The 72,089-nt window shown below is 36.0% G+C and overlaps 1 protein-coding gene across 1 annotated transcript; it reads right to left on the bottom strand.

The window, feature by feature from the left end:
- Window positions 1–14,325: 14,325 nt before the first annotated feature.
- On the bottom strand, window positions 14,326–55,906 carry LOC131027326 (uncharacterized). The gene is made up of 2 exons (XM_057957340.2): window positions 55,357–55,906; window positions 14,326–14,691 (listed from the first exon to the last, which is right to left on the bottom strand). Exons 1-2 carry the CDS (start codon window positions 55,682–55,684, stop codon window positions 14,612–14,614), a joined length of 408 nt encoding a protein of 135 aa, XP_057813323.2. The 5' UTR covers window positions 55,685–55,906; the 3' UTR covers window positions 14,326–14,611.
- Between the last annotated feature and the right edge of the window lie 16,183 nt (window positions 55,907–72,089).

The raw sequence follows: 72,089 nt of genomic DNA, 5'->3' as shown, positions 1-72,089 counted from the left end.
TTCTTCAATCCCATATGGTGTGCTTCATAACGAGGATATTAGGGCTTATATCCACTGCAACCTCGAAGAATTGGGCAACGCTAATATGTTATCACTCTACAACAAGCATCTGTCGAATAATTTGGTCAATCTGAAGCCGAAATTCAAGGAACTTCGGGATAAGGGTTTTGTGCAATTTATTCATTTTTCGGTACTCGATGAAGCAGAATGGGTCTAGTATGTTATGAGCAAAGTTCACAATGATTTTATGTGATTGGATCATCCTTACAAGATAACCAAACAAGCTATTGAAGTAGTTACCTATTTGAAAACAACTGGTGAAGTCCTCGGATTAAGGAAAATACAGAATACAACGCTAGCAAAGATTATTGGATCTCAGTTTGACAGTCGATCAATGACTATCAATGGCATTATTGAGCATGATGTTAAATTTGCCTTGATGGTTATTGGATAAAACATATATCAATCAAGCAAGCTGCATTTTGTCTATGGTACGACCATCTTTGCAGCCTATGAGATGTTGAAGGAAGAAAAAAGGTATGATCTTTGTACAGTACTCCTCAATGAGTTAATGAGCAACCTGAAGAAGATAAAACAATATAAGAAACATGTCTTCAAGTTTGGATCCCTAATTGTCTGTTTAGCACTTTACTTCATGAATGAGATTCCCATAATTGGTAAAGTCCAGTGGGCTTATGATAAGCCGATAGCCATGCAAATCAAGGAAAGATTGTTGGGTTTGGGTGACAATGTTATGCAAAAATCAACTTTATGGGGCTATTTCAAAACCTTTCAAGCCACTAAGAAAAGCAGAGAAAGAATTCCTAAAGATATAGTGGAGAAGTATGAGAAAACTATTTATTTTATGGTTGAAAAAGATCAATGTCATATGGAGGCAGTTGAGCCAAGGATTGTCTAGATCATTCCCATGGGGTATGAGGTGGATGCATTCACGCTTGATGCATATGCTCAACACTTGTTAAGTCAACCAGTGGACCAGAAAGAAGAGAGATTTGGCACCTTCCAGGAGAAGGACCTGGACCTCCATAAGAAATTCACTAGGCCCAGAAGGAAAAGAATAGTAAGAAAGGAAGTTGAAGAACTAGATGAGTAAATGGGCATAACCTAGGAAGTAGTGCAGAGGGCAAGAGAGAAAAAAATTCTAAAGGAGGAAGATGTGGTGAATCCACAAGCTAAACCAATTCCTACTCCTCCCAAGCAATCCAAGGCTAAGCCAAGCAAGTCTGCACCTACCTCTAGTGTGCAGAAGCCAGTCCCTCCACCTAAGCCTCAATCTACATCAACTCGTGGAGTAGAAAAGAGGAAGAAAGAGAAATTTGCAAGGAAGTATGTTGCTGTAGAGGAGGAAAATAAATTAGATGAAGAGGTCAGAGAAGTGAAGAAAATAACTACATTTGCCAGAGTTGTCAGAAAACCTGTATCTAGTGCTGCTCCTTTTGCAAAGAAAGCTAAAACACAAGGTGAGCCATCCGGCAAGACAAGAGTAGGCAAGAAGAAATCTGAGATAGATGAAACTCTTAAATCCAGTAAGATTGAAAGTTCCTTCACAATTGTACCTCCATTACAGAAGATTGTAGGTACAATAGTTAATGAAGGTAATTTGACAAACCTTTCGGTATATTATGATCATTCTTCTGAGAAAGTTCGGAGAGTTATTGAAGAGGCAGTTGTACACTACATGATTTCTTTTAGTAAAGCATTGATTCAATTATCATCCATGATCCCAAAAGAATTATATGATATCTTGGATGCCCAAAGACACAAAGCTAGTATAGAAGATGAAAGGCTAAAAGAACTTGTCTTAGAGAAGTTGTGTCCAGAAATAACAAGAGAAGATATACCAAGAATTTTGGTACTTGCAAAGGAAAGCTTCCAGAGCAAGCACAGAGTAAATAAAATAATGTTCTGAAGAGTAGAGAAAGTAGTAAAGGATACAGAGGGTATTTTGAGGAGAATTTTGAAAGAAAATAACTATCAGGTTATTCTGAAGAAGGATGACTCTCAACCGGGAGGAAAATCAAGAAAAGATACTTCTCCTACGGTGGTCCATGTTCAATCTGAATTTCCTCAGGATTAGCCATCTATACAGATTGATCCAGTTGAACCGGAAGTTGCAGATGATACCACTAACAATCAAGCAATTAACAACTCCAATGAAGCTACACAGGATCCTCCAGAGATAGAAATCATTACTGAAATGATAGTTGAGGAGTTAAGTGAAGCAAGAAAGGGTGAAGGAGATGGTGACAAAGGAGAAGAGGATGTAAAAATTGAAAAAGTTGTGAAGGAGAAGGGTGAAGAGCATACTAATGAAGCTCTGGTGACCATGACAAAAGCCACTATGCCTGATAAAGGAAAGCAGATTGCAGTTGATGAGGAGGATTTCTCTCATGGTCCGGTAAAATTGAGTACCCTCATGTACCCTCTTCAAGAACTAAAATTGGCCACTCTCACGCAGATCAAAGCAAGTGAGGACTTACTTAAGTCTACATTAGAAGAAAAAGAAGTTATATCTTTGGCAACTGTAGTTTTGGAGAAGATTTTGCCTAACCTTAAGCAAATTTCTAGTGACACACCCTTTGGTAGGCTCAAGGGTATGTTGAGTAAAGTTGAATTAGATTTTGTATCATTAGAGAAAGCAACAGACATAAAGGTTTTGAATAAGTTCAGTGAGATAAGGTTCCAAATATTTTTTTAAACAATTGAGGCTATAGGGCAGTTTTGAAATCCGTAGTGAGAAGTGTTGAAGATGCTTTGGATAAAGGCGGTAAAATATTCAAGTCATATCTCTTTTTACCTAAGTTTTCTGCAGACATTGATAAGAAGATAAGAGATCTTGAAGGGAAATTAGCTGGTATAGCACAATCATTTGCCCCCCATTCAGTCTTTCTGAGTAGCCTTGAAGCCCAAATAATGGATCTCATTAATAAAATAAAGGGCCCAAATAAAAAAAAAGGAACAAATGATAAGCAGTGTGGGAAAATTGAAAAGTTTAATAACTCCCCGGATGGATACCTTACTTGGTGCTCAACAGGATGCAATAACTGCTTTGGGTAAATATGTTCTGGCAGACCTTAAGGATGTAGAAGTTCATGCATACATGTTCAGTGCCTTAATAAATATTTTGGATTGTTTCCTAAGAGGATGGAATGAGTACTTGAAATCCTTGAAGGTAACTTATGCGGATATTTTCAAATTCTTGTAAATTATTGCATACATTATTTTGTACATAAGTTTTGGCGGATTCCTACCTTTTCCATTAATGTCAAAGAGGGAGAGAGAGAGAAATGAAAAATGGTGCACATTCTTAGGGGGAGTCAATTGAGTATACAAATTTTTGGATTGATTGCAGTTTTGGATTCTTGGATCACTTGTCATTTTTCACAGTGTTGCCATCAATGCCAAAGGGGGAGATTATTGGCAAAAGACACTATTTTGGTGATGCTCCGGTGAAGATTCATGATGTTATATGCATGAAGATTACTTCGGGGTTTTCATTGATGGAAACTCATCCTAGTAATCTTATCCAGTGTATGTGTTGGTAGTGGGCCAGCGTCCCTCGCAAGGATTTGTGACATGGTTTAATAGCCTCCTATGGATTATATAAATCTAGTGATTGTATTGGGCATTGACAAGTCGATCTTTTGGTGCAACGACAACCCTATCTTGTAACAAGTGGTATCAAAGCTTGGTTACATGTTCGAATCATGTAGGTTGCGACGAGTGATGCTGGGAGGGGGATTGTTGGCAGTGGGACAATGTCCCTCGTGGGTATTCGTGACATGGTTTAACAGCCTCTTGTGGATTCTATAAGTCTAGTGGTTGTATCGGGCATTAACAGGTTGCTCTTTTGGTGCAATGGCAACCCTAGATTGTAACAATATGGAGTTTGGGTTTACTGGAAGTCATTTTGTTCATAAGGCATAAGTCTGGCAAATGCAACACAGTAACCGATAGAGCATGAGTCCATGGTGCACATCTTGATTTCGGTGAATAATTTTTGGTTGCGGTGATCAAGGCAGGTAGTTCAAGGTTCGAGACAGATTACTTCGCGATCCTATCAATCTGGTGTTGATTCTAGTACAAGTTTCTTGGTTTGGTATCCAGTATTACCAGAAGAACAGGGTTATCTTCTTGTTTGATGGTGTAGTGTGATCTGGATTCTTTGAGGTGATTATGGTGGTCGTTGATGAGTTTGAGGTGATTAGGCCAACTTATTGGAAGTTTGTGATCATATGTTTTAGGTTCGGAATAAGGATTTGTAGAAGGATTGAGCTGACATGAGTCTACATGTTTCAAATTTTGGTATTTTAAGTAGCCGACTAGTTAGAGATCTATTTTGGTGGTACGGATATATAAGATGGACTTGGGTGATCTTTTTGGTGTGTATGGATGTGTGCGAAATTGCTTTTGGTGTGATAAGTGCAGTTTCACGTGCGCATATTGAGTGTCAATGATCTGGTATTTGGTAGCAGAGAAGAACAAAGCAGTTTTCAAGAGCAATGACAGCGGATCATTCTTGAGCCTAATCAAAACTAATTTATGGCATTTGTAGATGTTATACTCTAGTTCACACATTATATTAGTTTCTATATCTCATTTGTAGGATAGTGAGTCCTTCGGGGTTGCGATCCTATTTTGTAATTGAGCAGTGAGCTCTAGGCACTGTGCCTAAATGCAAGTGCATTCCACTTTTGTAATATTGTTTTACAATTGGCCATAGTATAATAATATTATGGGTTCAAATCCCACCATAGTTTTTCCCTTTTGGGTTTCCACGTAAAAATCTTGGTGTTACGGTTGCATGTTTGTTTGGTTTATGTTTTTACATTTTGCTTTCAATTATTTGCATCTTTTGGTTGAAGAATCAGCTTAGTAAATTTGTGAACTGTAAAACACTGATTCCACCCCCCACCCCTCTCAGTGTTTATTGATTCCAACACTCCCTAAATGACTTACCTTGCAGTAAGAAGAATCACCTCAATACCCTATGGATTAGATATTATTTTACTATATGAGAGGTCTACCCAACTAAGAAACAATGATTGTATAGACACTAACTAATTTTAATCACCTATACGAGCCTCACATTTCCTTTCTAGCCTCCACTCCACTTGGTCAATCTCATCAATCGCTCGCCTCTAGGAGGCCAAACTCTCATGCATATTTTTTTCAAAAATCCTTCATATCTAGATATATGTATGCCCATCCTCAAACCCTGTCTCATTGCCACTATTCATAAAATGAAAATATGCTCCTTGGACCATACATGAAATAGTATCAACCCATGTCCCAAGCTTATATCATATTTATATACTACCATATTCATGTCCTTATATAGCTTGGCTAGTACATGTGGATTACATACAAACACTTGACCCTCTAATATCATCTCCTCCACAAGATTCAACTATCTAATTGACAATCCTGGTGACTTAATACCAAGAAGAAATATGGTGCAGGAGCACCTATGAAGACCTATGGAGGCAAGGTGCACTAGGGTCACTGATAGGCCCTCATGGAGAATCAAGTGGCAATGAAGTCTAAAATGACTTTAAGGTCTTAAAACAATGTAATCATGGCCATTAGAGCCAATAAATTCAATGAAATATAATGAAAAGGTCAAAAAGTGTAAAATTGTCAAAATTGGCAATTAGGCCTAGAAAGGGCTAAAATTGGGTTTTGAAGGGTAGAATAGGTTTGTGAGGAATAAAACATGTTTTAAATGTTTGTAAGGTAATCTTAAGACCATTTTTGTGTGTTGGTAGAGCTAGGGGTCAAGTTTGTTCATGTTGACAACTTTGTTTGTCAAATGACAACTTTTGAGAGCAACTTTTATTGTCAAAATTGCAAAAAATGATAAAAATAAGTGGTTAGAGGTAGTTGGGTGGTTATGGTTCGTTCTTGAAGGACAAAAGTGCTATAAAAGGTTTTAAAACAATGATATTGAGGGATATTGAGATTGTATGGTCGAAGACAATCATTTGGAGCAATAAAATCCATATTTTTATGTGCATTTTTTGAGTTTCAACGTGAACAGTCTGATCCTTATTGATTTTAATGCATTTGATGTTCATATCTTGAAGGTTTATTGTTTAGGGATGACAAAAGAGTTATTTAACCTTGATTTGGAAGTGGTGGCATTCATTTTCATTGTGTTTAAGCAAAGTTCTTTGCATTTTTGTGAAAACTGCCAGAACCCTAGCTTAGGGTAACCAGTGGCTTTATAAATGTGATATTTTGTTTTAATGATTGACCAATCCTCATTTTGGGCAGGGATGAGGTCAAGGATGTATTCTACCTATCCATGGTGTGTGCAGGGTTCCATGAAGGATTTGGCACGTGCATGCAAGAGGTTTTTATGACTGTTGCAGTCCCAGTGGGGCAGATTGACTGTTACAGTCAATCGTGAGGCTTTGTTTGATATGACAAAGTGTATGATGTTGGGGGTCCCACAGATACTGAGAGGGGGGGTGAATCAATATCTAACCGGTAATAAGAATTTCTTAAGTTAAAACATGCAGAACATAATATAACAGTGTACCGATATGCAAGAAATACTGCAATAAACAAAATCAAGAACATCCACATGAAAAGTACACCATAACACAAGATGTTTAACGAGGAAACCCAATGTGGGAAAAACCTCGGTGGGATTTGTGACCCACAATATTCACTCACTAGCCAATAAGAGAATATTACTTACAATAGGGGCCTACACATGCAGGAAGGCCAACTGCTTAGAGCTCACTGCTCAATGGGAAGTCACACTGACTTACAATAAGGATTTTACTAATCCAATAACTTGTACTGCTTTACAATAGCATATTCAATGCCAGATTCAATACCGGTTCCTACTTTGTTCTTTACATATACCCTTGACCTATATTTCACACATTAGGTCTACCTAATATTTTCTTTTATGCTCCTACATCACTTCTACAAATGTCTACAATGATCTCCTTTATATATAAGAGTCATTTTACAATTTGTCAAGTCGGCTTACAATAATAAACAAAATATTACATAACAAAAATCCTATCGGCCTCTGTGTCGGTATACATCTTTTCTTCTGTGCCGGTGTCGGTGTCCTAAGTGATCTATTGATGCCGATGCACTATCTTGTCGGTGTAATGCGTTGCCAGTATAATGTCTTGCCAGTGCCATAGGATTGCAAGGTTGCATGTATAATGCTTTGCCGGTATAATGTCTTGCTAGTGCCATAGGATTGCAAGGTTGCCATCAATGACAAAACCTTCAATCACATACAATGTCTCATTGGAGTGTGCATATGCCAACATATGATGGCCAGGAGGACTTAGGGGAGTGTTGTTTGGTGTATTTAAAACCTTCCTAAGGTGTTGGAGCAAGTGGAGTTCCAAAGGGAGGGCTTAAAACCAGTGGGTTTCCAAAGATAGCATCAGACTGTCATAATGTGACAAAATGACAATCACAGAAAAATGTAGCCTGATGCAGGGGCCATATCTTGGAGTTAAACCATTGGATTTGTCTACATTTTTTTTATGTTTTTCCAAATCCATTTCCTTAGAATCTCACTAGAGAGATTGAGGAGTTTTTATCGGGTTCAAAAGTTATATACCTCTGTGTATAGCTATATCTAAGAGGACAGCGAGAAGGTAACTTTGGTTTTATTTAATCAAAAAGTTATTTTTGATTAGCCTAATGGTATGATGGTGTTAAGTTAGTATGTGGAGTTTGGTTGGGTTTTTAATACCTTCAAATGTATGTGGAGTTTGGTTGGGTTTTTAATACCTTCAAATGAATGTGGGAAGAGTCTACCTTGTGTTAGGGTATGGAGAGGCTTAAGAGTCAAGTGTTGATCCTAGAGTAGGGTCCAAGGGAGTGAGTAGGTTATCAAACCTTAGGAGTGCAGTCTTAGTCATATCAATGAGATGATCAATCATGATCAATAGAAGTTGGGATGGGGAGTTGGTTTCACCTAGCATGTAGAAGGATCCTCTGGAGTGTCACCTTGAGTGATTGAACCCTTGAGAGGTCTAGAGCAAAAGATCCCACTAAAAATAGGGGTGAATCCTCTAATAATCTCACACCATCCATCAAATACATCTTTGCACTTGTCAAGGGCAATTTTGTTGTCGTTAATAGTTGCTCCAAATATATCTCTGACCTCTCCAACCAATACTGCACTATCAATTCATGAATAGGAATAAAAAATATGCTTTATACATCCTCTAATGTCAGTGTCATCTCCCTCATGAATAGGAGAAAGAACCGGTATCACTCTTCCATCTCTCCACTAGGGTTGTCATTGTAGACCTATATTTTGGGATCTCTAATATATATGCTACCTCATGCAACCCCACAGCCTCCAAAATATCTTGATCCATCTTAGTCAACAACTACATCAACCTCATAACCATCAGTCATCTCTCTCATGATAAGAGATTCAGAAATCACGCTTACACTCCCCAAACCTTTTTTTAAGAAAAATTCTAGCCTATCTACCCATGTTGGCAACAACAAGGAAGGAAAACTGAGGGGGGGTGAATCAGTTTTCACCGGATTAAAAAAATTAAGTACAATCTTAGATCTGATCAACTGCAGAAAAAATAAAGATAACAACAATGATAGCAACACACATAATACCAATATTTTGATGTGGAAAATCCGATTAAGGGAATAACTACGGTGGGAACCTACCCACAATAAGATGATACTCTGCTATAATATGTGTAAATATTACAGTGGGGAATGCACATGCATTCATGCACACTTCCTAGAGCTCACTGCTCAAATTACAATGACGTAGAAGGCTCCAACCCTTAGGGAAGGTTCACTACCTTACAAATAAATTCGGACTACAATCTGAAAATGATGAACTATAAAAATAGCATCTGCTAATGCCTGATGACAATTCCGGTTAAGCTCATATGTTTGTCCTTCACCAATCTCTGCTCAACACACCACACCGAAAGATGAATTCACTTGATCGCACATACACTACTCTCTAATAATGCATACTCAACAACTATACATCACTGAACCACAAATATAACACCTATTTATACAAATCATCAACCTTGACTACAAGGTCAACCAAACCCTTCACACCTAATTACAAAATTGCATCACACGATACATAAATCAACCACCTGACCAATACAATGTCATAAAAAACATAGCATGGACCTAAATCAACTCCTCGAACGCGCACCACTGCTGGAAATCTCGCCAAGATCAACCGCAACACGTTACATCACCAAAAATACAGCATAAAACGAAGAATGTCACCGAACCCAGAAGATCATCAAGAACACGCACAATGATCAATGCAGACCATCAAAACAAATAGGACATGATTAGGAAACACCAACAAGCATGTTAGAACCATCCACAACAGCTGCACCAAAACCACTTATTCAAATCTTCATCGATCAACACGCTAACACTACTTAATAGCAGCAACTCGGACAAGAAAGATAGCTTGTGAAGAATCAAATCACAAACCATCTGAAATGAAGGTACATGCAAACATCCCAAACACTCTCGCAAATCCGCAACACAAGATATGATCATATCGGAGCACAACAGATCAAACACCAAAACATTGCAACACTAAACACTAAACATTGAAAAATCAATCTCCATACTGAAATCCTCAACTCGATCAAATCACCACATAGAATCATGTAATTAATTAAGAATGATTTATCTCTAGTTGATTCAGCATAGCAAACAGGTATACCAACCAAATCAACTCACTACAATCACCGGATCACCAAGACAATTCTCTGCAACACCAAAACAGAGGAATATGTTGACATCAATGACAACAACATATCCTAGCAGCAGCAATATCCAACACACCCAATCCTTGCAAGCACCACTTTATCAATGACATTGCTCAATCAACACAACTGCCAATCCATGTAAGTGTCACTTTGTCAATGCAAACTGTGTCAATTGATGTAATCATCAAATTGTTTATGCAAGTACCACTATACTAGCACAAGCATAAAAAGTGCAAGTGATTCTTCTTCATCATATATGACCCTTTTTTAACGCAAGTGCTTATGCATATACAAGCATTATTCCACTCGTCCAAGCACTAATCTACTAATACAAGCAATAATTATGAATCAATGCTTCCATTTGACCACCTTTTAACTTATCTTTATTTTATCCTAAACTATCTCAAGGGTTCAAATTTTTATACATACCAATGCTCCTACCTCTAGTGGTCACTCATACTACCTCACTCTTCCTACCTAGTGGGTGTGGTATGGGATGTTGGTCATCTTCTCCTAGCTCTTTTATGTGTTTTAAACTCTAATCTCCTAATGTCTTAGGGTTCAAATAAATTATTCACACCCCCCTAAGCATAATTATAAGCCTCCCAAGTCCTCATTCTTCACCTCTTTCACTCTTTCTTCTACAATTTATTTGTCATTTATCTATTTTTCTCAATTTTTATTTCTTTATTTTGAAAGCTCACCTCAATGAATTTTTTTGGACGAACTCTCAAAAGGGCATCAATTCCATCACCTTTTTTGGCGGGTCATTCCTTCCAACTGACTAGAGCGTATCATTATCTTCTTTGACATGATGTTTCTTCTTTTAGTCATAACGCCATATCAAAGAAGGGCAAAACATAGAGACCCCCAAATTCATCTCTAAATCTCAACTCATCATTTTTTGCACTAATTAGTAAAATGAATTAAAACATATTTATCCTTGCAATCCACTACATTTCTACATTCATGTAATTAATTAAATAATTATTTAATTAAATTTCATTCTTTATTTAATTAAATAATTTATTATTTAATTAATCCTCATTCCCATAATTAATTGAATAACTCATTATTTAATTAATTAATCTTTTGCTTCTTCTCTAAGGTTAATTACTTAAAATCAAATTAAGTAAATAGCCTTATTCCCTCCAATTTCTCCCACCTTGATTAATTAATCCATGGTTAATTAATTTAATGTCTCATTAGCCCCCACTAATATTTCATCTATTTTTAAATCTCCAGAATATCAAACTTGTCATAATACGATAAGTGTTTAAATTCCCTTTAATATTCTCATGTGGGAGCATGCCACCTCCACCCCCACTCTTTCTCACATGAGTAAGTATGAAAGCATTTAAGCTTGAAACCCTCCCAAGCCACTGTTGGCAATTGACACTCAATTGGTTGGTTTCACTATGTTGTCATTGATGGCAACATGGTATCTTGTTCTGGCTTTATGTTTTGGTCCAGTTGTGTACCGGTAGGCACTTCACAGACACTTCATCGACATCGACACCAGTAGGATGGAAGGATTTCTTTGATTACCGGAAATGCAAGCCGACATGGTTTAGAATAAGGTTATCAGTATTGAAGGTCGACATCTTTTGGATCCGACATCAGAAATTGTTTTTGATATTCATGTATTTATGTTATCTAGTCGACAGGTATATTGATATTGTAAGTATCCTTGTAAGCCGACATAAGGCATGATAAATTGTATAGGGTATATAGGTCAATTGGATTAGATCATTTTGATATATGAAGATGATGATAAGGATGCGAATATGGATGGATAGCAGATGTGAAATATATGAGAGAGATTGTGTATGAGAGGATATTTTTGTAAAGGGTTATTCCAGTAAAGGGTTTAAGGTTTCAAACCAGAACAAACACAGCTTAACCGGAATTGTATTCAGGCATAAAAAATGCTATCTTAGTAGTTCATTCATTTCTCTAGATTGTAAGCCTTCCTGCAAGTGTAGGCCCCTATATTTTGTAATATCTCTTCATATGGTCAGTGGATTGATATTGTGGGCCACAAATCCCACCATGGTTTTTCCTCTTTGAGGTTTTCCACGTATAATTTCGTGTGTTATGGTATTCATTTATGTGATTGGCTTATTGGTTGCTTTACTTCTTTCAATTCTATATGTACTGGTATACCGATAAGTGTATGCATGCTTTAACGATTTTAATTTTTATGTTTTGTTTTTTTTAATTATTTGTCCTTCAACACATGATTGTACAAAGTGATATTTTGAATATCTCTATATAGTAATGTTGTATTTGAAACAAATTAATGGTTAATTTATTACGTTTTGCATAAAATTTTATTGTTCAAGCTCTTTATGTTTGGATATGAAATTGTTTTGAATTATGTAATTTTGTTACATGTTTATTTGATATCTTGTAATAGATTTTACTTATCAAATACACATTATTAATAATTATAAGTTTTGCATTGTGAATATTGTTAAATCAATATTTACAACTTTGTATGTTAATACCATGTTATTTGGTTTGTGAGATTTTATCTTCTGTGCGCTAATAAATATTCAATTTTGTTTCTACAATTTATCACCCACACCTAAAAACTGCCAAACATCTTTCTCCCTATTAGAATAGTAGGGCTTCATCAAGCTTTGATCAGGGGGCAACAAATAATATGAAAAAGGGGCAGCATCAATTCATTCGTCCCTCATATCGATTGGGAATTCAAGCCTAAAATGGGTGAGTGTGTATTGTGACAAGTTAGCTTCTTCATATTCATTTAAAATGTAACTTTTTATGTTTATGTATGTATGAACTATAAAATAATGTGTTCGTATCCAAAAAGAATTAAAAAATGTGATGAAGTAACTCATTTTCTATTACACCTTAGAAACATCCAAAAGAAAATTTTGTGCATGTAAAATTATAATTTTTAATCCACAGCCTCAGTCTTATAGAATTTTAATTTTGTTTCATTTTACAAAGAGCTTCACCTCATAATTCAGAGAAAATATTTTTCAACTTTACACATTGTTCTATTTTGCATAGTCTTCAAAAACAAAAATTCAAACACTAAAAAAAAAGATAAGAACTTGTTTGAATCTTTCAACCAACCATTAGCATCCTCTACATTTGATTTTTTTAACTCTCTTCTTCGAAATGAAAAAGCAACATTTGTTATCTACTTGAATGGTCTCTTAGCTTGGATATGCTTGTAACCCTACCTATAGGTATATATTTCCCTCTTCATGGAGATAATTTCCAAGATACAAGTAAGAACTTCCAAAACAATCAAATGTATAAAATAGAATTGCATATACTTCAACCCAATCAATATAACAAAAATTATAACAAAATTAACTTTCTTAGATATTTGATTTTTTACACCCTTTTTACCTAATGAGATGGATTGAATGTAAGTGGTGATATCTTTCTAATCTAATCCACTTCGTAAAATAATCCCAAATCAACTTGTAATTTAACACAGAATTGAAAAGCACATTTAGATTTTTCTTGATTTATATTTTAATGTGACAACTAATTCGTTTACTCTTGTTTCTTGATTCTTTTTTAAATTGTTTATGTGACAAAGCTAATTCATTTTCTCTTATTTCTTGTTTATAAATCAATGGCAACATAATTAAATCTCTTCTGCATCTAAATTATCCTCTTTTTCATCAACCAAACAGATCGTTGAATTCTTAAGAGCCCTTTTTGGTGAAATTATATAGCTTTGATTTGGGATGCACCTTCAAACATTTCAAGACAAAATACCTATAGATACGGGGATTTTCCAAACCCAAGACAACGAGATCTTGAGAAACAAAAAGCCCTTATCTACCTCAATAAACTAGCGATCTAGTGAGCTAGGAAAGACAATGTTGACGGGAAATTGAAATTACTATAAACTACTAACATAAACTAAAATATCAAATAACTTGAAAGTGCAATGAGAAAAAAATATTTTAACTACAAAAATGGAAAACTTACAAAAAGAGGATTCTATTGTCAAGCAGAGAAGGTCTCGGCCTCGAATGCCAGCATACTGCAACGACGCCTACTTGTTGCATTGTCGTCTGTACAGCCAAAAGTCTAGAGGATTCTAGAAAGATGCCAAAATGCACCCTTCCACTCAAACCTATTCATCACCTACACACACTGAGATAGGGAAAAATGTTGTTGTAAAAGGGCTTTACCTTAATCAAACCCCCATTTTAGTGTTTCCACCTCCACGAAAAGCAAGATAAAAGATCGAATAAAAAAAGGTGTAATAGAAACGATCCCCATTGTATAGGAAAACCCCTATTACTAGAGATCAAATGACAATAGGTAAAACATAAAGGCAACTAGATAAATATAAGATCAATGAATAAGATTAGAGATAATTAAGAGTGTGTTATGTAACTATGGCTTCTCTCTTGAAACAATAGACATAATCGCAAATAGTCTTAATTATTGCAAGAGGAGAAAATTTGGCAAAGCTTCGCTTTGTGTGTGTGTGTTTGAGAGAGAGAGAGAGAGAGGTAGAGAGAGAGAGGAGCATAAATGTTTGTTTTGTTGCTTGGAATGGATGAGTAGGTACATTAAGGTGGTAATACTTGTCTTCTATTTTAGTTTTCCATCGTCACCAATAACATTGAAATATTATACAACAAAATGAGACATAATGTATGGCATGTTAAAACCATCTTGCTATTCTTCCATGTTTACAACCACTTACCTCCAGATAACAAAGAAATCAATATTATTCATGATTTCTCTATATTTAACAAAGAGTACAAAAATATGAATATAAAATACAACTTTTAAACAACTATTCACACTTAATAATCAGGTATATGAGCAAATGTGAAGCCCTTACAGCCCCTCCATGAATAATATGCTATCCTGGTCTCATAAAACCCTGCAAAAAAGGAAGGAGGCAATTACATTCTTATAGTGATTCATTATAACCTGTTATGGTCTATAGACATTTGAAACATTTTTACCAGTATTCATAATAGATAGATCCACTGAAGAAAATCCTTTGATTTAGGAAGACAAGCAAATGGTGATCACTAGTGTGCTGGAATAGAACAAATTGTGGTCAATGCTGTATTTTATAATTTTCTAGATAGCTACAAATAGAAGAGGAATATTTTATAGTTTGAAAATCTGACTGGCAACATAGTAATAAAATAAGAAATTAACAAAGAGACACCAAGACCATAGCAATCCCTAACCCATTTAATGGAGAAATCCAAAAGGGAGGCAAGGTGACCATATGTGCAATAAATAGACTGAGAGACTTCTGAAAAGGTCTGCACTTCCAAAATTAGGCTATGCATGCAAACAACGTTGTAAATAGAGAGTACTCACAAGAATAGTAATATGATATTGGGGGGGTGAAGAAGGTGGTGAATGAATATGACATTTGGAAGCAAGGTGACCTATTTTACCACAATTAAAACATTTCAAAGGTAATGTATCTTTGTACTTGTTGGGGCCTCTCTTTAGCTTCCTCACAAAATTTGCTTCTTCAATATCCGATTCATCATTGGAACCAAAGTCTTCATTATTCTTTGATGTCTTGAAGGTTGCCTCTTTTCCTGAAGCTTTATCATTCATAATCCTCATCTCATATGCAATCAGTATTCAATGTAATCATCCATAGTCAGAGTGTTCAAATCTTTGGCCTCTTTTTATCACATAAACTTTTGAATCTAACCTTGGGGGAAGGGATCTAAGTACCTTTTCACAATCACTACTACTTTCACTTTTTCAACAAGTCCTCTGACGTTATTGACAATTCTATCAACTCAGAGGAAGTATGCGGCAAAAGTCTCTTCTTCCTTCCACTTTCAAACTGTCCTCAGTAGGTTTGAAGTTTTGCTTGCTTGACCTTGTCATCACCTCCATAGATATTATGCACCTTGTCCCAAATTTCCTTTGCAGTCCTGCAGCGCATTATCTTGACAAACTTACATAAGCCACATAAAATGGCATTCTTTGCCATTGCATTATTCTCACAAGCTTTCTTTCCAGCCTAATCTCTAGGAGGAATTTTAAGAATTTCATAACCATCTACCTAAGACTACCAAACATCAAACTCTAATTTAGTACTTCTTACTTTAAATTATCAGAATCATTACACCTTCAAAACATTATCAACAACAATGCAAGTAATGAACACATTCACACAAGAGAACACCAGATTTACATGGAAACCCAGAAGGTAAAAGCCATGGTGAGAAAATCTGCTTGGATCTACTGCAAATCCAGCCCCACAAAATAGTATATAAGTTAAAATAGTTCTGTAGGCACCAACCCACAGGAATTACAACCCAAGAAGGGGACATCAATCCCTTCACAATTGCTTTGCAGCAACCAACCTACAAGAGACACCAATTCCCTCTAACTAAGCTATAACATAGCCACAAAGTACCAACCAAATCAAGAGGCTTCAACCTCAATTACGATGAAAATATAGTAACAATAAAAGAACTATCATGTGGACCTTTTCCATACAATCTCCATCATCTAACAAATCTGATCTACTTCACAATGCAATCACAGAATTGACAGTATTATTGCATCTTTGCTCACACACTTTAAAACAGATATTCATTCACCACCTTCTTCGCAACTCCATTATCATCAGTCACTTACCTTGGAATGAAACTGATTGGCAAAATATATACATTCCACTACATTATTAACATCTTCATGTCGGCCTGAATCAATTTACATCATCTACAATTTACAATGTTGACCAAAGCTGAACCTTTACTTCAAAACACCATATAACGTGTAGTCGGCTTGGTCCTAAAACAAATGTTAGCCCAGGAATAAGAACACGCTATGCATTTCCTATCATGAACCCAACTGATCCAATTCACCTTCACATGCTTCCTTCAGTTGGCACACATTTCTTTTTTCTAGCACATCCAACAAAAACTTTTACACAGCCACCAAACTAACACAACGTGCACTCTGTCATCTCTAACTTCTTGACCTCGGAAGCAAATCCTCTGAAACTTGAATACAACATTCTTGGTGTGTAGTCTTAGTTTCCAAAATGCAAGCTAGAACAAACAATTGCAGTAGGGAATGCAGTACCAAAAGCAGTGACAGTGTAACCTAGTACAGCTGCCAACTCCGCGCAATAGACCTCAGTACCTTAACGCAGACACTTCCAAACTACTGCAAATGTACTAGACAATCAGGAACAGCTAATTCGGTACATACTCCCAATATTGCTTCTACAATGATAACATTAACATTCTACAACTGGCATTCCATCATGACATCAATGACAGTATCTATTTAACAATCTCCACATAAAGCTTTGACAACCTTTGACATTCTTTGACATCTTCCTCTTGCTTCCTTGATATTAATCACCCTTTGATTTCAATGACAACACTATGTTCAACAGTATCAGGATTAATTTTTATTGATCACAAAGAGAAAATTTATATAAAAGAAAGCTTGTTACATATAATAAGCTTGATCCAACACCAAAAATTTAGAACTATCAATTTACTCTATTCTCTATGTGATGTCATAACCTATCAACGTCCAAACTAAAAGACTAACAATCCAACAAGCTAATAAGATAGGTTTAAACTTTAAATGAAAAATATTTAAGCATATCCCTTCGATAAACTCCAACCAAACTATGTATTATGTAGCCAAAATCATGTGTTATGCTTGTGAACAATCCCCCTCTCAAATGTTTAAATATTGGGATAGAAAAAACTTCATATGTGAACTAGGACACACCCTCAGTTTGAAATAGTTACAATCGGTAGTGGAAATAACCACACTACACCTCAATGGGATACAGCCTTGCTAAACTGACCAGCAACACAACTGTTCACAACACATTGTGACTAGGGACACATACAACTGGCCCCAAATAATGTCAGACTGGACCTTACTGGCTTTTATTACATTTTATGAATAGAGATAAAACTCAACTTTTCACGAGTGTAGCATGGGTCTCCAATTGACATATTTGTTTGCCTTTAGTTGGTTTGGACCTTATTGAAAACCTTCTGAACCAAATTTGCTACAAAACCGTTACTCCAGCCTCTGAGCTAACAGCAAACTTGAGATTGGAAGTTGTCTTCCATCCTCATGTAATGCTCTAGCCTCCTGCAGTCATCTTCTCACTTATCTTTCAGTCATCTTCTCAGTTATCTATTTTAATCAAAGATTATCATGTGAACCACAACACACGATATAGAGCTCTACAACTGTCCTCGCAAGTTCTCTAAAGGTACAACCAAGATGTTTTCCTGAAATTACATCCTCCATGACACTATCCTACTCCCTCAAGAAAAATGTTTTGCAAGGATGTCAGTTACCACCAACAATGCTTCCCTCAATCAGAAATAAAACTTATAGATTTAGAAAAGGATACATTTGTCATTTAATGATGCTTTAAAAAAAACAATTATATCACACTTTTTGTAAGACGTGGAGCAAAACCCTTTCGCTATTTACATTATATAATTACACGTACAGGCAAAGTTTCTTAAGAGCCCACCCACTGGATAAAAAGATATGAACTTAATAAATTCCCTATAGACTACATTTTAAGCCTAAATTACACTAAGTGAACGCTATAACAATTAAATTGAGAAAACTAAAGAAGCTGGAGCGAAATTCTTTTGGCAAAGTTTCTTAAGAGCCCACCTACTGGATAAAAAGATATGAACTTAATAAATACATATTAAGCCTAAATTACACTAAGTGAACGCTATAACAATTAAATTGACAAAACTAAAGAAGCTGGAGCGAAATTCTTGACGCTGGTATTCAACATAATCTCATAAAATTTAACAGAAGATTTCTCCCCCATCAAAAGTTACAATATTTATATAATTTTTCAGGCAATCTTAAAAATATTGCAGCATACTATATAGATTATTTATTTTTTAAATAAAATTACACTAGGTGAACACTATAACAATTAAATTGCCAAAACTAAAGAAGCTGAAGCGAAATTCTTTTGAGAAAAGGTTGACGCTGGTATTTGACATAATCTCACAAAATTTAAAAGAAGTTTTCTCCTCCATCAAAACTTATGGAATTAATATAATTTTTCAGGCAATTTGATAAATATTGCAGCATACTATATAGTTTATTTTTATTTTTTTTAATAATTTTAAACTAAGTTTCTACTTCGGGTTCGGGTTCAGATTTGGGATTCCAGGATCTGATTTGCTACTTCAACAAAATTTTGAAGATGGGTTTTAGTTCGTTACTACCAAAACAATGTAAAAATCATATATATATATATATATATATATATATATATATATATATATGCAGCCTAGAAGCATGAATTAAGGTTAGAATATCACACAGCATCATATAACAACAAAACCACTATAAAATTGTAATCATAGTATCATGATCATACCATGATAGCATCATATACTTCTTTATAGCAGTATTGAATTTTAAACTAAGTTGCCAAATTCTTCCAGAATTTCTCAGGGTTCCAGTTCGGTTCTGCAGAAATTTTGGTCCTTTACAAATTCGCTGCAAATCCTTCCAGGGTCCCGAATTTGTGCTGTGGGTTCACTGAGAAGGATCCAGGGAGAATTTTGGGGTATTTGCAGCAAATTTCAAATTCAGTAGCAGAACCCAGGCCGAATTTGGGCGCTAAACACATTTTTTTTAAGTTTTTTATTGCCTATTTTGGTCAACTCGACCCTCCGACCCTAAAATAGACCACCACTCCTGAGGCTGAGATTGCTAGTACCACTGCCGGTGGCACTGTTTGTGCTTCTAATTTCCCAGAGGAGGAGGAGGATATGTTTGATGACTTTTGATGATATTTGATCAGTGATGGCTGGTTGTTAATGTTGACATTATTATTTTTTAACTGAAACATTGATATGGTGGTGTATTTTGGCATTTTGCCATGTTATTTGCCATTTGGACTAAAACATTAATATATATGGTGGTGTATTTTGCTATGTTACTTTACTATTAGTCTATTAGCATAGTTGACACTTGACATTTGTGTATTATGAACTTATTTGCTGCTGCATATATGTATATATTTTTTATTTTTTACTTTTATATGTTTTTGTACGAACAAACCGAAAGCGAAACCGAACCTACCCCAAATAAAAAAAATTGAACAAATTTGCGAACCAAATTCCTATTCCAAACTAGGACCGTCAACTTAGAATTTAAATAATAGCATCATATAGAAGAGTTGCATATAGGAAAGAAGTATATGAATTATAGAATTATAGGAGAGTAGTATAAAGTATATGAATTATAGCATCTTATAAGATAGTGAAGTTCACTGCTCTACTATCCATACTTAAAATCTCCTATTATTGGATCATAGCATCATATACAAGCAAAAAACTTATGCAACTCTCTATGAAATGAAATTGTTGTTCGCAAAAGAAATGACTCAAATGAGCAAAACTGGTGTTGTTTTAGTGTCTTAAAAGTGTTTTGGAGGCACTTTTTAGGGTTTAGGTTTAGTCAAAAAGGAAAACCGGACCTCAGAAAAATTTAAATTGCAACTGTTTTTACTTTTTGCCTGGTTGGGCGTCCAAGTTCACCTTAGGTTTGCCCAATACGACCAGGTGCCCATTCTGGTGAACCCCGTCCGGGTTCGCCCTAGGTTTGCCCAGTACGAACTGGTGCCCATTCTGGCGAACCCTGGCTGCACCCACAGGCAAACCAAACCAGGACCCAAACCGGGTTCGTACCGTACCAGCACCCAACCTACCAGGGGGGGAACCCTAAAACTTTTAACTCGTATATATTCTGGGTGAGTCCATCCAAGTCTTGTTTCTATGGTTTTAATGATCACTTTTAGGGTTCCCATGGCATTGAAGTCAAACTAGACGCCAAAAAAGGTTTTAAAATTGCAATTTTTTGTTTGCTTTTGGCACCTGGGTGTCTAGGTTTGCCCAAGACGAACCAAGCCCCAAAATGGCACACCCTAGTCAAACTCAGATCTGAACCGAGTTCAGACCGGACCTGGATCCGACACCCCAAGGGATGAACCCTGCAACATAGGTTTGAAACTATAATAAAATGGAAGCCTTAAATTTTTATGAAATTAAACTATAAAGAAACTTTACTAAAAAATATATTCTAATGGTTTTTAGCTGCAGTCATTCTTCACAGGCATGCAAAATTTCTAATTGTATGTTAGGCTCCTAATATGCACCACTTTTACTACTGCTGCTGCACACACCATTGTTGCAGCATCAGCCTCTAGGCATCATGCCACACTCAAACTCAACTAATAATTCATTTATTTTTGTTAAGTTTAGGTGGTCAGATTATGTAGACAAAAATTTAACGCAATTACACAAAATTATCTTGGGAAACCTTCCTCTTGAAGGTGAAAACCCAGTAAAGAAGTTCCTTATTGTTTTATTGATATTCAAGATGTCTTTTACAATGTATTAGCTTCACTCCTTGAAGCTAGTATCAACTCAGTTCAAACTATAAGGAATAAGTTCGATCTGCTATGAGTGCAATCCACTTGCTGACTATGATATCACTGCTATATGAATGTATGATCTGCTGGAGATAGATATATCACGTCACAAGAAGGAACCCAATCTGATTGCTCTATGTATAATGCAAACTGCTGAAGATGATGGTAGATTCGCAGAACAAGGAACACGATCTGCTGGATAATACGTGATCTGCTTGTGTCTTCAATTCAATGTACTCTAAATGTGATGAGGAGAATGAAGCTATATACGCCTAGCCAACCAACACGACTTATCTCTAAAGTCAGTTCCTTCATTAACAGTCATGTCTTTTTGTTATCATAATAAACACGTCTTTAATAGGACCGATTCAATCCAAAGAGATGTGATTATAATATAATAATAAATCGGTTTTGTGTCAACACGTCTTAATCAATGTTTGATAACAACATCGATTTAGCATTAATATAAACAAATTGATATGACTGAATTGTCTAAGGCCGATTAGGCCACTTAGACAATTTAGATGTCTATGTCAGTATAGAGGGATTCCGACTGATGCTATTACATTAACACTTTTCATGCTATGTTTTTGTTGTTCTTTTGTTCTTCTCAAGCAACTATCCATGTTGCTCCAAATTTGAGACCTCGCTTAGGCTTCTATGCAATTTGTTGATGTACTATCTATGCAATTTTACTATCCCAATAATCTGCTGTAATTTACACAGATTTGAACATGTTGATTTGTTGTTGCTGTATCGATGCCTCTCTTTCTTTTCAGATCTGCATGCTACACATAAAACACCTCATCTACAATCTTCTCAAACACAAATAAGTTGCAACATTTTAATAGAGCCTAGAAGCAAGAATAAATAAACCATGGAATAATTGACTCCCAATTATGATAGCATATGTTGCACCCATAAGAAACTCATTTTTTAGAGACATTTTCATGGATTTTTCTGAATTCTTCTATCAAAGCATCACATTTAAAAGTTGATTATCATGTTTTTATTGTAATGTCCCATTTTTATAGCCTTTCCAACATCTTTGGAAGCTCCCATTTTCTTGGATAGTGTCAGCCTTTTCAGAATGGATTTCAAATAGTGGCATTGTGTTCAAGAGATCACATTGAATTTGGTGGTTCTTTCCAAGAGCGGTTTCAACATAAATTTTGGGGAGAATATCCCATTTTTGCTAGCTTACCGGGTTCGCCTTCCCCCTTCCCTAGTTCGGGTCCGGTCCGGCCTAGGTTCGACCAGGGTTCGAATTTCCCAGAGGGGGTTCAACCTGGTTTGAACCTGGGTGGACCAAGATTGAACCAGGTCGAACCCGAGCAGACCCTAGTCGAACCCGGACGGCTGGGCGGCCCAAAACGCACTTTTTTATGCAAAATTTTAGTTTTTTTTTTAATCCACCATGTAAAAAGTGAAACTTATACCCTAAAAGTGACTTCCAAAACATTATATTCACTCATTTCACCTCATTTGTGTTGCAAACAAAAGTTTTATGAGAGCAGGTTGAATAAAGGGTGAACAAAATTTGGCTTCCAAGATCAAATAGGAGGAGTTGAAGACTGATTTTTGAAGTTTCAACAAGTGCTGCAGCATCATTTCCATACATTTGCAAGCTCCCATTGCCTACAAGAGGTAGATTTTTTAACATTTTTTTTCCAACTATTTTTGTTTCCCAAATTTTCAAACATGAAACATTACTTGTTTTTCATTATTTTGTTTTTGTTTTTGAATACGTTTATGTTATTTCTTTCCATAGGAACTAGAATGGCATCTACCTCTTCCTCCATTGGCAATGAACAAACAATTACAAAACAAAGAAATGATCCGAATTCTCCCTTGTAGAAGTATGTTGACATTTTAAACCCACTCTCAGGAGGTGGGGGATTCCGTTGGAGATGCCAAGGATGTGGTATTGAACGTAATAGTTCATATTATCGGGTAGTAGGCCATTTGTGTGGAATAAAAAGAAGAGGCATCAAAAAATGCCCTGGAAAAGATGGTAACCCTATACCAAATGAGATAGTGATGAAATATTTTAAGGAGCATGAGGCAGAAGAGAGAGAAGCCCATAGATTGACTCAAACCTCTACAAAGAAAACAAGGGGAATGCAAGCCCCATCTCATCCCGATGTTGTAGTACAAGACCACCCCTTCTTTTCCACAAATGAACCTGAAAATGAACCACCCTTGACACGCAAAAGAACAAAGGGGCCTTTAGAAACCGCATTTCAAAATGAGAGTAGAGACATTGCTCACCAAGATATAGAAAGGTGCATTTGTGCAAATGGGTTGGCTTTCAATGTAGTTTGCTCCCCATATTGGAAGCAAATGATAAAAAGTGTTAATGAAGCTCCAAGAGGGTATAAGGGCCCCGGTTATGAGAAGGTACATGGAACATTATTGGACAAAGAGGTGAAGAGGGTTGAAGATGCATTGAAACCCATAAGGGATTCATGGGCAGAGACAAGTGTAACAATTGTTTCAATTGAGTGGAAAGTGCTAAAAATCGTCCCTTGATCAATGTCATAGCGGTGTCCCCTAAAGGGGCAATGTTTTTGAAAGTTGTGGATTGTGAGGGCCAAGTAAAAGATGGCCAATTTATTGCAGAAATTCTCATCTCCGCCATTGAGTCAGTGGGACCCCGCAATGTTGTCCAAGTCATAACGGACAATGCAAGAAATTGTAGAGCTGCTGGTTTGTTGGTTGAGGAACGCTATGATCACATCTTTTGGACACCTTGTGCGGTCCATTCACTCAATCTTATGCTACAAAGGATTGGGACTAAAATAAAATGGATCAGAGATGTGTATCCAGAGGCTGAGGACATCCAGATGTTCATCACAAACCACCACATGTCTCAAGGGATTTTTAGATCCTTTTCAAATTTGGAGCTATTGAAGGTAAGTGAAATAGTAATTTAATTTTACATTTTCTAATTTTTTTAATTTCAATGTTCATAATATCATTGTGTAAGCTATATTATGTATTCCTCTTTAAAGTTTGGCTTTATTTTTTAATCATTTTGGCATTAATTTGTGTTATAGGTTGCTGAGACCCGTTTTGCATCAAACCCAATCGTCTTAAGACGACTTGTGAAAGTTAGAGTGGCACTATGCAATATGGTGATCAGCAACAATTGGACTGTATGGAAGTGTTGTGACCTTTTTCACACATCGCCCCATTGCATATGGGGACCCTCTCTTTTTCTGCTTTCTAGGGTTTTTGTTAGCGCCTGTGACCTTTCGCTTCAATTTTACCAAACCTTGCTCAGTTTCGAACAGTTCAAGCCCAGACTCTGGAAAGTTAGTTTTTGCAAATCATGTAATTCAAGAGTACAAACACCTTCAAAGCGCTTAGGGACGCCAAAGGACAAAGATCGCAATCGATTTGGATCAATTTGAACAACTTTCTATTTTTAGAAAGTTTGCTTTTTTGCTTTTCCTATTTTTTAGGAAGGTTCGTTTTTGGCATTTCTAGCCCAATCCCCAGGATGTCTATTTTTACAAAGTTTTCCCTATTTTTTAGGGATGTCTACTTTTTGCTTTTTCGGAATGGGTACTGTTGACGTGTATTTTGTACACAATCAAACACAGAATAAAATACCCAAGGGTACCTTATCCTCTCTTGAGTAAAGCCTTTGAATGCTGAAGATATCGCGAAAAGGATCAATCAGGGTGACTTCAAGGTTCTTTGCTGTAGGATCTCTACATGTGGATAAGCTCCAGTGGTATGATGTGATTTGCTGGAATCACAAGGGGACTTACACTTGATGACTGAACTTCTGATTTGCTTTGAATTTTGCTGGAACACAGGATTTTACTGCCTTAGATTTGAAAAAAAGGAAAAAAAAGATGAGGGTGAGGAAAGGATCTAATTCTAATACTAAGAATGTAGGAGCAATGAATGATCTTTGATGAAATTCTAACTAAGTCTTGTTTTGACATCCCAGGACCATCTCCACAAGGTTAGTGCGATCTTCGAATGAAAGCTTTATGATGTTCAAATCATCACTACAGGCATAGACACCATCAAGCTGATGCATATCAATGAAGAAGCGACAATTGAAGTTAAGCTTAAGCTGAATGATTCCAGTTGACTACACAAGGCAAGTCTGCAATCAACAAACTGCTAGTAGTATGGATATACGAATTCCACCATCAATCAAGCACATTTCTTCCACTCATCTAATAACATGAAATCAAATATGAGAAGTATAGAGACCATGCAAATTGTCGAATCGACCCATAAATTTCACCATTTCTTCAATGAAGTTACAAGTCTTTTACAACAACATCTTGGCAACAATCTTTGCCTTCTCTCTCTACTCTACTCTAATTGCTATTCTATCAACTGGCTAATCACCTTCTAACTACTCTCTATTCACTAACTCCTTTCTAACTCTCTAACTTACTACCTTTTACAAATGAAGAGCCAGGGCTTATATAGTGCCCATAATACAATTCGATGGCTTAGATCAATTCGAGATCAATGGCCAAGATTTTACAATGAAAACCCTAATTAGGGTTTGTTACAACCATTACATAACATTTAATGCTTGACCAATGATAAAATTGTATCTTTAGGACACATGTCTTCTCTGGAAAATTCAACCAATAGATAGCTGGGGTAGGTACATAGAAGTTTGTGCCACCTCCCATGAGTTAGGTACATTGAATCTGGACATTGTTGAGGTGGATCAATCCGACTGGAGGAGTGATGACTGGGATGCCACCTCATTTGACACTTGATTGATATTCAATTTGGTAACGTTGAGAAGTTAGCCTTAATTAATTTTTCTGGAACTATCTGCTTCTTCAACGAACCCTTTGCTCTGACTTCTTGTGTCCTTGATTTGCAGGATGATGATGTACCTCGCCTTGGAATACTGGACTGGAAAAGGTTGCCCTTGTCCTAGCTTGATTTTCCAACTCCGGGATCTCCATTTGATGCCTACACAACATATTAAAGTTAGTCTTTTGAGCATCAAACCCAAAGCATGAGATTTAAGACCTTTCAAAGGTAAAACTTAAGATATTAATTTGAAAAAAGTCATGATAAATCAAGAATTATACATTTTCAAATTAATCATGAATGGAAATTGGATTTTCAAGACTTAGATTTTACAAAATTGCAATGGGATCACAATAAGTCTTGAATGAGATCTTCAAAAAAGTAATTCTTCATACCTTCCCTTGAGTATTAAACTCTAAGAAATGATGCCAAAATAGATGAATTTCGCTAGGCAAAGTGTAGATCATAGCCTCCTCTTGGATGAATCACGCCTCCTCTAACTTCAAAAGAATTTCACCTTCCACTAGCTTCTTCAAAATCTGGAAATTGGCCTTCAAATGCCCTCAAAAGTCTGGAAATTATCCTCCAATCTAGCAAGAAATTCGCCTCTCCAATAGCCTTCAAGATGAATTTCGCCCTCCTTAGTCTCCACACTTAGTAGAAATTTGCTCCACTCCAACTAGATTTCGCACCTTCAATTAGCTCTCCAAATTCGCACTTGAAGCAATGAGTGAATGATTTGGATAATGAAAAAACACACCTCCAATATATAGAGCGCTCACCACCTTTCCTCCAAGGCTGACTTGGCAAAAGGGGTAAAAAAATAAATAAAAACTCTTTAAAAAGGTGGCCGACTTGCCTATAAAGGCAAAATAATGCCTTTGAGCGCTCACTTTGTATTTTTAATTAATTTTAGTGCCTCCAAGGTGGATTTTTTAATTATTTCAAGGCTTAAAATTAATTTATTAAATGCAAAATGCTTTTAAATTAATGCAAATTTTAATTTAATTTTTCCAAATATTTCAAAGTTAGCAATTTGGCATCTAATGCAATTTGGAGGATATCAACGCTCAAATATGGTAAGAATAAAGAATGCCACTAACTTCGCCCTGGACCCTTGGAGAGGGACAGGAGCGAACTTTCACTTTTGGCCTTGCATTCCTTATTTTCACGTTCAAAACTTCATCTAGGCATTTAAAATGGCATTTTTTAATTGGAGCTTTGAATTTAATTTCACTTGATCTCTAGGAGGAAAGTGCCTTTAGGACCTTTTCGCTCTGGACCCTTGGAGAGGGACAGGAGCGATTTTTCACTTTTGGTCTTAATCCTTCACCTTAAATTGCCAACTCTCGTTGTGGGGCAAGCAATGATCCCTTTCATTCATTCTATACACGTTTACTTTGCTTTTGGCAAGGCAAAATAGGTGTTTTAAAGATTTTCGCCTTGGTCCTCCAGTGAGGGACAGGGGCGACTTTTGCATTTTAGCCTAGGATTATCAAACTTTGAAGTCAAATCTTTGTTCACCATGCTTTAGAAGACCCTTTCCACCCTTGTACAACCTTGCCTTAACGTAATCTTGGAGGGAAGTTATTGGTTTTGAAAAAATCGCCATGGTCCTTCAGTGAGGGACAGGAGCGCTTTTGAGTCCTTTGCACAAATTCTTAGTCACTTCAACCTTCAAATTACCCCTAAGGCGTAGAACATCATTCTCCACTCCCTTTTGAATCTTGGAAACAAAAATATCATCTCGAAATGTAAGGTAAATGGGCATACTTGGAAATTTCACTCTGGATCCTTGGAGAGGGACAGGAGCGAATTTGCAAATTGTCATCAAAATTTGTAATCATAGCATCTTAATTCCACCTCAAGGCATTTCAAACTTGCGCCTTGGCCTAGATTTGTCCAAACTTGGAGAGAAGGGCTGGATATTAGGCTTTTTGCCCTGGTCCCTCAGAGAGGGACAGGAGCGATTTTGTAATTTCAAGCTTATCCGTCCTTTGCTAGCCCTCCAAATTATCTTCAACGGGCAAAACACACCTTCTTCCATTCATTTCAATCACAAAACTTGTTTTGTCCTTGTAAGAAAATTGTACTTTTAGAAAATCGCTCTGGACCTTCAGTGAGGGACGGGCGAAATTATCTTTGTTGCCCAAAATTCAACAATTTTCAAACTTTCAAACTTTCAAACACATCCAGTAATGTCCAATCTTCTCTACAGGAAACTCTGCACAAAACAAGTTAGCCAAAATTAGGGAGAAATAAACTTGACCAACATTTTCGCCCAGGACCTTCAGCAAGGGACAGGAGCGAAATTCGCTCTGGACCTCCTGAGAGGGTCAGGAGCGAAATTCGCTCTGGATTCTCAACAAGGGTCAGGAGCGAAATTTGACTTTGAACTCTCTATCAGGATAATTTTTATGGAATATAACATTTAAGTATAAGATTTCTTATACTTTAAGTTATATTCCATATATACTTTCAGGATGTTTGAGAGTGGTTTCAGACCTCCAGGAGTTATATTGCAAAATCTAGTTTTTGGAGGTTTTTCAGTTTCCAGACTTAGTCAAATTTTAGGATCAGGACTTTTAGACTTAGCCAAATTTCAGGATCAGGACTTTCTAGACTTCATCACTTATCAACTTGACCTAACTCAAGCAAAACCTGCTATCCAGGTGATCCCCTTGGCGACACTCAAAATGCAAAGGCTAACAGACAAAACCCTAAAAGACCTAGAAAACAAACCCTAAAAAGCAAAAAAGTAGGGGTCCCCATTTGCAATGGGGCGATGTGTGAAATGGTCACAACAGGTACTCAGGGTCTGCATTGTTGCCATTAACCTGCCTCGACCGGGACCCAAAATTCCAAGTTTTGACCTAAAAAAACGAAATCCCTAGATTTTAGGCTTTTTGTTTTTTTAGGATGCAAACCTAGGGTTTACACTTGCACCACTGACCAGCTTCGACCAGATCTCAAAAATTCCAAGTTTTGACCTAAAAAGCCAAATCCCTAGATTTTAGGGGGCGTGATGCCTTAGATGATCCACCTAAGCATGGATTTCAAATTTCAAGTTAATCCGGTTAAATTAGATTAAATTGTGAAATTTTGAAATTTCTCTGAAAAATCTTCTAAGTCTGGCTAACAAGGGTTTTGAAGTATTTTTGCAGGTTCAAACCCCACCACAATGCGGGAGACCATGTAGGAGCTTTGCCAGAAGTCCGCCATGCCTTAGGAGGCTGTATGGGTGCTCACTCCAAAGTCCGCCATGTTTGGGGAGGTCATGTGGGTGCCCACTCCAAAGTTCGCCAAGGGTTTAAGAGGCCATGGAGGAACCAAGGCTAAAGTCCGCCATGCCTTGGGAGACCTTGATGGAGCTAAGCCTAAAGTCTGCCATGCCTTGGGAGACCTTGATGGAGCTAAGCCTAAAGTCCGCCATGCCTTTTGGGGTCACATGGGTGCCAAGCTCCAAGTCCGCCAAGGTAAAGGAGGCCATGAAGGAGCTTACACCAAAGTCCGCCAAGGTAAAGGAGGCCATGAAGGTCCTCACTCCAAAGTCCACCAAGGGCTAAAGGAGGTCACATGAGAGCACACTCCAAAGTCCGCCAAGGTTAAAGGGGTCATGTGGGTGCCAAGTCTAAAGTCCGCCAAGGCTAGAGAGGTCCTGTGGGAGCTAAGCCTAAAGTCTGCCCCAATGCCTTACCCAAAATTTCGCCATAATGGAGGCCATGAAGGAGCCAAGTCCCAAGTCCACCATGTTTGGGAGGTCACATGGGTGCCAAGCTCCAAGTCCGCCAAGGTAAAGGAGGCCATGAAGGAGCTTACACCAAAGTCCGCCAAAGTAAAGGAGGCCATGAAGGTCCTTACACCAAAGTCCGCCAAAGGCTAAAGGAGGTCACATGAGCACACTCTAAAGTCTGCCCAAGGCTAAAGGAGGCCTTGATGGAGCTAAAGGCTAAAGTCCACCCATGCCTTAGCCAAAGTCCGCCATACCTTGGAGAAAACATCCAAAAGTGCGCAAAGATTCAAGAGATGGAAATTCAAAATTCAAAAAATTCAACCAACGCATTGAAAAGTCAAACACAATCAACGTGATGTCATAAAACTTAGCCAAAATTTCAAATTCGAAGACCAAAATAGAAAGTTTTTCAAAATAGAATATTGGAAGATTAACAAGGATTTCGAACTTGAAAGCCAAAATATAAAGTTTCTGAAAGGAAAATTCAAGGATCAACAGATATTTTCGAACCTCAACCAAAATAGAAAGTTTTCCAAAGAAGGATATTGGAAGATTAATAGATATTTCGAACTTATAAACCAAATTAGAAACTTTTGGAAGATATTTTTCAAAATTGGAAACATGACAAAAAAACTTTCCAAAAGGATTGAAGATGAAGTTAGAAGTACGATTTGGAAGATCTTAAAGGTTTCTACTTGAGAATTTAACCTTGCCTACAAATACTTCATCATTAACTTCATTATTACATCAACGATTTCGAAATTACTAAGGAAAGCTTGGTAAATAGTTCAGTTCAAAGATCATCTGGACAAGGATTTTGACATTTCTGGAAGTTGGATAATCACTTCAGACCAAATTTTTCGCAGATTTTTGGAAGGCAATCAAGCACGAGAAGATTATTTAACCTTTACTGAATTTTTCTGAATATTTTCGAGAGGATTTCTAGCCCTGTTTCTGCACATTTGAAGGTGAAATCAAATTCATAATGCAGATTTATGGATTTTTCTGAATATTTTCAAGAACATGGGAAATATTTTTTCAAAAATTTTTGAAAAAAAATATTTTTTTTGGGTTAAGTATGAATTTTTTTGAAAGTTTTAGCACTTGATGGTAACCACAACCAGCCTCAAGACTGAGGGTTTTGAGGTGAAAATTCGATTTTTATGTCTAAGTATGAGAGTGAAAAATGGAAAATTTTCCGACACTTGGCCATTTCGCGACCCCGTTTTTTTTTTCGAAATTTTGCAGAAATTTTCTAACTTATTTTTCCTTTGGTTTTACAGGTCGCGAGAGGAAGTAGAGGCGGGATCATCATCATAGAGATCGCAGCCGGATAAATTTCAACATGGGCCTCCCAATTATTCCTACTAAACCAGGCAGGGAACCTCAGCCAGTACATAAGCCTGACTTGGATTTCAGCGATGAACAAGAGCACATTATCACAGAATTGTATAGCTTGGCCTGGTCTATGAGAAGAAACACTCCTGATTGGTATCGCATGAGTTTTATCCTGGACGAGGAGTTAGACATTGTTGCACGTATTGATGCACAAAATCAGAGGGAACAACAAGAAGTTAATCCGCCTCCCGTACCTACTCCTCCACTGCCTAGGCAAGATTAAAAGTGGCTTATGTTGAGATGGCGTCTCGTCATCTTTTCGACCAATCAGATTACTCCAAGTCAACATGTCTAGGTTCAATGAACCTAACTTATCCAGAAGCTTCTAGAAGGGCACACTTCACAATGTAACAACCTTCTATTTTCATTAAAGGTTCATTTTTAGCAAGGACAAGTGTCCCAAATGTAATCTTCTCATTGGTCGAAAGAAGTATTTGGGGAAACCCTAATTAGGGTTTGTAGCTATCAATCTTGGCCCTTGATCATTGTTCGATCTCGGCCATTCATTGATTTTCGAAAAACTATATAAGGTTGCCTCCTCTCATTTGGAGAGGGTGAGGTTTTTGATAGATTGTTGCTTAAGGTCATTTCCAGATAATATATTGCATATGCGCTGCTTTGTAATCACTATTATTTGAATGATTTGCATGGTTTCAATTTTCTCAACACCTAGTTAAAGTTAATATAGATTTGCTTACGTTGTTATTAATTGGAGTGAAGGATTTGATAAGTATCAATTGATTGTGTATCTTTGCTCATACTTTTGGTAAATGGATGATTTCCATTCTACCGTGCAAAGTTAGTCTGAGCTTATCCCATGTGCATCCCAATATCTCGATCATCAGCACAACCCACTAAAGATTGCACCGGCTTTGTGTAGTTATTCATAGTGTGGCGAAGCAGAGTTTGGTTTCTCGAGAGCACCCAGTTGATACCGTCTCCGGAGTTCGTAGGATTAGATTAACCCTCTCAAACCCTATCCCTTTTTCCTTTTCTTTTGAAAGTCTAAATCCCCAAAAAATCCCCCAAAAAGAAGAGCCTAAAATTGATATATCCATCTAAGTCCAGCAGTTCAAGATACTTGTCAAACATAAGTCCCCCTTGAGATTTTCAGCATACACTACCCAAGAAGCTATTCCACTAAAGTCGCTTGTTCGCACATATAGACCTTGGAATCAATAGTGATTTTTCAGGAGAGGATAGAATGCCTTCAGGCATCCTATTCTAATGTTTGGTAGATGATAAAATAGACACCAACAGGAAGCAGGGTAGCAGTGAGAGGGCAGAAAAAATTAGGGAGAGAATATTGAATGAGAAATGGTGGGATCTTGTTACATATCTCCTAAGTATCACTGAGCCCATTATGAGTATGATTCGCTATACCGACATGGATAGGCCTTGCATTGGTGAGATTTATGATGGCATTGACTCAATGCTTGAAAAAATAAAGTCCACTATAAATGCAAAAGAGAATGACCCCGAGAAGCAATTCTTCAAAGAAGTGAAAGCAATTATTGTAGAAAAGTGGAATAAGATGACCACTCCTTTGCATCTTCTTGCCTATGCATTGACACCAAAGTACTATAGCAATCAGTTTCTTGATAAACCAGGAAGGATTCCACCTTGGAGAGATCTAGAAATATCTTATGGGTACAAGGCAGAATTTCTTAGACTATATCCTAATGATGATTTGCGAGATATTGTTACAAATGAGTTCATAGAATTCGCAAATGGGAATGGTCTGAGTGTTGAGGCACTTCGTCATAGATCCAAGAAGGATGCTCATAGCTGGTGGTACTTCCATGGTGAATGCTTCCAACACCTACAACCCCTCGCTGTAAAAGTTTTATCAAGTTTGTTTAATTAATTAAAATTATCACAAATTTACTTATAGTTTACTTTGTCTTCATAGGTTGCTAGTAATTTTAAATTTTTATTAATGTATAACTTTAATTGTTTACTTTGTCTTCATAGGTTGCTAGTTCATCTGCTTTATAAAGAAATTGGAGCACATACTCTTTCATCCACTCAGTAAAGCGCAATACGTTGCTATCAAAAAGAGCGGAGAATTTAGTATATGTGCATTCTTTCACACAAACAACGTGACTACACACAAGGGGAAACGAAGATGTGGTATATAGAGCTAGAGCATACTGATTTGGATGCTCCCGCTTCTCAGCTTCTTGCATTGACACTTGATGACTTGGAAGGCGAGCAAACTTATAGTGCAAGTGCAAGTGGCATTGGCTCATCTAATGTCAATGTCAATGATGAGGAGGATGAGGAGGAGGATGATGAATTAGCTGATCCATTTGATGATTAAACTTTATTGTTGAAAGTTGAAACAATGATACTTGAATATTGTCATTTTGATATTAAACTTGATGTATATGATGCTATTATGGTATGATCATGATGCTATGATTACAAGTTTATGTTTGTTATGTTGTTTATATGATGCTATGTGACATGCTAATCTTAATTCATGCTTACAGGCTGCACAAATATTAAAATATATATATATATATATATAAAAAAAAATTTCATGTTTTTGTACTAACGAACCCAAACCCCTTTTCAAAATTTTGCCGTACCGGCGTACCGGTTCTTCGAACCTAAACCGGTGCCCGAACCCAAACCGGCAAGCTAGCATTTTTGGAAAGTACCAAATTTAATTAAGTTAGATCTCCAGTGAGCTTCAAAGTATATTGGCATTTCAAAATTCACTTTTGGACATTTTTGTATTTTCCACAACATTGGCCGAATATACAAAAAATAATTGAAATATTAAATGACTAATATTTAAGTTGTCAAAAGATGAACTAAAAAACAGCTTATTCTAATTATTTATTAAGGTGAATTTTAAGTGACTAAAATGTCAAAAAATAAATATTAAAATAAAGTCACTTATGTGACACTGAAGGTTTACTATTGAAAAGTAATTTAAAATTATAATTTCCGTAAAGTTTCGAAAGTGCTTATAAAATAGAATTTAGAGGAGAAGAAAAACCATCTGAATATTTTATCAAACTTCGTTTTTTCTGTGAAGTTGAATGTTGTTCATCTCTTCTGCCTTAAACAAAACCCTATGGTAAAGATTGATTTCAGTGGGATTCCTCCCTAGCTCTTCTACCTTAAACAAAAGAAAACCCTAAGGTAAGATTGATTTCAGTGGGATTCCTCCCTAGCTAATACCATGTGATTTATTAAGGGTCACAGTTTGTGCAAAAAAGATTTAGAGGTGAATCCAACCAAAGGTCATGATTGTGCTGAAGGATCAGAAGAATAAGAAATTATTGGTAACAAACTATCTTTCTAACAGATGCAGATTTACAGGTAATAAATTTATAAAAGTTTTGCAACTAAATATAAATTTGTAGTGTTACGTGTGCAAGCATATATATCATCACAAATTGTCATGCTGTTTGTGCAAGTGGAAAATAGAACACGGATTTTGCAGTGCAGTATGTGCAAAGATAAAACATAAAAAAAATATAGTTTTTAAGTGAGCTGCATGGTACCCAACCGTACCACATTCGACCCCCAAGAGGGAGCCATACACCTTAAAGTCTAATCAAAGGAGGGGTCAAATGCATACGAAAAGGCTTTAAAGCCTTAAAACTTCCCAATGCAGCCTAAAGAATGCTTAAAGACCGCCACACCCTTCACTAAGGAAGTAACAACCCCACATTACTTAGTGGGTTGTAGATTGCCGTACAGCTATTGGAGTGGGATAAGAATATTAGGGGGATGCAGAATGGACTGGCAATCATCTTACATTAAAAGTTAGCAATCTATATTTATTAATATTTATATTGTGTGATGTTAACAGCCATGTAAGCAATTTTCTGAGTATATTATCCTGCAACAACAAGGTTCATGATTGGTAAAATGATATCAGGTGCATATTTATTTCAATAATTTTGTATAGGAAAAGTCGTTAACAACTTAACAGCCCTTAGAGTTGTGAAATTTAATTCTGGGGTATCTGTTCATAATCTCGTGCCAAAACAATGAGGAATGCAACCTGTTTGACAAAATGTCTCTGTGAATCCTTCAAACATGAGCATGCTTTAATGATGAATAGATGATCTAGAAGTATAACTGCAGCTATTATGATTGTTAGTATTCATAAATTCCTCCTATTGCACTACATGCAAACTGTTTGACGAAATGTCTGCATAGCAAACTTGTAAAAGCTTATACGAATTTTGCTAAAATATTTGAAGGCAGTATATTACATTTATCCATGATGTATTTTTTGCTTGTCCCATCATGAGCAAGGTGTGTCATTTCTAAGGTTATTATGTCAGTTCAGTTGTAAAACGGGAAACAGTGCACGTATCTAAGTATCAAAGAATTGGCAGAGTGACACCAAAAGTTCCTTCAGACTTGGAAGCCAAGAAAGTGAAAGTTCTTCCATGTATCTAAAAGTGCTCTGATTGAAAGGACGCCTCATGGGTATTTGACATATCCAAAGCACAATAACCATCATAACATGCACCTCGAGGGTTAATGGTTAGTGATAAGTGGAAAAGAAGGTGATAGAGCAAGCCTAGCACATCTTAACTAAGTTTACAAGGTGTAGGCACTTAAGAAGCACACCTGCACTCTTTCAACCCATATTTTAATGGCCAAGTTGTCCATGGTGCATGTCTGTCAGTTGCTTGTAAGTGTTTGAAGGCCAATACTTAAGAAAAGTACTCCACATATGTTTTGACAGAGCGTGTCCAACAGGTGTTTGTCAATATTCAAGTGGTAATGGTGGATGAATAGAAGCAAAGGTCTTCATCGATTGTACCTGGGGGGTTTTGACCAAAGTTTTAGTGGCTAACTCAGGTAATAAGCACTCCTCAGATGATGACCAAAGATTATGTGCAATAACCCTTGTGGCGCGTCAATAACCCTTGTGGAGCATGCCAAGCACATCATACCAAGTTAAAGTGGCAGGAATTCATTTGGAGTGTGCCCAACCTATTCTTTTTCGTAAAACATGAAAACATGAAGATAAAACATCATGAAATGATGTAAAACCCTATGAAGCAAAGAGAGTTTCCTGTTGTTAATCATTAAAGGCCAGAGTGCTCAAGGAAACAAAGTGAAGCAGCATTGGACGTTTTTCCAGACTAGGTTTGCAGTTTACAGAATTCTTCCATCCAAATAGAGATGCCACATCCAATTTCAGCAAGCTTTCATTGAATTCCAAGGGCGCCATAGCAGTTTCCAGCATTTCTTACCATTTTTCTGCCTTTTCCAGGGCACCATCAGTTTTTTGCAGGTGGTTGATCAGGGTGTACAAACTCTAGGGATTCTAAAGCGTAGTTTCTGATTTCTGAAGGAATTTGTAATTTTTCAAATCTAGAATTTTTCTGATTATCTATCTACATAATGTGATTTTCCAGTTGCATAGGGATTGAATGAATTTGATGCCTATTTGAAAGTTGAACCCTAGGGTTTCCAAAGGACAGTTTTAAGCCATTCAATGAAAATATATCAGCATTATGATGCAGCAGTCTAGGGTTCAGAGCACTACATTTTTAGCAATTCCAGTGGAAGGCATTACATTCAAGTCACCAAGAATGTTTAATGAAATCAGCAATAGTCTGGTGAACAAAGTTTAAAGTTTTTTCAAGAGATCCTCCCTGTTTCAAAATATAAGAGTTTTGTGTAATGTCCTTTTTTTAAATCATTATGACCTAGAAATAATAATAAATTAAAATATCAAAAAACTAAGATATAAATATAATACAATTATAAGATATAAAATTAAAGTTTAATTTAATCAAAAGTCAAGGAACATGTGAAAAATCATGACCATTGAAGGAAGAAGATATATAAGAGACACCAAACAAGGAGAAGAATCATATGAAGAGAAACATTTTTATTATTTGTTTTTACTCCTTGCGGAGAGCATAAATTATAATCAATTAACTTGAGGACAAAATCCCTCGTGGCAGAAATTAAAGGACAAAAACCCCATAATTTCCATCATTGAGTTAGTGGGTAGAAAACCCCTGATCCACCCAGATTCTAAGGCATTACAAAGGCATTTAAATAAAGAAAGATCACTGCAGACTAGAGGAAGATTTACTGCAGATATAAAAGGAGTTCTATATTTTTTGAGATACGTTTAAACATAAATCTGAATCATATAATAAACTGTTAAGCTGCAATCTCTAGGTTAATTTCATACTTGTAAACTTGTGCAATTATTATAATCAGTTGGGGTTTATTATATTTAAGAAAACAAAGGAAAATTTAAAAAGGGACATTACAAATGATATCAGACCAGCAGTCCTGCCAACCTGTGGCTCTACATCTAGTTTATAAAGTGGAGAGAAAGATTAGAGGAAGCATTACAGGAGGCTAGCAACCAGATTAGAGAAGATAAGATGGCCAATCAAGAGGAAGAACAAGAGCATGAGTGGAATGCCTATGTGGAAAGAGATGAACAAACAACACAATTGCTCCTTCAAAAGCTTCAAGAAATGAACAATGCAATTAATTCCCTTAGTGATGTAGAAAACTCCCTCCTGCCTTCAACAAATTTGAAACTCTCGAATACTTGAAACAATAGCAGAGACTCTCTGCTTTCAATTCAACAACAGAAAGTCACAGAGATCCGAATAGGCTATTGCACCCCCCACAATTTCTCACCGTATTTTCAAACCACTTCTTTACGCCCCGAATCTCCCCTGCGCATCTTCCTAAAACAGCAATTTATTTCATGGTTTTTTTATTTCTTTCCCTCTGTCTGACTACCGCCAGTTGTTTCACCTGTTTCTCTTCTTTTCATTAAATGGATGTGCCCCCAAGCTTCCAATCGACTCCTATTGTTCAATCTTCATTTCCTCGATGCCTTTCCCCGTTTTTTTGTCCTCCCTGCTATGCCAAAAAAAAATCTCTTTTCATCGCTAGCTTAATTAACAATTTTTTTTTCTATCTGCAATCGGTTGCAGCATTTCATTTCCTCTTGGGTCCGCTATTTTTTCATAGGCCGATGCTTATTGGTCACTTTCTATCTGCCAATGGGATGTCATTGACCCCTCCAGTGGGGTCCTTCCTTACAATCTTGTTCCTAACCGAACCCTACCTCCTTGTCTTCTGCATTTTCTTCCATTGGTGCCTTTCTTGAAGCTGAACAGTAACCACACCTGGCAACTGCATTTGTTCGAAAGTTTCTAAAGCGTTTCAACAAATCCATTTTGTGCATATCCTCCAATCAATGCAGTCCATGAGACCACTTAGGCATTTGGTCAATCTACTTGTGTGCCTTGCATATAGTTCCACATTTTGCATATATGTCTATCAATTATTGTTTGATGGATTTATATACCCTATTCCAAACATCTCATTTTGACACAAGCTGTGAGTTGATTCGGTTAAATTCCTATCAAAAGCATTTGATGAAAGAACGTCAATGCCTCTTGAGGAAATCCATGTCTTCCATAAGCTGCAATCATCGTATTCCACGAGAAAGCCTCAACACAATCATTGACTTATTATAGTGAAAACTGAAACCTTGCAAATTGGATTGCGCAAAAAAATGGAGAGATTCCAAAACAAAACAAACCAAAATTCAAAGAAAACAAACAAGAAATATTTTTGTTGGTGCTGATTACCAACTTGCCCAAGTGCTCCTACACCAGACATGTCGGGTAAGTGAAACGTTCCACGAGTTGACAAGCTCAGGAACATTTGGAGATGAATGGGATGATAATCCCATGTTTGCTTCTAATCCGAATTTGCTCCTTGTCTACAAGAGCCTTTCCTCTTCTACTCTTTTGTTCTTCATCCATTACAATACACAAGCCTCAACTATTTGTGCTGCTATTATCTTTCCCTTTACTATGCTGCTGCAATAAATTTGAATTCAATCTTCCTTATCCTCTTTTAATCTACCCTTGAAATGTTTTTGAATCCCTATGCTCAATCTCTTTCCTTTCATCTATGCATTGTTTTCCAGCACTACAACAAACAATGAAGTTTGATTCTTTTGCTTGCTTCTCCTTCTCCTTCAAAGAATTCAGCACATTCTCGCATTCATCTTTCCAGATGGTGTACGCATTCTTTTTACCATCATGAATGGCCTCCCTATCAAACTACCATGGCCTTCCCAACACAACATGACAAGCACTCATGGGCAAACATCACAAAACACATCATCTTTATAAGAGCCTATCTGAACACTAATCAAACATCGCCCAGTCACAGTCATCTTGTGTTCCTTTTGTAACCAAGAAACTTTGTATGGACTAGGGTGCTTACACCTTTTTAAACCTAGCTTCTCTACCATCTCCTATGAAACTACGTTATCCATACTACCACTATCTACTATAACTTTGCAACACTTACCTCTAACCTTGCATATGGTTTGAGAGAGACTCCTTTAGGATGGTTCATCCTCAACTAACTTTGGATTCACCAACACTCTCCTCATCATGAGAAATTCACCTTCTTTGGGGTCTTCACATTTCAAGGATGCATCACTCTCCTCATCCTCTTGTGCCAAGTGATTTCTTGTTGCACTCTTCTTGCTACCTTCTTGTATTTGAGGGCACTCAAAAGCACGATGACCAGCTTCTCCACACTGGAAACATTTACCAAGGAATCCTCTGCTGCTGCTACCATGTCCTCTCACTGGAATCTCTTTTTCTTTTGTGTTTTGGCCCACATCCTTACTCAATTTGGGCTTGGATTCTTCTTATATCTACTTTCATTTGTTGCTTCTTGCTTGTCCTTTCTTTGATGCAAATCTTCCATGACTTCTAGAGTTATTTATTTGTCTCCTCATCAATTTCTCCTCAACCTTCGATGTGTATTGATATGCCTCTTCCACCAAGATAATCTTCAGCATACTCAATTAACCTTGAATATTGAATCATAAGCGATTCACATACCTAGCTATCTTTTCCTTATCAATTTCATGCTTTCCCGAATGAATGGCCAACTTGTAGAACTCCTCCATGTAATCTTTTACGCTGTCTTATTGTTTCAGATCTTGCAACTCCTTGAATAACTCCATTTCATAATATCCAGGAACGAATTTGTTCTTCAACCTAGTCACCATTTGATTTTGGGATCTCCATTTGTTACCCACTCTCTTTGCAATTCTTTCCACCATAATGCAGCATGCCCTTTCAATTTTGTTTGGACTATCTTTACCCTCTGTGGGTCTCTAATTTCCTCTATTTCAAAGCATTCTTCTAGCTCTCCTATCCAATCAATCAACTCTTCAAGATTTAACGTTCCAAGAAAATATGGTACTTCCACTTTGTTGTTCTTTGCGATTCTCGTAAGAGCCCTCAAAAATCTTTCTTCTCCAACATCCTCTGGTTGTTCTTCCTCCCTTCCTTGTTCTTCCACTTCACTTTGTTCTTCACTCACAAAATCTCTTACATTTCCAGTAGCTAAACTCACCTCGTTTCTTATATTATTTCTTATCATTTCACGAAATCATTCCAACACCTCCTCTATTCTAGGCATTCCTCTTCAAGGTGGCATCTTGAAAATTTCCGAGTATCACCAATGTGTTTGCACAAACCTCATGTTCTGCACCTATGCCTACAACAATTCTCTTAAGCTTCTCAGCCACAAGTCCTGGTGTAGGTTGTCTCACAATCAGTAATCTGTCTAGATTCTACACACTTAAGACAACCGGCTCTAAAAACCAATTGATGCAAAAAGCCCCCTCCCACCTTCACCAAATGCAAAACTCTAGAACACTTGAGCAATAGCAGAGACTCTCTACTTTCAATTTCAACAACAGAATGTAACAGAATGTAACAAAGATAGAGAATTTTATTTCAAAACAATTTCAATGTCAAACATATGGCAAATCAACCAGCTCATACTTTCAATCATTTCAACTGTCTCTCAACACAATCAACTCGCTTCTCTCTGTCTCTTTGCTTACTCACCCCCTCCTATGGAATTATTGCGCCCAAGACAAGATCTCTAGTTTTAGCGCTGATTTCTTTCTTGCAACACTATTCCCCCTTTTTTAGCACACCTTATTTCTATAATAGGCTATTGTGCCCCCCCTCTTCTCACTGTATTTTCAAACAAATTCTTTATGCCCCAAATCTGCCCTACACATCTTCCTAAAATCAACTCCTGCTGTTCAATCCTCATCTCCTCAATGCCTCTCCACGTTTTTTTATCCTCAATGCTCTGCAAAAAAATAATCCTCTTTTCATTGCTAACTTAATTAACTTTTTTCCCAATCTGCAATTGGTTGTAGTGTTTCATTTCCTCTTGGGTCAGCTATCTTTCCATAGGTCGATGCTTATCTATTGCTTTTTATCTGCAAATGGGATGTCATTGACCCCTCCAGTGGCCTCCTTCCTTACAATCTTGTTCCTAACCAAACCCTGCCTGCTGTCTTGGGCATTTTCTTCCATCGATGCCTTTCTTAGGAGTTGAACGGTAACCACACCTGGCTTTTGCATTTGTTTGAAAGTTTCTGAAGCCTTTCAACAAATCCATTTTGTACATATCATTCAATCAATGCAGTCCATGAGACCACATTGCGATTAGGCATTTGGTCAATCTACTTGTGTGCCTTGCATATAGTTCCACATTTTGCATATGTCAATCAATTATTGTTTGATGGATTTCTATACCTTGTTCTAGATGTCTCATTGTGGCGCAAGTTAGGAGGAGGCTTGTAAATGTGGGCTGATCCAGTTAAACTCCTATCAAAAGCACTTGATGAAAGAATGTCAATGCCTCTTGAGAAAATCCATGTCTTCCATAAGCTGCAATCATCATATTCCACAAGAAAGTCTCAACACAATCATTGACTTATTATAGTGAAAACAGAGAGCGTGAAAATTGGATTGTACAGAAAAAATGGAGAGATGCCAAATCAAAACAAACCAAAAATTCAAAGAAAACAAACTAGTAATATTTTTGTTGGTGTTGATCGCCAGTTCGCCTAGGTGCTCCTGCACCACTCAGGCTTGCACAAACTAATGGAGGAGAAGGTAGTAATTCAAATGATTCAGGGTCAAAGCATAACAATAGAACTCCACTTGGATCACCACGCAGAATCACCCAGCCCACATTCTTACCCAGGGATGAGCAGCCTTGAGAAGAGGAAGAGTCAAACATGACAACAAATGAAATTGATGAGTACATAGACGCATGCTCAAGACTTGAGATGGATATCAGAAAACATATTCCATTTATACAATTTCATAATGCAAGATCAAGGAATATTTCCAAAGTAGAAAAATGACAATCCACAAAGATCCAAAAGGCAAGGTGTTCTACAAATTCCAGGAATATGAAGAGTGGTAGTTTAGTAGGCAGCCATAAAATGAGAGTCTAGATTACCTTGGTGAAAATTCTTGTGGCACAACGAGTGATATTGGGATCTCAACAACTGGAGCTTCAAGTCATAGCAAGACAGTCATGGCTAAGAGTGATAACAACACAAGCCTCAGCAATGAGAAGTGGACAACAAGAGAAATCAAGCTTTGGTGTGAAAACTTTGCACATGACAATAGTTCATTTAAGAGAGAAGATAGTTAAGAATATCGGATTTTATAGTCTAAGGAGACATAGCAATGAGAAGTGGACAACAAGAGAAATCAAGCTTTGGTGTGAAAACTTTGCACATGACAATAGTTCATTTAAGAGAGAAGATAGTTAAGAATATCGGATTTTATAGTCTAAGGAGATATAAAATGTTAGTCATGATAGATGTGAAGAAGAAGACATTAACGAAAATCTGGTATTGACGTGTGAAGACATTTGCACATCTACAACTACTATTGGTATTAATGAGATGGAAGAGAAACTAAATTCACAAGCAGATGCAAATGACGGAAATTTTTGTTGAAAACGATTCTTCAAATATGGCCATTGAAAAGAAACTTAAACAAAAAAATTCAAGAAAAGAAATATGCTAAAACACTAAGTATCTTTGGAGAAACCTATGAAGACATTTGAAGAGTATCTAAAAAGAGAGAAGCAGAAGACAATTTTTGTTGATTAAGATTTAGCCATAGAGTAACGGGTTGTGAAAAAGATCAAGATCAAGGAAGACAATTCACTTTTTGAAATAAAGGCAAAGACATATCTTGGTTCAAGTTCCACAACTTCTGATGATATCAAAGAAGCGCAATGGAAGATGAATGGTGAAATGGTTCTTCATAAAGAACTGCCCTTCAGAAAGTTAGTTGTAGAGATAGAGCAATTAGTAGAGTTGGGTATGAATCAAACAACTTTGCGGGACAACATGAATCATCAAGCAAAATTGTTTGCAGACATGAAAGACAAAGTTGTTCAACAACACTTAACAACAGATAGGTAGTTAACAAAATACCAGCGTTCCACAGGGACACATCCCCCAAAAAAACATGAAGTTTTATGGGACGGAGAGATGCCTCTAGAACGTTTCTCTGTCACACCTCCACGTCCGCAATGTTTCTCAGTCGAACCAAAAACGTTTCCTGCATTTCTCATAGAGGGCGAGGCATTTCACAAGGAGGAGATGTCATTTGGGAGAGCTGGGATGTCTCCGAGATGCCCAAACGTCCCTCGATAGGAAAGGGGATGCCCAGATGTTTCTCGCAGTGGAAAAGAGAAGTCATGTTTTTAAAAAACAAAAAACCTAAAAACTAAAGTGAAAGTCTAAGGATAACCCTGAGAATTGATATGAAGAAATGAAAGAAAAACAGCCAAATTTTGGCTGTCTGGAAGCATGTATTGTCTATTTTAGGATTTTTGTCCTTCAGACTTGGAAATGGAGTTAGTAGCCTAGGGTTTTGAGGAATTTGAGCGAAGCATTGAAATGAGAACCCTTCAAAGATGTTGAGACATGGACCAGCTAGGACTCAAACCTAGGACCTTCCATACGCTGCTGGAGCGCTCTACCACTGAGCTACTGGCCCCTCTTGGACCAGTCCATCGTCGGTCCAGGTGTGGCTTATTTCCAACACCAACACCCCCCCTTAAGCCACACCTCTCGTGTGCTTGGGGCTCCTAGCCTGGACCTGGCTCTGATACCATGTTGAGACATGGACCAGCTAGGACTCGAACCTAGGACCTTCCATACGCTGCTGGAGTGCTCTACCACTGAGCTACTGGCCCCTCTTGGACCAGTCCATCGTCGGTCCGGGTGTGGCTTATTTCCAACACCAACAAAAGAAGCTACCAATAAATTTTGAGCGAATTCTGAGGACTTACTATTTTTAGTAAGTCTGTTTTTAGGAAGTTTCACTGTGGCTCGAATTGGCCTAATTTTGCGTTTAAATAAATTTACTATTTTTAGTAAGTGTCACTATGTGCCAGTTTGCCCTAATTTGATGTTTGGAAGAACTTACTATTTTTAGTAAGTCTATTTTTGTAAAGTCTGTCTCTAGCAACTGGCAAGACATTGACGGCAAGACATTTCTGAATGTCCAAGTTCCAAATCCAAAATAGTTGAAAAGCACGTAGATGATCAAAATTTTGGCCGTCTCGAATCCTTTCCCAAAATGACAAAGGCATGGAATTTAATGCTTAAGGTAATGTCTTGGATATGGCATTTGGCAAGTCAAAGGATAAAAAAGGGGCATCAAAGATTCATCTCTCCAGTTCTAGGGCATCATTCCAAGGAAGTTCGAAAAGCATAAAGGAATTCCAGTTCCAAAGGATGCCAGTTCAAAGACCTCAAGATTCAAGCAAGTACAAATGAGAAGAATTTACAACTATCTTGAATTTCCTCTGAAGATCCAAGATCCCAGTTAGGAAAGAACAAGGAGGAAGAATTCCAATTCCAGACATTCAAGGAGGACCTTCAAAGTTCCTGAGATCCAATTCAAGTATGAAAGACTTAAAGAATGACAGAATCATCGACAAGGGAGTCCAATTCATTTCAAGAAGGTGAATTCCCAAGCAAGTACATGGAAAGAAGAAAATGATAAAGGATAATTTCAGAAGAGTTGATCAAAGTTAGAACCTCAGTCTAGATGATGCAATTTGGGAATATACTCCATCACAATCAATCAAAATGGAATATTCCTTGTGATGAGTCACCGAGTCCACATGGTACCCAACATGTTGAGGTGGCACCTCGTCACCTTCTCCAGCCAATCAAATGTCTCCAAACAGTCATGACTCGATTCATTGCATTTCCTGTCAGAGAGAGGTATAGTGGGTGTACTATTCTAAGTGAAGGGCTATTTAAATGCATAGTGGGTGTACTTAGTGGAGTGATGGGCTACTAAATGCAAAGTGGGCATGATACCTTATTAATTGTTAGGCAGACTACTTAGCGCCACGAGTCATTTTTGGTCAAACCCTAATTACAGTTTGCTAGCTGTAATCTTAGCCCATGATTTCAAATTAATCTTGGCCATTCATTTGTGGGAGGATCTCTATAAAAGGCCATGCCTTCTCATTTGTAATCCATTAGATAGTTAGCTCATTAAAAGTGAAGAACTCTTGCTTCTTAGAGTAGAATTAGAGTAGGAGAAGGAGAAGACATTGTTGTAAGACTTGGAGAAATAAAATTTGATTTCATTGAAGATATGGTGGATTCATGTTTATTTCAACTTGTTGCATGGTGTTCTTCCAATTTCTCAATTGTTAGATAAAGTGCTTTGATTTCAATGGAGAATGTAATGGTGTTTGATGAATTTCCATGGCTCATACTTTTTGCATCTTATTGATTGTAAGTAGCAGTGTAAAGTTAGTCTGAGCCTTTTATGGATACTTAACTTCAATCATTGAATGTGCATTGTTTGTTATGATGATGTTCATTATGATATGAAAATTCTTTGCATAACCCTTGGAAGATTGCACCAGTTCTTGTGGAGTTGTAGTTGATCTTGGTGAAGCAGAACTTGGTTTATTTGGAATTCGTCCATTAGAGCACTATCCATTGATAGCATTGTCCTTGGGAGTAGATTTAGATCCTTCTAACCCTTTTCCCTTTAATTTCAATTCATTTCAGTTCTGTCCGTTTGAAGAAGAAGCATCACGAGATTGCAATCTCCGATGAAGAAGTTCCAGCCAGCATTGCAGAAGAAGTGAAGAATGATCCAAACGTAAGTCCCCTTTGTGTTACCAGCATATCACAATCACCATTTCGCTTATCCACACGTCAAGACCTGATAGAGAAGAACCTTGGAGTCACCTGTATAATCTTTCGCAATCTTAGCATACATGGGATTTTGCTCAAGAGAGGATAAGATAACTTGGTATTTTATTCTGTGATGGTGTGGTCATAAAACATCGGATGGCGAGAAGAACCTTGGAGTCGCCTGTATAATCTTTCGCAATCTTAGCATACATGGGATTTTGCTCAAGAGAGGATAAGATAACTTGGTATTTTTACTATTTTATTCTGTGATGGTGTGGTCATAAAACACCCATCAACACATCCCTCAACAGGGAAGGGGATGCCCAGACATTTCTCACGATGGAAAAGAGAAGTAATGTTTTTAAAGAACTAAAAGACTAAAAACTAAAGTGCAAGCACCCTAACCCTAACTCGCCTAAAGCTGATAAAAGAGAGAGTCTCATTTGTAACCACAAAGGCATTTGGTCAGTTTGGAAATCAAATCTTAGGAAACAAGAGGTGGACTGCAAGTTCTGCAATTGCAAGTGGAAAGTCAAGAGATTGAATCAACAAGCTTGGAAGAGGATTTAGAGGAAGCTTCTTCATTCTTGCTGCAAGATTGAAGGTAGGCATTTGCAAGATTTAATTCTTTCAAAAGAAAACTTGTTCATTGATCAAGATTCAAGAATCAAAATTATTGCAGCTATTAGAAAATAGTTAGAAAATAGAACTAAAAACTTAGAAAAACTGTTATTTGCTTGAATAATCAGCATCATTATCACTATTAGACTATTAGAAACTTAGAAACTTTGAAAAAACATTGTTTGCTTGAAAAATTTCTGAGTTTTTTTTTATTTTTTGTTGCAGCATCATTATCACTGTCGCAATGAGCTCTAACAGCACGAGGAGTAGGGGGTGAGGCAAGTCAAACAGAAACTTCTATTGGGAGTGGAAATTTCAGCTGCCCTTCTAAAATTCTCAAAAAATGGGCTAAAAGCACCTTTGATCCAAAATCACCCTTAAAACAATTCGCATCTAAGGTACCAACAAGGCCTGGGACAGTTGGGGGCACTAGAAGGTGGAAGCGCCACATGTGTAATGTTGAATGGTTTGGCAACATTACTAGAACTAGTGCTCCCTCCTTCTTGTTCGAGGCAAAGGTGTAGAAGTATGCCAAAAGGTGCATAAGAACTTGAAGTACAGGACTGAAATATTAAAATTATGGGGTTGCAATGAAGATAAAGTACCTGCATCATGTACTTCGCAAACTCAAAGGCCACCAATTCCATCTAATTCAAGGCCAGCAGAGGCTAGGGGAAAACGTAAGATGACTAGTCCATCTTCACAACCATTGACAGATTTATTTAATGTGCAAGCAAAGGATGAGAGAGATGATGCCATTGGCCATTTTTTCTTTGCCAATGGTATTCCATTCCACGTGTCCCGCTCTCCTTATTATAAGGAAGTTGTGGCAAAGATAATAAGGGTGGAACCATCATATGTGCCACCTAGAGAGACGAAATTGAGGACAATGATCTTGGATCAAAACTATTTCTAAGATTAATATTTTGATGGAGAAGATGAAAAGAACCTGGGTCACAAGTGGTTGCAGCATAGTCATGGATGGGTGGACAGACATTAGGCATCGTCCACTCATCAACATCATGGTTACATCTACAGCAGAACCTTATTTCCTTAGCGCTATTGATTGTTCAGGGCATAGCAAGGACGTTCATCTTCAGTTCCAGATCCTCAAGGATGCTATACAGGAGGTTGGGCCACAAAATGTGGTGCACATAGTGACAGATGCAGCCCAGGTGTGTAGAACAACGAGGAAGATGATTGAGGCAACCTATAGACATATTTGGTGGACTCCTTGTGTGCATGCCATGAATAAAAGGACATGGGTAAAATCAGCTGGATCAAAACAATTGTTATTGATGCTAGAGATGTGCAGATATTTATCTGCAACAACCATACTTCACATGCACTCTTTAGGACCTTCTCCAAGAAGGAATCCTATAGAGACTCGGTATGCATCATACTTTATTCTCTTAGAGAGGATGCTTGAGTTGCGGAAGGCATTGCAAGTAATGGTTATGATAGCAAAATGGAATAGGTGACCTGAGTTGAAGACACGGCAAGGGTTGAGGGTGAAGGAGGTGGTGAAGAATGATCTCTTTTGGGCTGATGCCAAATATATTATCTCCATCACTGCTCCAATCTTCACAGTTATTAGATTTGGGGATTCTAATGCACCTTCCCTTGGAGAGGTGTATGAGTGCATTGATTCCATGCTTGGTCAAATGAAGGTTGTTGTGCAAGAGAAGGACCCTACATTGCAATTCTACACCGAGCATATTCAGCCAATCATTCATCATCGATGGGAGCAGCCCAACACTCTCATACACACGGCTGCCTATGCATTGAACCCAAAGTTGTACGTGCAAAGGCCAAGCAGAGTTACACCTAAAGAGGATCCTGAGGTGAAAGAAGGATTCATTAATGCCATTGACAAAATGTATGTTCCTACAGAGGCTAGCAAAATTCGTACTAAGTGGACAAAATTTGCCACTCTACGGGGATATTCAAAGGTAGAGAAGATAGATCTAGAGATTATGTCAAGAGAGGACCCCAAGTTGTGGTCAACTATGTATGGACCTAAATCTTTGGCAACTACTCTAGCTGTTTGTTTGCTATCCTAGGTTTATAGTTCTTTTGTTGCTGAGAGGAACTAGTCTACTTATAGCTTCATCCACTCCATTAAGAGGAACAGGCTTACTTCTAGGAGGGCAGAGAAGCTTGTGGCAGTACATAGTGTGTTGCGTCTCATTGACCGCAACACATCTACATACAAGGAGAGTCCAGCAACTAGATGGGATGTAGAGCCAAAAGAGCTAACATAGATTGATGATGATGCTACACTAATAGGGCTTTTTGGTATTGGTATAGATGAGCTTGAGAATGTGGGGTCCAACAGTTCGAGTGATAAGGACATTGAGGACTTTGGCAAGGAGCTTGGGGATGATTAGAGTCATTAGACTCTAGTTCTAGAGTTTCTACTTCTAGTAATTACTATTTAGTATCTTGATTTTAAAGTTTGAACTTTGAACATTGTTGAATCTTGATAACTTGATCAATTGATTGTAATTTTGATGAACATTGGATCATGGTTAAGATGATTATGAAATGAAAAAAATTTAAAAATTATCATTCCAATGTCTATAATTGATATTTTGGCATTTGTCATTTGAATACTAGACTCTAGCTATTATGTTATACATCTTTATCTTTTTAAAACTAATACTTCACGTACTATATGTATTATGTCAATACTTCACGTACTTATACTTGCTTGGGGAAAATCGATTTGCTTCTAGAAGGTGGAATTCATTAAATGTTCATTGCAAATCATTTATTAATTGTTTTTTTATTTTTTAAATAATCGCTGATGTTTGTAAAAAAACAATTAACTGTGGGTCAATTTATTAAAAAGATTTCAAAAATTAAATCATTGGATTAAAAAATCCAAATTAAAATAATTAAAATGTTCAAAATGCACATCTAGGGGAAAATCGACCCCTATTAGGATGAAAATCCTAACAAAATTTCATCAACTTTGCATAAAAATGTCTCCAGGGGAAAATAGATCCAAGTTTGGAGTGAAAAAACCAATTCAAACTTGCCATTTAGCACAAAAAATCACCTTGGGGGAAAATCGACCCCTATCTGGATAGTTATCCGGACCCAAAATCATTAAAATCATCACTTGTGCAAATTCGCCTAAGGTCTAGAATCACTATCCACGTTAAAAATCCTCAAAAGCTCGCCATAAAAGTCCTAGTAGAAAATCAATAGGCATCAGGAATCATCATTTTAGCCCTCATTAAAGTCATCTGCAGTCTTGGTGGAAAATCGTGGGTTGTCAAGAAGATATCCCACACTTAATCAAATTTTGAGCATCCTAGTGGAAAATCGCCCCATGTCTGGATAATGAGTGGGGGAAAAATTAGGTCCATCTAGAATCCAGTGAAAATTCACCACCAGTCAAGATTTTGAGTGGGGGAAAATCATGGGTCATCAGAAATGTGGGGGGAAAAGCATCTCCAGTCTGGAATTTTGACATTTTGACCCTTAAAATATGGATTTTCATCAAGAATTTAACATTAAACCACTCAAAATCATCTGGACGCTTAGAATTTTCAATAAAACGCATCAGAAGTTAGGCGAATTCACCAAAATTTCAGCGAAACGAAAGGAAACCTAGAGGGATAAAGTGCAAAATCAACTTGAAAAACTTCATAGGAGTGAGAAAACAACTCCTAAAGGTCCTAAAACACCTTAGCACTTAAAAATCACCCACGAGGACATTCAAAAACATGTTAACGCTCAAAAGGTTTACACTTAGACAAAATTAGGATCATTTAAAATCTCAACTTTCACGCACTTGATCCTATAACTTCAAAACCCTAAACGACAATTAGGCATGATCCTCCGAGACTCGGGCACAGGAACTCAAAATTGCCCACTGTGTTGCCAAAACCCTAAACTAACCAACGCAAGAAACAAGAAAGAGGGGGTCAGCATTTCAATGGGGCAATGTGTGAAAAGGTCACAACAAGTTGCAAGATGCCCCTAGCGCAACAACAAAGTTATAATATTGCCCAAAACTGTGCTCATCCCAAGGAGGTCAGCTCAAGTAAAAATATTTTTTATTTAAAAGGTCTTCCAAGGTGGACACCAAGAACAAGAGGGGTCGGACCCTCAAATAAATTATTACTATTTTTGTTTTGACATTTAAACCCCCCCCATAAATTTAGGGCAGCTCCATGAGGGAGGCCATCCCATTTTTCTTAAATTTATTTTGCACCTTTGAACTCAACATTAAATATGCAATTTATCTCCTCCTTGCTCATTGATGTCTCAATAATAGTGCTATAAATTTGGCACAAGCTAACCTCCATCAAATTTGCCATGACATTCTCTTTGACATCAATGACAATAATCCTACAAACATTATTAAAATTTCAAGTTAACAATATTTACTGTTTATCAGCAAATCTGATTGCTATCGTTAAAGGAGATGTTTAATTGTGAAAATTCGATTATCAGAAATACCAATTGGGAAAAGTACAGTTCCCTGTGTTTATATTATTAAATAAAAACTAAAAATAAATTAAACTTGATTGGATATTACTATTTATTCCCTCCAGGATATTAATAATTCAAATGAGACAATACAGTTCAATTAGGGAGTGAATTAAAGAGTTGACTAGGACTAACTTCTAATTCTACTACTGAGATGTATATTATGAACTATCCAGTATCATAAATTAATACTTTGCATAATCAAATACCATAACTTAAGCTCTATAGAAAAACTATGATAAACTTATAATAGTGAGGTGTATAAATCATAGAAGCAGATATCTTTAAAATATCACGATATATTGTGACATATCTTTTCTCAGGGGGATTCCCAGCATTTTCTTGAAAATATTGTAAATTTTTCAAAATATCTTTGACCTAAATTTCCACTAGTATAAATTATTGGTAATATGTCACTGATAATATCACAGTAAATTAGTTTTTTTCTATATAAGCATCAAACCTGCAAGATTTTGGTCATTCTACTCTAGAACTTTTATAAATGGGCTATACCCTTTGAATGGCATAAGTAGCTGTAAAGATTTCCAGCTGCCATTATTGAAAACAGTTAGATCTGTTGCCAAGGGACCGTTATTTCAAAAATGAACATGGTTATCTATAGTTGTGAAGACACCTGGTATTACTGGGCTTGAAAACCTTTTGAATATGGAACATGACTGTCGTTGTTGCGATTAGTGACTATGACTGTTGCCTTTGATAACAGCGAACACTGCTGTCATTATACATGATTCATGAGCATAGTCATTACTAGACAAAACTGTCAAATGATTATGCTATCCTTTGACTCGTCATTATTGTTGCATCAAAAATGAAGTACTGTCATTTCTACTTATCAATGGATATTGTTGTCGTTATTTCACTTGTAAAATGGTTATATGTTGAGGCAATTGTTTGAGAACTTTCATTGTTATAGATCAGTTGTTAATAATGTCATACCCATTGAGATTGTTGTCATCATTATTGTCTTTTGAAAAATAACTCCTTTTGTGATTATTGATCTTTTTATTGATCAGTAGCATTCTGTTACTATTGTGAGCTATACATTATTGATCCGTATGGTGCTCAATAGCATGTTATTGTACTGTGATATATTAATATGGGCATCAGTACTGCTGTCAACATTATAGGAAATATTGTTGATTAAAGTGATTACTGATTAATATAAAACATTGTTAAGACAGGACATTGTTGTTTTGAAATGCCAGGCATGAATGTTGCCACTGCTGTAAATTTAAGAGGTATTGGAAGAGGTTAGGGAGACTTTTGTTGTCAGTTGAAGTTACAATTTTGTTTATAGTTTATTCTTTTTGACTAACGGTAGGATTAACAAGTTGTATTTACCTTAGTTGCATTTTGTTGCATTAAAGGTTCATTATTGTTCTGGCAGAGTTATTTATTAACATTGTTAAACACCTTTATATACAATTATCTGAAATCAGTGATCTCAAAATTAATCAGAACAATCCATATATAAATTCATGACGTACATTCTTGTTTACTTTCACTCTCACTCTCTATGTAATTAGGATGACTTTAAATGTAAAAAACATCAACTATCTCTCTCTCTCTCTCTCTTTTTGATATTTTACAGCATTTTTTGGGTTAAACAAAGTGATAATAATTCCCCCTGGACACCCTATAGTTCCCCCTGGCTTAATTAATCAGCCTGCTAAAATAAGCAACTATAACCTCCCACAAATTCAAGACATCCGACTAACTGTTCTATATTGTCCCACCCACCCCAATCTATAGCCTTCCACCCATCCCAGCCTGGGTTGGGGGGATCTTTAGTTCGAGGGGGAATTATAATAGATCGTGGCCAAATATAGTTCTCCATCCCGCCTATCTGAGTTTCCTTTCTCTCCCGCAGCTAGTCCCATTTATACATTACCTTGCCACCCAATATTTTTCTGGTTTTTTCCCAATAATATACCAAAAAATTGAAAATATCTTTATCTCTTAGGATGCATAGAAATTCCCAAGAATGATATTTCCTTCTATGGTATAAATAATATGTCAACAACTAACTCCTCCAGCAAGTGCAGAAACAAATCTATTTTTTGAGGTTCTTCCAATCTGAGTTAATGCCCCTATTTTCTCAAAAAATTGTCTTCCTACCTTATGTTCTCTCTAGAATCTTTGATTTTCTACGTTATGTACTTTCCATGTCCTGTCTGGAAATGATACAATGATAATGAGTGATGTTTTATTCCAAGAATTCAAATTAGGAGGTTCTAAATTCTAATATTGTATTAAAGCCAAGTTCAGGGGTTTTCTTAGGAGTGCACAGAAAGTGAAGTTCTTAAAAATGCCCTTGAACCAATTGTAATTGAGACTGACCAAAACAATGAAGAGTCGCGAATCAATATGCAGCAAAAAGGATAGAGTAACAATAAGCACTAATGAAAGAGTTCCAAACTGTAGAATATTGTGAAAATTTCCACTGGTGATCAACATACATAAGAAACTTTTTGACAATGTTATAAAATGTTGTTCTCTTTAGAGATGAACATAAATATTCATTGATGATGCTTGGATGAAAAATAATAAAAACATCATCTGAGAGAAATGTTAACAGAACCTTGCATATGCAGAAACTTCCAATCACAATTAGCATGCATGAATGAAACCTTTCAAAGCAAAGAATTCTAGAACAAATTTTCACCATCTGTGCTCAGCAGAACCACGATGTCAATAAATGGTCACATAACTTCATTAAAAACAAAGAATTACAATTAACGCACATAATAAGAAAACATTTACAATTAACGCACATAATAAGAGTTGAAATATGGTTTGAGTTTTTTCCATTAAAAAAGATAGGTTACTAACTGACTGGTGTTCTTCTTATATATTTCACTTTGCCCTAAATGTCAACAGCTGCATAACTATCTGTGGTTGGTTACAAGACACAAACAACATACTCTATTTTGAAAACCTATGAAAATATTGTCCTAAGTATTTGATAATCCATTATTTATAACACTCTTACCTATTGCAACATGAGGGTCTTGACACAGGTTACTATGGTTATACTTTTCTTATATATTGGCAGCACTTGCAAAAATTCCCATAATGCCTATGGTTTGTTCTTTTGCCTCTGGCAACTCTCTATGGCTTAAAAGTAAATTTAAAATATGATTATCCTGCAAACCCCATTGAAGCTTCCAAAGTTTATCATTATTAATGCATCAAGTAGTTGTTAAATGGCATAAGGATGCATTGGTATGCTGCAAGATCTACAAATTGGTGGACCCTTGTCTTTGGTAAGCCAAGATCGAGTTTTCTCATCTCTATTACCAGCTACCACTGAAAATGAATTCTAGATCTTGTCCACCATCCTGAGACTCCATAGAACATCGTAATATTTCTCCGACGGCAAAGTTATCAAATTCAATTGAAATAACCCCGAGCTACGGCCCAATGAATATGCAGGCCGATACAATGTCTGAATTCAATATAATGCCCTGTAGATACCAACCGGGTCACAGTCAAAAGGGTTTAGGGCAAGTGGTGAGGAACTACAAGTATGCCACTGTAAGTCTAGAATACGTTCCCACATGCTGTCGGGCAAAGTGTAGTAACTGTGCCGCACAAGGCCAAAGGAGTTGAACTTATGCGAAAGCATAGACCTGATTCGAACCCTATATGTTGTCATTGGGAATACAGGCCCAAACCCACCTTACGTTCCCTAAGAGATACGCCCTTAATGTCTACCAAAACATTTAAGCACCTAAAAGATAAACACAATCTAGGTCCTGACCATAGTGTCCTATTAGAACGGTGATTTGACTATAAAAACCAAGAATTTTTATAATCGATGTTTGTCCTAACATTTAGGAAATCAAAATACAAAAACATAGTCTGAGTCCTGGTCCTACTCTTATGCTTTGAATTTATGAAAATAGATATTTTTATAATTGAAATCACATACCGGGCAGGAACATGAGGAACCCAATCGTCAAAAATCCAAACGCCTGAGAGTTATCGCCACCCATATGACCAGTGAAGATGAGATGAGATACAATTAAGAGAGAAGAGCCAAAGGCAAGCAAGAATAAGGCAAGGGCTATAGATTTCCATGGGATCTTCTGTTTAGGCATATAATCGAAGCGTATATCATAATTACTGTCATTGTCATCATCTTCTCTTCCTCCATATCGATTGCCAGCTGATACGAATGAGCGTCTTCGTTGATTTTGCTGTTGTTGGGTATCATCTGTAGGCAATGGCGTATAGCGTACGTTTGTTCTTTCGCCCATCTCTTTAAATTTGACAATCCAATCTTCCTTTGTCCGAATGATGTTTGTTATTGTGCCTTAGGTAGGTATTCGCCTCTGTTCCAATTTCTTCCTGATTCATTTCACCGGCCGCCTTCCATGCTAGAAGAAAAATCGCGGATTATTTTAAGTGCACAACTTAAGAACAGACTAGGGCAGAGGGTCCGCCAACGGAGTGGGGTCCTATAAGGGGCACAGGAGTTGACTGGAATTAACCTTTAACTAGTGCAGTTAAATTCAAAAATATAAGCAATGTGTTTACTAGCATTTGTACCGAATGAAGTGTAAGGTTAGATCAATAGAAATTTATATAGAGTAAACATAAAAATTTAGAGTGTTGTTTTTTTTTAATATTGTTCTAATGATGTTGTTATAGCTGTTTAGTTGATATTGCTCTTTATAATACTATTGTAATACTTATGTTACAGTTGATAGACTGTTTTTTTAATCATTTTGCTGAAGTTGTAGCTTTACTTCTATAATATGATTCTTAATCTAACAAAAAAAAAAAAAAATTATAATATCTTATAGATAGAATAGTATTTTTTAATATATAATTTTAAATATACACTCTTGATTTTAAAAGGGATGATTCTTCATCAAGCTATCATTTTTCTCAATGAATTTTAAATTTTGCTTTATGATTTCACTGGTCTTTTTTTTTGGTTTACAACTTTGAAAATTTACACCAAGATTGTAGGTACAAGTTCTTTATAGTAGAGTAGAGGAATCAGGCAAAGAAATAAATAAATATGAGCTTAGACTCTATTCACATGATGGAAACAAATTGTTTGAGTTCTATTCACACATTGAAATCAGTTTCTTTGAGCACAATATATTCTCAATTTTTCCATTTGAAATGAAATTATAATTATACAATTGAATTGGCATGTACCCAATTTATCATAAGAAAATGCTTGAAATCAAATATTTACAAGCAAAATATTGTAAAATTTATGACATGAAAAAACATGATAAAAAAGATGCAAACAAATCCCAAGAAGGCTTCTATAAAATGAAGTAAGTAAAAGAAATAAATCGATGGTAAGGAGTACACAAAATCGGGCAAGAGATGAGGTAGATGTCCATATTGAAATTACGTAGTGAGCAAGAGTACAGTGAAAGAACTTGATGAGAATGGAACCTATAACCCTACCAATGAATGATGACGTTGAAATTGCAAGCCCAAGAGGGCAATGGTAGAACATATAGGGATCATTTCTTACCATTCTTGGTAGGTCATCCAAGCATTAGTTTTCTACTACCTCTTTAACACATAAATTAAGAAATCCATGCCATAACTTGAAGTCATTTGATAACCAATTATAAATCAATGAAAGAAAAAACAAGAAAGCATTGTAAAGGCATGTAAAGTATACATGTGATTGAAGAGTGATAAAGAACCAAACCTGGGCTACATGTGTGTGTGTACATGTACACACACACACACACACACACACACACACACACACACACACACACACACACACACACACACACACACACACACACACACACACACACACACACACACACACACACACGCACGCACGCACACACATATATATACATGTATACACACACACACACACACACACACACACACACACACACACACACACACACACACACACACACACATATACACATATATATACACACACATACATGTATAAACACATATGTATATACATGTATACACATGTGTATATATACATGTATATACATGTGTATATACACATATATACACACTGAACAATCTTTAAACATGTTACATTTCAAGCAAGGAATCTAATGTCATTGTTTTGCATATTTAATATTTGTTATTAAAAATGTATATTTTCTATAGTGATTGGATCTATATCTATTATATTCAACAAAATAAGAATCCTATGGTTAGATGACAAAACAAAGGCATTAGGAAGAAGAATTCATGACCCATTTTTATTGACTTGTGAAAGAAAAAAATTTAAACAATAATAAATGTATTTTATATTGGATTAAAGTGAATAAAACATTAGAGATGCACAATCAAAAACATACATCTGTGTAACTTATTATGCTTTTGCTTCACTTCCAACACTTTGCCACTTACTTCCTAATAAAAGTACTAAATTTACAATAAACATAGATCATAATAGCATGCAAACAAACCTTTCACTTGACAAAATTCACAACATGGAACTTAAGAGCAGTCTATCAATAAAATGTAATAGTGCAAGGTGGATCATTTTGATCTACGCTCCATCCTAATAAAATAAAATTCCACTAATCCAAATCATGTAATAGCTAGTTTCAAGCAATATTATCATTTGTAGGAGTCAATTTGTTTACAAACAAAGGTAACCCAAGTTTGTCATAAGACAAGTAGTTTGTTTGAAACTGCATATGAAGCTAAAGAGAAGATATGCAAGGTACAAACATCTCGAAAGCAATCATATGATCATTTGTAATGGAGCGATGAATAGCCACAACAATTACAATGCCTCTATTGCTTGTTATAAACGGGCATATTACAATTGATTCACTAAGTTTATATGTTTTTATGAATCGCTCTAATGAAGATCCAACACTTTACAAAATGATTATTCCTCATTTAGATTCACTAATTTATATGTTTTTATGAATCGCTCTAATGAAGATCCAACACTTTACAAAATGATTATTCCTCATTTAGGTTCACTAATTTAAGTGCAAACATGATCTAAGATTTACAAATTTCAACTTATTAAATTCTAGCATATATTCTTAGGCTACACCATCTTCACTTTCTATGGCTAGGATAGGCCATTGATTGAATGATGCTTCTTTATGCACAAATTCAAAAGAGAAATTGATGTTTGAAACCATGTTTCCAAAATCTATTAACCTTGTACATGCTTTGATAGAGAATCTTATAAAATTTAAGTCGATGAGATTTTGATTATCTTTTTTGAATAATTTGTACTAATTATTATTGTCTATTTTTTGCATGTTCTAGAATGTCTACTAACTATGGAAGCAATGTAGTGTCTTATTTATGTCTTATCAATTCTTAGATGTTATTTGATATGCTTAAAAAAGAACATGTTTGAGGGTCCCAATTAGGGTTTCAATAACTTATACTTCTAACAAAATCATAGATTAAGTTCTTGTACCTTATAAACTTCTTTATTGTAAGATAACTCAGTAGTCAATTATATTCTTGGTTCAAGACAATATTTTTTTTCTATATTGATCACTCTATTTTGAAAATAAAATAGAATTACTAGATATACTTTTAGTTATTCCTTCTACGTAGAGCTATCACACTTCCAAATAAATAAGAGTGTAGGAGCAAATCTTACATGATTGGCTAAGCATGCACTAGCTAAAGATAAAAAGTTCTTACTATTTTGGATAGTCAACAATTTTCTTAAATGAACACAAATTGGGATTTAACTCTGTATATCCTTCTTACAATATTAAAAACAAAGTGTCCCCTCATATTTGAATGAGTGATTATTAGAATTGTATAAACCAATTATCAAAGATTTTATCATCATCTAATGTAAACATTGAAAAATATTTTCATCTTGTCTGAAATCACATAATAAAAAGAGAAAATTATAAATATGAGATATAACTACTTCTTCGATTAAAAATGCTACATACTTTATTAATCACATTATTTATATATTATATCAAATTATTTCTAGATAATCTTTTTGTTTGTGATATGAAGATATTATCCATACATCTATTAGTCAATTTACTAAACCTTATAAGATAATTATTAATAATAAAAAAATTAATAGAAATTTAATCTATAAATATCCATATCCATTGACATACATAAGATTTTATATTTATAACATGTTACTTATATATTTAATAAAAATATTTTATTTTCTATAATAAATAATTTAATTCTATATTAATTTATATAGATTTATAAGGCATTAAAAGACATGAAAAATGACAATGCGAATAAGAAATTATACCACCAAAAAAAAAGATATTTTTTCCTAAAATAAAATAAAAAAATTATTTAAATTTTGCCCAATATAAACTTTGTGGATATATTTTTTACCACAAAGCTCTTTTTTAAATGAATTATTTAAAGTTTCAAAGAATACCCAAAAGGGTTGTAGTCCAATCTCCCCTGGGAATCTCACTAAATATAAATTATAGCTTTAAAATCAATACCATAATTCCATGAAGTTTTTCACCATCATCAAGGAATATGTTTTGTCTTCATTTCTCTTTGGTAAATCAAACCATTATTCCTCTCTACTTTTTATAAAAATGTATCTACTACTTTTGATCTTAGAGGAGTGCAAGAGAGAAGAAAGAGTGTGAATATGATGGTGTGGGAAGGCAAGAAAAGATTACATCTTACTTTCAACATTAGTTAGAACCAAAAAGTTTCCTTAAATTTGTTTAATAAATTAACAAGCCTAAAAATTTAAAACATCTCTTCTTCTCCTTATAACCATTTAAATTTGAAGAAGCCTCCAAATTGAGTCCCATTAAATCACCTACCAAATGTCATCTAAATCCAAATGACATGAAACTCGCACATAGCAAACCATGTGATACCTGTTACACAAGGAAAGTGAGTGGATAATATTCAAAGCTAAAGTTACCAGTTGTGTCGAAAATGAGACCAGGTAGATTAGGACCTAACCCCACTTTCCTCCACACATTAGAATATGAAAGAGCATGGGGAGATATTTCACTTTGACTACTTCTTGAGAGAGAGAGAGAGAGAGAGAGAGAGAGAGAGAGAGAGAGAGAGAGAGATTCAAGGAATATCTCTTAGGGTTTATATTCCTTTGTTGTAATGTAGAGGAGTTGTACAAAATATGATGCAATGATCAACTATGCTAGGAGATGAACAAGGAAGCAATTATAAACTGAAAATGCAGAAACTGGTTGAACTGAAACTGAGAAACTAAGCACATAGCAGTAAGGGGGATTTTGATGTGTACCTGGCACTAAAATTGGGGGTTGACTGAGTAGGACCGAGGAGCCACACCCTGGTCCCTGATGAAATAGACGGTTGAACTTTTGGAATTTGGATTCTGAGAGTCTGAAATGTTGATCTGCAAAAAAATGATGCAAAACAAGGAGGACTAGGGCATGGTGCCCTGGTCCCTGGAAACTGGGATCTTCTTCTGAAGCTAAGTTTGTACTTGTGTCTTCCATTGGTCCTAAAATTCATGCATTCGTCAAATTCTTGTACCTGCACTTGCAACTTGAAAAATGGTGTCTAGATGGCTATATAGGGTTTTGCCTTAGTCAAACCCCTTGTTTTGGTGATTTCCACCTCCACAAATAGTCGATAATGTATTGAAAATGTGTGTGTAAGAATATTGTGTGTATGCAAGATCCTAAATGAACAAGAAAGTAGATTTAGAGTTCTACCCTACACTTCGGAGAGAAAACACTAAATGCTTGTAAATTTAAATATAAATGCTTCAAATCACAAATGCATTAATGGATCTAAAGCATGAATGTAAATATGAAAAGAATTATTATGAAGCTCCTACAAAGACATGAAAAACCAAACCCCGAGGGAGAGGTACAAGCCAATCAATAGTCGGTGATCTCCTATTATTCTTCAATGTCTTCAAAGCTCCTAATTGATGTTGAAGATGATTGATGAGGACTTGATTGATGTTTGATTTGTTTGTTATAGACTCTGCATGGCATGCACACTTTCACTTCATAAGAGGCTCCTTCAATTGCTTGTAGACAGACCCTTCAAACGAGGAAAAGAAAGGCTACATGTATGAAACCCTAACTTTGTTTTGAGTGATAGGTCGACCTAGAAATGATATTTTTCACCAATTTATTGGATTTAAACATTAAAATACCACCAAAACATGCTCCTGAAATTCAAGGAGAAAAAGTCGGGGCTAGGTAGCTAACTACCTGGTTCGACCAAGTTTTTGCCAAATTTTCGAGGAAGCAAGATATTATGATTTTAAAATCAATTCCAATAGTATATGGGAATTTGAGATGTCTAGATATGTGAAATCGGGCCTTGAAGGACAAAATAAGACATAATTAGGGTATTTGATGAATTAATTATTTGAAAGAATAAAATAAAAAGGGGCACACTTAGGGTAAAGGGCCCAATTTTATGATGTGTAGTGTGATAAAAGAAGACTTTAGATTTAATTAAATTAATTAGTTAAATGCTTAAAGGGAATTTTAAATGCAAGATGAAAACACACTAAGGCGGGTGCTAACCTAAGCGTGGAATTGTACCACCCAATTAAGGGTGTACAATTTACGATGCTACATCAGTATTTTATCCACAAACAATCTATATTTTAACTTGAGAAATTTCGCATATCAAAGGTTTTCATCAATTTGGGAGGATTTTGGAATTAGTGATGGAGGCAAGAAGAAGATCAGGCACTAAACATTTTTCAGAGAATAGTGCTCATAAAACAAAGATTATGTTGATACTAAAAATAAATGACATGAAAGAGGATGGAGAGGTTAAAGAATCCCAACGCCCTCACGAAATTTTGCATAATATGCTAGAGAGATAACCCATTAGGTTTTTTTAGAAATTATATCACAGTTTAAATATGCCTCAATTTGTATCCCTTCTCACTCTGTTCTTTCATTTCTCAAGCATTCCTCCATTGTGACAATCTGTGTCTTTTCTTAATTTCTTGATTAATTTTTTTCGTTTTCCCATTGAAATTTATGTTGTCTTTAATAATGATTGTTGATATATTCAAAACAATAAAACTCACTAAGAGTGGCAAATGATTATCTCAAAATTCTGCACAAAATTGAGTTGTGCTATCAATGATGCTAGTGAGAAAAAATGGAAAGAGTTTGCAGCAAAAATTTACAAAGCGTTGCCATAGCTGAAAGAGCTCTACCAAAATAAGAATTTGTCTTGGGTGGTACTTCAATCTATTTATAAATTTAAAAATCCATGAATTGGAGACAAGACATTTGCAACATTTAAAACAATAAAAAATGGTTTTTGATATGATTGCCCAATCCAAATCGTATTTGATTTCCCAATCCAAATCTGATTTGATTTGGAGATCAGTTTGATTTAAATGCATATTCAATTTTTTAGCTTGTAGTTTGACCATGTTTCTATTAATAGACTAGACACAAGTTAAAATTATGTTTCCAGGAGAAATGAAAGGAATGATTTCACGTAGATGGTTTTTGGTTACCTTAATTTATTGGCGTAAGATAGGTTTTAGCTAAAACTGCACGCTATATAGCCTATTGGCTAATAATTCATTTTTATTTTTCCCAAAGAGATGGCGGTTATAATAGTCTTACAAGTCAGAGAATATTATAAGTTCTTGTCTCCGATGGGATTATTTAAGCATCTGTTACATGCAGTTTGTTTCATAGACAAGCCAATCACAATATAATTTTTTTTATTTTTTTTGTCTTGATGTTGTTACAATGTGGTTTGAAATGTACAATGGGCAGTTAAACAATTGGTAGGATATTCTAGCAAAATAAATCCTCCAAAAGAGCGTGTGAATGAAGGTAAGCAATGATAGGAACAAACCCTATCACCAAACCCTAGCTAGAGGTGCTTTTGAAAAATGGACTTGTGGATTTTTTGATGTCAAAGGGAGATTACAGACAAAAGGCACGTTTTGGAAAGTTTCTAAGGCAAAAAAAAAGAAAGAAATGGGAAACAAGAAGATCGAAGACGTCATGAATGGTAAGGAATAGGAGAATTCAGCGTCCCTCTCCCCTACAATGGCACCTGGTGAATCATCTTTAAAAGCCATAATAGAAGAAGGAAATAGACATGCATTACATTTGAGGCTAAAATATGAAGCTAGGTTAGTGGAAAAGGGTCAAGTGTTGGATCTTGTTAATGTTTATCGCTGAGGTTGGATCTTTCTAAGGTTGACTTATAAATATGCTAGTGGTCTATGACTTAACATGTTTAATAAATGCAACTTTGTATTGGGTCGACTCAATGAAGAGGTGCTTCCTTAAATGTAATATATAAATTATATTTATATAAGGTTGACTTGACGAAAGTTCACCACCTTTGTGTAAAAGTCTTCTTGCTTCAAATAAGGTCGACCCTTTGTGAAAGGGTTTCTCTAATCATGTATAAATAAAGATTGCCTTCATCCTCATAAAATATAGAATTATTACTAGGATAATTTGTGGCTTTATAGAAGAAGCAGATTGTATAATCTGAAGAGTAGATCATGTGTAATCTACAACAAATCCTCTTAGTGCAAGAGATTGACTTGATCTATCGCTTACATATTGTGCTTCAAGGAGTGATGTTGTTAAGATGACCAGTGGACAACTGAAAAGGGGGGGTGAATTTGTTTTCAACAGATTATAAAAATTTAAGCACACAAAACCTTTTACCAGAATAGCAGATATAACAATTAAGCACAAACATAAATCACAGAATGATTACCAACCATCCATAACACAGAACACCATAATTTGTACATGGAAAACCCGATAAAGGGAAAAACCACAGTGGGAAGCCTACCCACAGTCAGATAATACTTATGCAGCAAGTATGTGATTACAATAAGAGGGGCCTGCACATGCAGGAAGGCCAACAACCTAGAGTGCATTACTCATCACAAAAGGAGCCTCACTGACTACAAAGAAATCCAAACTACAATCTCGAAACATGAATGAACTGCAAGAATAGCATCTCCTATGCCTGAGTACAGTTCCAGTTAAGCTCAATACCAGAGTTCATAAACCTCTTTCACAAACCCAATTCGATCACCTATGATCGACCAAAAACTCTGCATATGATTGTAACTTTATTCGCACACATATAATCCCATAACCTTGACCTATGATCTACAAAGAGATCTTACATCATATTTATACCAACTCAGGATCTAAATAATTAGGTCGGCCACCTAAAAGATAATACAATAGATATGTTACATAATCCCACAAACCAATGATAAACCAAGTTGGCCTAAGACCAAAACAACATAAACAAAACAATAAATCCAATCGGTGATACATCACGAGCATCAACCAACACGTTACATAAACCGGTCCATAACCTAGCAGAATAACACCAAGATAAGTTTGGTGCTAATTGCAACACCGCCAATCAACTGGAACACAAAAATGATAGCCATCAGCATCCTGATAACCTTCTAGAAGCTGCACCAACACCACTTATCGGATTCACCAAAAGATCTTCATCAACGCATTGTTGGTAAAACCCTTACCTGTAACGAAAAGGCTTACTAGAATAAATGATAGCATCCATATCATCGAATCCCTAACCAACTAAATGCAATACGCATCAAGAACACGTGAATAACCAATCCAAACCAATTCCACTAGCCGGACCAAAACCAAAGACAAATCTCCAGATCAACATCAAAGACCAACCACTCTACTGGAAGTCGGTAGACAACAAAACAACTAGTGTTGACATCAATGCAACACAATCAATTCCTCCAAATTGCCAACAATCTCCCCCTTTGGCATTGATGGCAACACTAGATGTGAAAAACATCCAAGTGCCAAGAAATACCAAACAAGTCTCCCCCAAAGGAAGACATCCAAGAAACTCTCCAAGATGATATGACAATGAAGTTCTGAACCAACAGACCAAACTCCCCCTGTGAATGATATCCCTGTTAAGCTCTATTTTTCACATAAATATCTCTCCCCCTTTGACATCAATGCCATAAATATGACATAAACATCAAAGAAAAGTCATTAAACCTCTGAACCACACAACTGACTACTCCTCCTGAGTAGTAGCACCAACACATCAATCCAGAATGAATCATAGTTCTGATAATGCATGTCGAACTAATGCTAGTCAGCATCACTCAAGTCTCTACCGGAGGGGCAGAAACTCCCAATCTGTCTCTGAAGTACTCAAATGATTCCTTAGGCAAAGTTTTAGTGAAGATATCTGCAATCTGCTCTTTAGTGTTCACATAAACCAGACTGACTTCATTTGCTTCCACCTTCTCCTTTAGAAAATTATACTTGATAGAAATGTGCTTAGTCTTAGAATGAAATACTGGATTTTTTTGATATGTCAATAGTAATAGAGTTATCACAGTTAATAACTATCGGTTCATTGCAATTTACCCTTATATCCTTCAACATTTGCTTCATCCATAGAGCTTGTGTACAGTTAGTAGCAGTAGCAACATACTCAGCTTTAACAGTAGATAAAGAAGTACATGATTGTTTCTTGTTGATCCATGAAACAAGTTTCTTTCCAAGAAAGAAAGCTCCATCGGATCTGCTTTGCCGATCATCAACATCTTCAGCCCAGTCAACATCTGTATATGCATATAGTGTAAAGTCGTCATTTTTAGGATACCACAAACCATACTCATTTGTTCCTTGCAAATACCTAAAAATCCTTCTCACCGCACTCTCATGATTCTCTCTAGGATCACTCTGATATCTTGATATAATAAAAATTGCATTCATTATATCTGGTCTAGTCTGAGTCAGATATAACAAACCTCCAATCATAGATTTATATCTTGTAGGATTTACTGGAGCTGATACATCTTTCTTTGTCAATTTCTCACTTGTAACCATAGGAGTACCAATTGGTTTGGAATTTTCCATACCAAATTTATTCAACAACTCTCTAACATACTTAGTTTGACAAAGGAAAATTATCTCCCCAATCATAGACATCTCAAATTCATTCTTAATATTATCAGAGAATTTCATACATAGCTTATCCTCACCTCCAAAAATGATATCATCAACAAAGGATTCAATAATCAATATGTTATTGAAGAGGGGAAAAGGAGTGTGAGGTGGATTAGATTGTTAATATGCAAATCAAACATAAAAACACAGAAAACCAAAAGGCATAAATCAAATCACATGAAAAACATGAATGGAGATGCATATACCTCACAACCCTTTTTACCTTCTCCTTCGGATGGAGCTTGGATTGAGTTGAAGTGCGCCCAAATGCCTCCAACGTGATGTCGATTTGCTCCTAGATTGCTTGATGTGGTTGTCTCTCCAACATTGTGCACAAATGGATAAAATGGATCTTTGAGGGATGAGATGGATGATGTGACTAAGTATGGATGAAGGATGATTTTGGCATGGTAAGGATGCAATTGTGATTTTCTAGTGTAAAGACGTAAATCGAGCTAACTTCAAAAAAAGCCGAAATACTCTTTATTCTTAAATAAACTCATAAATCAGTTAATAAGTCTATTTCATTCCATAATTATATTTATTGCTTCATTTGATCATTCCTTAAAAATTGTAATAAACACAAAATTTCTATAATAGATAATGATTCTTCATTCAATAAATCGATATAAGTAGTATTTCAATCATACAATACTTACGCATTTCAAGTTGTTGTAAGTTCAATAACAAAATAATACAAAGTAAAGGGTGAGATGCATCTGTTGATCTGCAACCCAAGCTATCACCAATGTAATCTTTAGCATGAAGACGAGAACAAGATTCAGGCGCTTTTTCCGCCCAACCTTGAACCTTACGCTTCCCTGGAATTCTAAGTCAATCAAGAATACCCGACCCTGCACAAATTGCTTAGCAAAAGAATTCGAAAGGCAAGATGGAATCTGGTTCGTACCTAGATGATACAAGCATTTTCATTTTTCTACTTCTTTTAAGAAACAAGCATTCACTATCATTCAAGGATGTGGTAGAGAGGATAAAATAAAATAATTCCATCTATTTCTATGGATAATTCAAATAATTACTCGATTGAGTATAATACCATGCACAACAAAATAGATAGTTGGAAAAAGCAACTATTCTCTCTATAATCCACATTTGGCACCGTCCTGGAAGGTAACTTTCCACAAACACAAGCCTATCTAGCTTTGTTCACATAAATCTAGAATAAATATATACAGAAGACAATCTTTCACCTTTTCAATTCTAGCTTCCTATATCTCATAAGATATTAATATAATGTTTAAGGAAGACAATCTTTCGTTGAATAAAAATAGAGAGAACCAATCTTTTGTTAAAACCAATCCTATCTGACAGGAAGCAATCTCTCATAGATAAACAAATATACATCTGAAAGAAAACAATCTTTCGCTTCTATCTTTCACGCAGCTTAAAGACAAGATTAAAAAATCAAGAAGGTGCAACACATGTATGTATTTTACATATAAATTGGATAAAATGAGTACACTTTCTTTTATTCAATTATCCAAACATTTAAATAGCGTAATCATTAACATGCATTTCATTTCTTATGGTTTAGAAATATAAGTTTTATATCGTCTAAGCTCTTTATCTTTCCATGTGTCTTGGTTCATTTACCTCTTTTCTCGAACAACATACTAATATGTGACTTTTCATTATTCAAGAACTCAACTCACTGATTTTACTAATTTTCTATAACAACAATCTAACATGACGAAAATTCATAAAGCGCCTATCTATATGGCCTTTCAAATGAGACACCTAATAACCATCTTCACTTTTCATGCAAGGATCAAATTCGAAAGTGTAAGTCTTTTCTAGTGACATCAAAATAAACTTCACTATTTAATAAGTCATAATCCTAATATTTCATTTTCTTTGTAGTTCAATTTCAGAGTTTCTCTCTCTCTATCCTCTTACTTTGTTCCTAGAGGATTGGGTGATCTAATTTCTAAGAATTTCACTAAGTTTTATCAACAAAGTTTAAGAAAATATATCATTATTGCATCTACATTTGCATGATCGTAATTTAAACAATTAAAAATTATTCATTTTGTGACTCTAAATCCTCCATTAGAATATTTCATAATTCTAAAACTAGATCATTCTTTATCTCTTAATCTCTTCAACAAAACATACTAGATTTGATCCTACCTTAAGAAACGTGATCTAGGTCTATTATGATCTTTGATAACTTCAAATTGTCGGCAATACATCCGGATTCCAATGCTTTCCTTCTCGATGCTCTTTTATCTCACGAACTCTCTATTTCCTAGTCCTTATCCATTCTATATTCTGAAAATTTCTCTGATAATAACAAAGCAACCAACACTCATTCAAGAGCCTAACCCCTAAGTTCGACACTAAATTGAAGATGATCATCGTCGATCTTTTACGACTCGGTTGTAAATACATCAAAATCTCCTCTATTCCATTCTCTCTAATCTCTTGTTGCTCTTCTATGTTCTTGCTCCCCTTTATCTTGCTTCCTCTAACTTGCTTCCTCTAACTTTCTATCCTCCCCTTTCTTCCAACTCAATGGTCTATATATATAGTGTTGTCATCTACCCACTTTCCTACTTTCGGGCTATCTCTCCTAGTGGTGGATTGATTTTAAATGACACCACTCATGATCTAATTGCATCATAACAGTCCTAATCATATTTGAACACCTATGTGTTCACCATGTAAAGTTATTCATTATCCATTTCATGACACCACACCACTAAAGTTGTTAAATTCCTAATTATTGATGATACATGTGGCTTTTGACTCCAATACTAAGTCGACTTAACTAAAAATGATTTCCTTAAAACATGCAAAGTTAAATAACTCTCTTATACATGTCGATCACGGTGGATATCGGTGGGTTTATGTGGGCTAGTGAATCACATTACTTTCCAAATTAATCCCTACATTAATCCCTACCCCTACATTAATCCCTTCCACCACGTATCTTATTAGACATGGTTGCAAATTGATCAGTGTTTATTGCAACGTGGTGCAGCTTTATTTAAATGGGAGGAGGGGTGGTCGATGGTGTTTCCCTTAAAACAACTTACCTTTAATTTGCCTTCCACCGTATTCGACCTGCAATGAGAGTTTGTTTTATTGAAAGGGAGAGGGGTGGTCGGTGGTAATACCGACCCCTCCCTTTTATTAAGGGGGTTGGTCGATATTACTATCGACCACCCTCTTTATTGTTTAAAAAACCCGCCACTTCCATTATTTCTAATTTTTAGTTTTTAATTTCCATTTTTTATTATATTTTTAATATATAGTTGATGCTCTGCAAAATGGACAAATGTTAGACTAGAACTCGTGGTCGTATAACACACAAAAACACAAGAAATTGTTAGTGTTATTCAACCAAAAACTAATCTAAGCAGGCATATCAAAAGAGATAGTAAAAACATGAAGAAATATTTAACTATGAAGGTAAATATAACAAGACATCTCCAAATTCCTTCTAACATGCTCTTAGCTCCTTCTCCTTTGTTCCTCTCCTCTCCAAGTTCCAAATTAGTGTAACTCTCAACAACTTTTTGCACTATGGATGCTTATGGAGGTTCAAGATTGAAATGTTTACTCTAAAATGCTATGCAAATGTAAATAAAAACTAATATTAGATGCTATGGTGCTAAAATGATTTATTTTAGGCCAAAATAACAATATATTAGTGATTTATGCTAAATACTCTCTAGAATTCACTATAGATTAAATGCATACAAGTTTTCAGGATCTGGATTATGAAGAAATGGGCTCTATTTATAGGGAAAATGGAGCAATGAATGGTTGAGATTGAGTAATCTCAACAAGGGTCAGGATTGAATGATATTCAATCCATGTGATGGCTTTCAACCCAATCTCAGGATGACAAGTGTCAACATGAGAGGGGTTGAGAGGAGAGGGAATAAACATTAAATGCTTAACACGGCCTGAGAGTTAACTTAGGAGTTAAGGTCAAGGTTTGGTTGAATGAATAAATTCATTATCCAAAGAATAATGCTTTTATCCAATGCGTAAACTCTTGTGCAAAGGCAAAAGGGATAATCATAATCAAAGCAATAAATGCTTGAGGAGACATATGAGTGCAAGTTGAATTAACCATAAATGGTCATGTAAGAGCCATTAGTGGTTTGGAAGACTTTAGAGGTTAAATTGTTGAACACACAAAGCATTAAATGTTTTTCAAAGACTTTGGAGTCTTTGAGAAGTGACTTAAAGTTGCTTAGGAATGTGACAATAATCAGGGGATGGATTAGGTTAATTAGGAAGGGTTTAGAAGAATCTAGAAGGGGGTTTAGGAATGCAAGTGGATTTGGTGGGTGAGGGAAAATAGGATTTTTATTAAAATAAAATTCATTTATTTCAATAAATAGGTGCAAGTTGCATTTGTAGAAAAATGCAAGTGGGGTGAGGGGGGGCGGGGGTTTAATGATTTAAATAAATGTTAATTTATTTTAAAGAGGAAAAAGGGGGATTTAATTAAATAAATAGAATTTATTCATTTAATTGATTGTGAATTTGGTATAATGAATTAATTAAAATAAATTGAATAATTTATTTAATTAATAGGAGAATATTTGAAGATGAATTAATTAAATATTAATTTAATTAACCGATGGCCAGTGGGTTTTTAATCAAATAAATAGCAAATATTCATTTAATTAAACTGGACATATTTATGTGACTATATTTGCCCCTCTTTGAGACGATGTGGTTTATCGCGTCGTTTCAAAGAAAGAAAAAAATAGTTGTGAAAAAATGCCCCATAAAATATTGATTTAATGGGTGGTATGCCCACTCGAGAGATGGGCCGAATTTTTTTCGAAAAATCGAACGATCTCTCGAAAAAAGAATGAAAATTGGCGGGGTGGTAGAAGAGAAGAGAATAGAACTAATGGTGAAATAATGGGAGGAAATGGAGTGAATACAAAGAAACAACAAGCCAACAAGTACCGTGAGGTCATGCAAGAGATACAAAGCAGATGTAGTGTGTGGTTTGGATTGATGCTATACAATTGATCAAAATTGATTGGACAATCTGGTGCAATCAGTTTAATTGCCCCAATCGAGTCAAAGTGTGATAGTTGATGTCAGTTGGTCGCTTGGATAGGATAAAGTCTGAGTAAGTGAATCAAAGTGACTTGATGTGACTTAGACAATTGATGTAATTGCCCGATGAAGTCAAGGTATAGGAAGCAAAATACTCGTTGAGACTTAGACAATTGATGTAATTGTCCGATGTGATTGTGTTTGATTGGTTGATCAATTGATAGTGTGTGCATGTGATGGATGGTTGTGGGGAATCATGGCAGCCCCGTTGAGACTAGGTCATTATGATAAATGCCTAATGTAGTCTAGGATTACCATGATCGATTACCTGTTAAGACCCGAAGATACTTGATCAGAGTATCTGTTGATAGTCTAGGCGTGTGGGAGTCGATGTACCTATGCAGATAGAGTAACTTGCTTGGCTTATAAGATGACTTAGGATGGGAAACACAGTCCCTCCTATTTAGAGATGGATGGTGATGAATGTGGCTTGATTGGGTTGATTGGGAAACGATGTAGGGTATGTGATGTTGATTATCGAAATGGGGAGGGTGGGAGGGTTCAATGTTAGATAGAAGAAATGGAGGACCTATTACATTCCTATGGAAGAAGAGGAAAATAGAGTATCCATTATCATTACTATGTATGCATGATATGTAGC

Source organism: Cryptomeria japonica, chromosome 3, assembly GCF_030272615.1.
Source record: "Cryptomeria japonica chromosome 3, Sugi_1.0, whole genome shotgun sequence".
NCBI classification, from domain to species: domain Eukaryota; kingdom Viridiplantae; phylum Streptophyta; class Pinopsida; order Cupressales; family Cupressaceae; genus Cryptomeria; species Cryptomeria japonica.
The sequence above is the reverse complement of the archived record's forward strand: the minus strand, read 5'-3'. Positions and strand labels throughout refer to the sequence as shown.

Coding starts and splice junctions, on each gene's coding strand:
- LOC131027326 (XM_057957340.2), bottom strand. CDS start 55,684: ATGGGCGAAAGAACAAACGTACGCTATACGCCATTGCCTACAGATGAT. Junction 14,692..55,356: donor GTTCCTCATGTTCCTGCCCG/GTATGTGATTTC, acceptor CCTTTTTTGCAG/GGTTTTATGAGACCAGGATA.